Here is a 72089-nt window from a genome sequence, read left to right as displayed (position 1 = left end):
TATGTTGATGAATGGGATAATTACGATGAGGTGATCCGGGCACTTAAAAAACTATATGCCAAGACCGCAAATGAGGTCTATGCTAGACATCTACTGGCCACAGCCCGACAAGGGCCAGGGGAATCGATTAACGAATTCCTTCAAGAACTTCGCAGGCTCAGCATAGATTGTAACTTTCAGGCAGCCTCGGCTGAGCTGTACCGCGAAGAAATGATTTGTGATGCTTTCATCTGCGGGATTGCCTCTCCATTTATACGCCAGCGTCTACTAGAAAGTAAAACACTTGAGCTACAAAAGGCTTTTGACCTGGCTTGTTCTCTGGATTTGGCAAAGAAAAATGCAGACCTCTATCAGCTGCCCAGATCTCGATCTGCTGCTGTAACTGCAACCAGACGATTCAAGTGGCCTCGGGTGAACCCTATCATGGAGGAATCTAATCCTGATGATAATTCTGATGAAGAAGAGGAGGATGACCCCACTTTAGCAGCCTCTTGGCAATCTAGGAAGGAATGCTTCTTTTGTGGAGATTCTTTTCACCCTAGGAAATTCTGCCCTGCTCGCAATGCGATCTGCAGTCATTGCGATAAAAAGGGACACTTTGCAAAAGTTTGCCAATCAAGAGCCTCTACGAGGGCCTATCCAGCTAAGGCCTACCGAACTGCCCCAATTAGGGCCTATCAAGATGCTCCAGCTAGGACCTATCAAGCTTCCTCTCGAGCTCTCTCCCGAAGAAGCACACCTAGAGTTTCAGCCACTCTCTGTGCAACCACACCAATTACAGCTGCTTGCCCACAGAACCTGTTTCATGCAGCTACAAAAGTTTCAATTAATGGGCATACCTTAGATGCCTTAATTGACTCAGGAAGTACTGATAGTTTCATTAGAGAACAGATTGTTGCGAAATTGAAACTACATATCTTCCCATCGGACCAGGCAATTGCGATGGCTCAGTCATCACTTAATACCAGAATCTCCGGCTTTTGTATTATTGATATGACACTTAATGGTCGCATGTATCCCTCCACCCGACTTTCGGTGCTCAAGGACTTATGTAGTGATCTCATCTTAGGGCTGGATTTTCAAAAACAGCATAAGAAATTGAGTTCGGCGGATCCAAACCTGGACTTACTATTTCTAATATACTGTCTAAATTACCGTTTTGTGCATTATCAGCAGCTTCACTTGATGAACCCTCATTATTTGCCAGTATTCCTCCTCGATGCAAACCAATAATAACGAAATCGCGGCGCTTTAGTCAAGAAGACCAATCATTTATTGAGGCTGAAATCTCTCGACTTTTAGCAGAGGATATCATCGAACCATGTTCGTCGCCCTGGCGGGCTCAAGTCGTCATCGTCAAGAACCCTCTAAAACCTCACAAACAACGACTATGCATTGATTATTCGCAAACCATCAATCAATATACTGACTTGGACGCCTACCCATTGCCACGCATTGATGATATGGTTAATAAACTGGCCGAATACAAAGTGTTCTCAACTTACGATTTAAAAAGTGCCTATCATCAGGTACCCTTGAAGGTCTCAGATAAGCAGTACATGGCCTTTGAGGCTAATGGACGGCTGTACCAATTTTGTCGCCTCCCATTCGGGGTTACTAATGGAGTGGCTGTCTTCCAAGGGGCAATGGATGGTCTGGTTAAGCAGGAAAACTTAAGGGACACTTTTCCCTATCTTGATAACATTACTATTGCAGGTCACGATCAACAGGAACACGACGCCAACCTCCAAAGATTTCAGGATGCCCTCCATCACCGTAACTTAACTTTGAATGAATCTAAATCTGTTGAGTCGCAACCGACCATCAACATCCTTGGCTACTGCGTAGGCAATGGTATCATTAAGCCAGACCCAGAAAGACTTTGCCCGCTCCAAGAGCTCCCGTCACCTATGAATCTGGCTTCTTTACGTCGGGCTCTTGGTCTGTTTGCATACTACGCTAAATGGATTCCTCATTTTTCAGACAAAATCCAACCCTTGCTGCATGCTAGATCATTTCCATTGAAAACAGCGGTGGTTGCAGCCTTTAACCTTCTCAAAAATCAGTTGGAGAAAGTGGCTCTTCACTCCATCGATGAGAATCTCCCTTTCATAGTCGAATGTGATGCCTCGGAGGTGGCGATCTCGGCTACTCTAAATCAGGAAGGTCGTCCTGTAGCATTTATGTCCAGGACCTTACAAGGTGCCGAGCTACATTATCCTCCGGTTGAGAAGGAAGCCACAGCCATCATAGAGGCGGTATGGAAGTGGAACCATTTCCTAGCTCGCCAGCACTTTACATTAATCACGGACCAGCGATCAGTCGCCTTCATGCTCGATAATCGAAAATGAACCAAAATTACGAATAATAAAATACAGCTTTGGAGGATGGAACTGGCCTCTTTTGGTTACACCATTCACTATCGACCTGGCAAGGAGAATGTGGCCCCGGATACCCTCACACGAGCATTCTGCTCCACTATGTCGTCCTCTACTCTCATAGATGTCCATAATGGATTGTGTCATCCTGGCGTTACGCGCATGCTACATTTCGTACGATCACGGAATCTCCCTTTTTCTACTGGAGATGTAAAGAAAATGTGCTCAGAATGCCGGCTTTGTGCAGAATTAAAACCTCAGTTCTTCCGCCCCTCAGATGGTATGCTCATACACGCAACCCAACCGATGCAACGACTTAGCATCGATTTTAAGGGCCCAGTGCCCTCTTCAACTCGGAACACATATTTGCTCACCATGATTGATGAATATTCACGTTTTCTGTTTGCCTTCCCCTGCTCCAATATGCTGGTGTCCACAGTAATCTGCTGCCTTGAGCAGGTATTTTCTCTCTGTGGCATGGCGGCTTACATTCACTCAGATCGGGGTCCATCCTTTATGTCAAGGGAACTCAAGGACTACCTCTCAAAACGGGAAATTGCTACAAGCAAGACGACGCCATATCATCCCATCGGAAATGGGCAGGTAGAGAGGTATAACGGTATCATCTGGAATTCCGTACATCTTGCTTTAAGATCTCGGGGCCTACCAAACCAGCAATGGGAAGCAGTGCTTCCGGATGCATTGCACTCTATACGGTCCCTTCTTTCTACAGCCACAAATACTACACCTCATGAGCGGTTCTTTGGATTTCAGCATCGCTCATCTTATGGGACATCCCTCCCATCATGGCTAACTACTCCTGGACCTGTACTACTCCGAAGATACGTTCGGACATCTAAAAATGACCCTTTCGTAGACAAGGTCGAACTAACCGATGCCAACCCCACCTATGCATACATACGATATCCCGACGGCCGAGAATCTACCGTATCATTACGGAATCTGGCTCCCTGTCCACCAGGACCTAGTGGGACATCGAGTGATGGTATTTTACCAGGAGCCTCTTGGAACCTACCGGGTACCCCTCTCCAGGATCCTGATCTGACACCAACTAGCTTGGTGCCGGTAGAACCCCGTACTCAAAGTTGCGACCCTCCCAGTACCGCGCACCAAAGTACTGATCCACCTCAGACCAGCTCTGCACCTCCCTCTGAACAGAGACAGACCAATTCTGCACCTATTGGGGCTCGTACACAAAGCCATGATCTCCCCGACCCTTCACAGGGTAATCCAGGCCACACAGACTCTGACCAATTGCCAACAGCATGTAAGCGGACCAGAGACCCTCTACGATGGGAACCCAAACGGGTGCGACTCTTCCTCGTTCGGCGGCTGCGGAATAAAAGGAAGACCACAGCCTTCTAATCTCGCAGGAGGGAAGAATGTAATAATAATAAATAACTTCCGGATGAAGTTATGTGCACATCACTTCCTGTGAACTGTGAACTGTGAACTCTGCGCATACATCACTTCCTGCGCATACGTCACTTCCTGTGTTTGGACCAGTATAAATACTGAACTGCTCAGTATGGTAAAATGGCTTCTCCTAGAGGCATGGTGAAGACCGCTCTTGTATATCGTATAATTATAAGTTGCTTAAAGCTTACTTTAAAGTTCCTTGATGTGTGAGACTCCTTTTTACATCACGCAGTATTTTGCTTCTGTGTCATGGTGAACAACACTAGTCCCAGCAGCACAGATCACTGCGGGACACGACTTCTCACTTTCTGCCGCACCAAGAAATGTTCTTAAACTTCAACCTCTGATTTCTGTTTTGTAGCCATTTTTCCATCCATTCTGCTACCCGGCCCTTGACTCCATCTTGCTCATCTTGTAAATCGTATATACTGCAGACATATGGCACCAGTGGTGGAGGAGTTGGATATTGAGACATGTGGTAGGGGCGCTGACGAAGTGGATTTTTCTGTCCCGTGTGTTCAGAGGCATTGCCAGTGGTATTTTTAAACCCTTCCATCTTTTATAAACTCTTGTTGCCAGCTTATTTAACCCGTTAACAGTTTCTCAGATAGGGCACACAAAGAATGAAGCTTCTAGAGTTTTCCTTTGAACAACAGGCCTGAATTCGATTTGAAAACAGTTAGAAAACATTTAGTGACTAAACCAGGCTGCGAGAAGTGGGCCAGAGAAAGATGTTGCTGACGGAAAAGTGGCGCCCAGCCAGGTTTCTGTATAATTTCTTGATTGACTTAGCTTATTGCCTCTTCACCCACAAGCTCGATGGGATGACAAAAATATTATTTCTGTCACCAATGGGGATTTTCAATGGCGGGGCGTTTACCCAGAATCCACTGCGTGGCAGAATGTGCCCTATCAATGACTACAGGAGCCCAGTGTGCAGGTGCAGGACAAGGCTTGCTCTGAGCATGCCCTTCTAGCAGGCGGTAGGAGATTGTGGGCTCGGGGAGGAATTGGACCCGCTGGTGGGCTGGGAAGCCTCATAAACACCCAGGGTAGGCCTCAGGCCCCGAATAAGAGCCCACAGGCCTCGTGTTTGCCCCGTGGTGACAGGCCCAGCCGCCTGGGTCAAGGGGTCACTGGTCGCCACCTTGGACAGGGCGGGATCACAGCGCATGCACGGCTAACTTGTGCTGGAACAATGAGTGGGCGGAGCTTCAAGGTCCCTGTGACCAGGAGAGACAATCATTGACACACACACCCGAGTGAGAGTGTTCCAGTGCACTGAGTGTGGAAAGAGCTTTAACCAGTTACACAGCCTGAAAAAACATCACCCCATTCACAGCGGGGAGAAACTGTACACGTGTTCTGTGTGCAGACGAGGCTTCAACTGATAGTCCAACCTGGAGAGGCACAAGGACACCCACACCATGGAGGAACGTGAGGACTGTAAATGTGGGGATTGTGGAAAGGGATTCAATTACCCATCTGAGCCGGAAACTCATCAATGCAGTCACACTGGGGAGAGGCTGTTCACCTGCTCCGCGTGTGGGAAGGGATTCACTCAGTCATCTCACCTGCTGAGACACCAGCGAGTTCACTCTGATGAGAGACCTTTTAAATGCCTGGACTGTGGGAAGTGCTTTAAAAGTTCTGGGGAATTGACATGCCATCAACGTGTTCACACTGGGGAGAGGCCGTTCACCTGCACCATGTGTGGGAAGAGATTCACTCATTCTTCAATCCTGTGGAAACACAAACTTGTTCACTCTGATAAAAGACTGTTTAAATGTTCGAAGTGTGAGCTGAGCTTTAAAAGCGGAAGTGGTCTGCTGAGACACCAACACAATCACACCGGGGAGAGGCCATTCACCTGCTCCGAGTGTGGAAAGGGATTCACTCAGTCATCCAACTTGCTGAGACACCAGCAAGTTCACTCTGATGAGAGACCTTTTAAATGCTCAGACTGTGGGAAGTGCTTTAAAAGTTCTGGGAAATTGACATGCCATCAACGTGTTCACACTGGGGAGAGACCGTTCACCTGCTCTAAGTGTGGAAAGGGATTCACTCAGTGATGCGCCATCAATTACTCAAAAGACTGAGGTTGAGCGAGTAACAACCAGACTTTTATTAACTAAAGAATGAAGGTCTTGTCTCGAGTGGTCGACCCGTCCAGAATACTAAGGGACTGGGAGGTAGTCACTTATATACCTGGAATAGTGGGAGGAGTCAGCCGAGGCATGTCCAGACCTGTACCTAGTGGAATACACATACACATACAGACAGGTATAACAGTGGTTTACCACATTCACCCCTTGTTTAAAAATGAGTCCAGTGGGGTGAAGTGTATTTAAAAGTTCGTGTATTGGAGTCTCTCCGGGGGTCTTGTCTGCCGCTGTGATTGACGTGGCGACGGCAGGGGTGGTGGAGCTTCCGGCATCGCGTCCCGTGTAGGCTGGTGCACTGGAGTGTAGTCCTCGTGGGTGACGGGCCCAGGCGTGCCGGCTGCTGGGGTTGGATATCGGGTCGTGGGGGGGGGTGGTAATGGGTAGTGGGTTACAGCGGTCCCCGAGGGTGCGAGGTCTCGTATGGAGACTGTGTCCTCCCGCCCGTCCGGGTACGCAATGTAAGCGTACTGGGGGTTGGCATGGAGGAGGTCGACCCTCTCGACCAGGGGGTCCATTTTATTGGTCCTCACGTGTCTTCTCAGTAGTACCGGCCCTGGGGACGTCAGCCGTGGCGGTAACGCTGTCCCCGATGTGGACATCCTTGGGAAGACAAACATTTTCTCATGAGGGGTGGCATTGGTGGCAGTGCAGAGCAGTGACCGAATCGAGTGGAGCGCATCGGGGAGCACCTCCTGCCAGCGGGAGGTCGGAAGGCCCCTAGACTTTAAGGCTAGTAGGGCGGCCTTCCAAACTGTTGCATTCTCTCTTTCCACCTGTCCGTTCCCCCGGGGGTTGTAACTGGTGGTCCTGCTTGTGGCTATACCCCTAGCGAGCAGGTACTGGTGGAGTTCGTCGCTCATAAACGATGAGCCCCGGTCGCTATGGATATAGCTGAGGAAACCGAACAGGGTGAAGAGGCTGTTCAGACATTTAATGACCGTGGCACTGGTCATGTCCGGGCAGGGGATAGCGAACGGGAAACGGGAGTACTCGTCAATGATGTTGAGGAAGTACACATTGTGGTCGGAGGAGGGGAGAGGCCCTTTAATATCGACGCTCAGGCGTTCGAAAGGGCGAGTGGCTTTTATCAGGTGGGCTCTGTCTGGTCTATAAAAGTGCGGTTTGCACTCAGCGCAGACTTGGCAGTTCTTGGTCATGGTCCTGACCTCCTCGATGGAGTAAGGCAGGTTGCGGGCCTTGATGAAGTGGAAGAACCTGGTGACCCCTGGGTGGCAGAGGTCATTGTGGAGGGCCCTCAGCCTATCAATCTGCGCGCTGGTGCAGGTGCCACGCGATAGGGCATCTGGGGGTTCATTGAGCTTCCCGGGCCGGTACAAGATCTCGTAATTGTAGGTGGAAAGTTCGATTCTCCACCTCAAGATCTTGTCAATTTTGATTTTGCCCCTCTGCTTGTTGTTGAACATAAAAGCAACTGAACGCTGGTCAGTGAGCAGGGTAAATCGTTTTCCGGCCAGGTAGTGCCTCCAATGACGCACAGCCTCCACAATAGCCTGGGCCTCCTTCTCGACCGCGGAGTGTCTGGTCTCCGGGCCCTGGAGGGTTCGTGAGAAGAATGCCACAGGTCTCCCCGCCTGATTAAGGGTGGCGGCCAGAGCGAAGTCGGACGCATCGCTTTCCACCTGGAAGGGGATGGATTCGTCCACTGCGTGCATGGTGGCTTTGGCAATGTCTTCCTTGATACGGTGGAAGGCCAAGCTGGCCTCTGCCATCAGGGGAAAAGAGGTGGATTTGATCAGCGGACGGGCTTTGTCTGCATAGTAGGGGACCCACTGGGCGTAGTAGGAAAAAAACCCTAGGCACCTCTTCAGAGCTTTTAGGCAGTGGGGCAGTGGGAGTTCCATAAGGGGACGCATCCGGTCCGGGTCAGGACCGATGACCCCGTGTTCCACAACACAGCCAAGGATGGCGAGGCGGTCTGTGCGGAATATGCACTTCTCCTTGTTATATGTCAGTTTCAGGAGTTGGGCGGTGTGGAGGAATTTCTCGAGGTTTGCGTCATGGTCCTGCAAGTCATGGCCGCAGATGGTCACATTGTCTAGGTAAGGGAAAGTGGCCTGCAGCACGTTTTGATCGACCATCCGGTCCATCTCCCTTTGGAAGACGGAGACCCCGTTGGTAACGCCAAAGGGAACCCTAAGGAAGTGATAGAGGTGGCTGTTTGCCTCAAAAGCAGTATACTGGCGGTCTTCAGGGCGGATGGGGAGCTGGTGGTACGCTGATTTCAGGTCAATGGTCGAAAAGACGCGGTACTGCGTGATCTGGTTGACCATGTCAGCTATGCGGGGGAGTGGGTAGGCATCCAGCAGGGTGTAGCGGTTTATTGTTTGGCTGTAGTCGATGACTAGGCGTTGTTTTTCGCCGGTCTTAACGACCACAACCTCGGCTCGCCAGGGGCTGGAGCTGCCCTCAATAATCCCCTCCTTCAGGAGCCGCTCCACTTCGGTTTTGATGAAAACCCTGTCCCCGGCACTGTATCGCCTGCTCTTTGTGGCGATGGGCTTACAGTCGGGGGTGAGGTTAGCAAACAGTGGGGGGGGTGGGACTGTGAGTGTGGAGAGGTTGCATCTGGTGCACGGCGGGCAATTTGGAGGCTGCTGGCTGCGGACTGTGAGTGGGGGGAGGGGGCCACCATACGCCATCGTAACGCTTTTGAGGTGGCACTGGAAATCCAACCCCAGTAGAGCGGCAGCGCAGAGGTCGGGCAGGACCAGGAGTTTAAAATTATTGAACACAGTCCCATCTACTATTAGTGTCACCACGCAGTAGCCACCAATGTCCGCTGACTGGGACTCGGAGGCCATAGAAATCCGCTGGTGCACAGGCAGGACTGGGAGAGAGCAACGCCGCACCCTGTTGGGGTGGATGAAGCTCTCTGTGCTCCCGGAGTCAAAAAGGCAGTTTATTGCATGGCCATTTACCTTAACGTCCATTTTGGACCGAGCTAGTTGGTGCGGTCTCGTTTGGTCCAGCGTAACAGAGGCCAGCGTAGGGGTCGGTGTGTCGCTGCGGGTATCAGATGGGGGGGGTTGGCGGCCTGCTGCATCCCGGCTGGTGTCCAAGATGGCGGCGTCCATGATTCCCATGTGGCTGGAGTCATCCAAGATGGCTGCTGCTGCGGTGGTTCGCACATGGCTGGGGAGGCCCAAGATGGCGGCCCGCACGGCCCACACACGGCGCTGTTGGGGGCCCAAGATGGTGGCTCGCCCGGCCCACACGCGGTGCTGCTGGCGCTCGAGATGGCTTTGGCCTTGCAGACACTGGCGTAGTGTTCTTTTTTCCCGCAGCCCGAGCAGGTCGCATTCTTCGCCGGGCAGCGCGCTCTGGGGTATTTGGCCTGGCCACAGAAGTAGCATTTCTGGCCTTGGGATACTGCTGTCTGGCTTTGGGACACTGCTGTGGTAGTTGGGCCGTTGTTGGGCTGTGGCTGGGGTGGCATGGTGCTATGGGGCTGTCCTACCGTGTCCCAGGTTGTCGTTCCCCGCGGCGTCCACGGTGCAGAGGAGTAGGCATCCATGCCCCGGTAGGCTGCGTCCAGCGTTAGTGCGATTTCGGAGGCTTTGTCGAGGGTGAGGTCACTCTGCTCCAGCAGTCGCTGTTGGGTGTAGTTGGACCTGTGGCCCGCTACGAAGGCATCCCGGATCAGTTCCTCCGTGTACTTTGCGGACGTTACCGCCTTACACCCACAGGCCCGGCCAAGCACGGACAGTGCTTGGAGGTATTCCTCAGTCGATTCCCCAGGTTGTTGCTTGCGACTCCCCAGTAGGTGCCTGGCGTATACTTCATTCACAGGGCATGTGTACTGGGTCTTGAGGAGCTGGAGGGCGGCTGTGTATGAGGTCGCATCCCGGATGACTGAGTACACTCGGTGGTTCACCTTGGAGATCAGGACAGACAGTTTGTTCGCATCCGTTATGACCGCAGTGGAGGCAGTCAGGAATGTCTCGAAGCACATGAGCCAGTGAGCAAACTTGGTGGAAGCGTCCGCTTCCCGACTGTCCAGGTCCAGGCATGCTGGTGTGAGGATCTTCTCCATTATAAAAAATTTAGTTAATAAAATTGATGCGCCATCAATTACTCAAAAGACTGAGGTTAAGCGAGTAACAACCAGGCTTTTATTAACTAAAGAATGAAGGTCTTGTCTCGAGTGGTCGACCCGTCCAGAATACTAAGGGACTGGGAGGTAGTCACTTATATACCTGGAATAGTGGGAGGAGTCAGCCGAGGCATGTCCAGACCTGTACCTAGTGGAATACACATACAGACACAGACAGGTATAACAGTGGTTTACCACACTCAGTCATCCAACTTGCTGACACACCAGCGAGTTCACTCTGATGAGAGACCTTTTAAATGCCCAGACTGTGGGAAGTGCTTTAAAAGTTCTGGGGAATTGACGTGCCATCAACATGTTCACACTGACGAGAGACCGTTCAGGTGCTCTCGCTGCGGGACTGGGTTCAAGCAATCATCTGACCTCACTGTACACCAGTGCACCTGATACGCTTATCAATTACTTCATAAAAGGTGATGAGTCGAAGAAGAGATGATGAGTCGAAAGAAGAGATGAATAAGGCTTTTATTAGCTAAGAAGAGACCATGCTTCTTCGTGAGTGACTGAACAAGTCTGAACGAAACCCACACAGTGGTGGGTGGAGTCAGCTGAGGCATGCCTCCATACACAGCGCCACCCAGAGGTGGCAATATACAATACAGTGGTTTACCACATTCACCCCTTGTTTAATGTGAAGTCCGGCGGGGTGAAGGGTACTACAAGTTAAGTCTATCAGGAGGCCTTGTCTGACGTCCTGATCGTCGTGGTGGCGGCGGTGGTGTTGCAGCATCCGACGTCGGGTCTGGTGTCTGGGTGGTTGGCGAAGATTCCTGGGGCTTTGGCATGCCATCTGCAGGGGTTGGGTTGGGAGGGGTGGTGGGGGATAACAGTGGTAAGGGGGATAACGGTGGTAAGGGGGATAACGGTGGTAATTCAGGGGTACCCGAGGGTGCGAGATCTCGTATGGAGACCGTGTCCTCCCGCCCGTCTGGGTATGTCACCCAGGCATACTGGGGGTTGGCGTGTAGGAGGTGCACCCGCTCGACCAGGGGGTCCATTTTATGCGTCCTCACGTGCCTCCACAGTAGGACGGGCCCAGGAGAAGTCAACCATGCCGGTAGCGAGGTTCCCGATGTAGACTTCCGGGGGAAAACGAACATTTTCTCATGAGGGGTCGCATTAGTGGCAGTACAAAGCAGTGACCGAATGGAGTGAAGCGCTGCAGGGAGGACCTCCTGCCAGCGGGAGGTCGGAAGGCCCTTAGATTTTAGTGCTAAGAGGACTGCCTTCCAAACCGTCGCGTTCTCCCTTTCCACCTGGCCGTTCCCCCGGGGGTTGTAACTGGTGGTCCTGCTCGTGGCGATACCTCTTGTTAGCAGGTACTGCCGAAGTTCGTCGCTCATGAACGATGAGCCCCTGTCGCTATGTATATAGCTGGGGAACCCGAACAGAGCGAAGATGTCATTCAGACACTTGATGACCGTGGTACTGGTCATGTCTGGGCAAGGGATGGCAAAGGGGAAACGGGAGTACTCATCAACTATGTTGAGGAAGTACACATTGCAGTCAGCGGAGGGGAGGGGCCCTTTAAAATTGACGCTCAGGCGTTCGAAGGGGCGGGTGGCCTTGATCAGGCTTGCTCTGTCCGGCCTATAGAAGTGCGGTTTGCACTCGGCGCAGATTTGGCAGCTCTTGGTCATGGTCCTGACCTCCTCGATGGAGTAGGGCAGGTTACGGGATTTGATAAAATGGAAAAACCTGGTGACCCCCGGGTGGCAGAGGTCATTGTGGAGGGACTGCAGCCTATCACTCTGCGCGTTGGCGCATGTACCACGTGATAGGGCATCTGGGGGCTCATTGAGTTTCCCTGGCCGATACAAGATATCATAATTGTAGGTGGAGAGTTCGATTCTCCACCTCAAGATCTTGTCGTTCTTGATTTTACCCCTCTGCTTATTATTAAACATAAAAGCTACTGAACGCTGGTCAGTGAGCAGGGTAAATCGTTTCCCGGCCAGGTAATGCCTCCAGTGATGCACCGCTTCTACAATAGCCTGGGCCTCCTTTTCGACGGAGGAGTGTCTCGTCTCGGGGCCCTGGAGGGTCCTTGAGAAAAAGGCCATGGGTCTGCCCGCCTGGTTAAGGGTCGCGGCTAGGGCGAAGTCGGAGGCATCGCTCTCCACTTGGAAGGGGATGGACTCATCCACCGCGTGCATTGCGGCCTTCGCGATATCGTTCTTGATAAGAGTGAAGGCTGCACACGCCTCTGGTGTCAGGGGGAAGGAGGTGGCTTTGATGAGGGGCCTGGCTTTGTCTGCATAGAGGGGCACCCACTGGGCGTAGTAGGAGAAAAACCCCAGGCATCTCTTCAGTGCTTTTTGGCAGTGGGGAAGGGGTAGCTCCATTAGGGGGCGCATTCTGTCGGGGTTGGGCCCGATGACTCCGTTCTCCACCACGCAGCCGAGGATGGCCAGGCGCTTGGTGTGAAACATACATTTTTCCTTATTGTACGTTAGGTTCAGCCGTTGGGCCGTACGGAGGAAATTTGCTAGATTAACGTCGTGGTCCTGCTGGTCGTGGCCGCAGATGGTGACGTTATCCAAATAGGGGAAGGTTGCCCGCAGCGCGTTCTGGTCAACCATTCGGTCCATCTCCCTTTGGAAGACCGAAACCCCGTTGGTGACGCCGAAGGGGACCCTAAGGAAGTGGTAGAGGCGGCCGTTTGCCTCGAAGGCAGTATACTGGCGGTCCTCATGGCGGATGGGCAGCTGGTGGTACGCTGACTTAAGGTCGATGGTGGAGAATACTTTGTATTGCGCAATCTGATTGACCATATCAGATATGCGAGGGAGGGGGTACGCGTCCAGCTGGGTGTACCGGTTTATGGTTTGGCTGTAGTCGATTACCATGCGGCGTTTTGCAGTGGTTTTAACGACTACAACCTGGGCTCGCCAGGGGCTAGTGCTACCTTCGATAATGCCCTCCTTCAAGAGCCGCTCCACCTCAGAGTTGATAAAAGCTCTGTCCCCGGCACTGTACCGCCTGCTTTTGGTAGCGATGGGTTTACAGTCGCGGGTGAGGTTAGCGAACAGGGGAGGGGGGGGACTTTTAATGTGGAAAGGCTGCAGGTGGTTTGCAGCGGGTGATTTAAAAGTTGTTGGTTGCAGACTGTGAGTGGGGGGAGGGGTCCACCGTATGCTAGTGTGACACTCTTAAGGTGGCACTGAAAATCCAACCCTAGCAGGACGGCAGCGCAAAGACGGGGCAGGACTAGCAGTTTAAATTTTTGATATTCAGTGCCCCCTACTGACAGGGTCACCACACAGTAGCCGCTGATGTCCATTGACTGGGACTTGGACGCCATAGAAATGCGATGGTGCGTTGGCAGAATCGTGAGGGAGTGGCTACGTACTGTGTCGGGGTGGACGAAACTCTCTGTGCTCCCGCTGTCGATCAGGCAACTGGTGGCGCGGCCGTTTACCGCGATATCCATCATGGAGCTGGATAGATGGTGAGGGTGGCCTTGATCCAGCGTCACGGAGGCCAGTATGTGGCTTAGTGAGTCACTATAGTCATCCGCCGAGACGGTGGTCGGTTCCGGTGACGAAATGGCGGTTGAGTGCGTTGGATACGATGGCGGCGGATGCCATGCGGCCGGGGGTACACAAAATGGCGGATAAGATGGCTGCTCCCACGGCCCGCACGCTGTGCTGCTGGCTGGCTTCCCCTTGCAGGCGTTAGCGTAATGGCCTTTCTTCCCGCAGCCCGAGCAGGTAGCTGTCTTAGCTGGGCAGTGCGCTCTGGGATGTTTTAACTGGCCACAGAAATAGCATTTTTGGGCCTGGTTACTGGGCATCGAAGCAGTTCTTACTGCTGCTGTCTCGGTTGGGTCGCTGCAGCGGTTGGTGCCGGGGGCGGCGGTCCCGTGTCCCACGGTTTTGATTGCCATGTCTCGGCGCCGTTACGGGGGTATGCCTCGAGGTTTCGGTGGGCCTCCTCTAACGAGAGCGCAAGGGCAATGGCCGTCTTCAGGTCGGGTTCCTTGCTTTCTAGCAGTCTCTGCCGGGTGTGGTCTGACTGGAGGCCCCTGACGAAGGCATCACAGGCGAGTCCCTGCGCGTGCTCCACAGCCGTTACCGCTTTACAATCGCAGTCTCTGCAGAGTGCCAGTAGCGCCCGTGCAAATGCCCCTACCGATTCTCCCGGTTGCTGCCTGCGGGATCCCAAGAGGTGTCGGGCGTAAATTGTGTTCACTGGGCGCGTATATTGCCCTTTTAGTAGCTCGAGGGCCGCCACGTACGTATTAGAGTCCCGGATTAGCATATATACTTGATGGCTCACCTGGGCGGTCAAAATTTTCAGTTTGTGATCCTCCTCTGTAACCTGTGAGATTGCGAGGAAGGATTCAAAGCAGCTCAGCCAGTGTTCAAACTTGGCTGATGCACCCACATCTTGAGGGTCGAGGTCCAGGCGTGGTGGTCTGAGGGCTCTCAGCAATGTCTGCTGTATCCATTGCTGTTGTTGCTCCTCAGGTGTCGCCATTTAACTTTTAGCTAATAAAATTGATACGCTTATCAATTACTTCATAAAAGGTGATGAGTCGAAGAAGAGATGATGAGTCGAAAGAAGAGATGAATAAGGCTTTTATTAGCTAAGAAGAGACCATGCTTCTTCGTGAGTGACTGAACAAGTCTGAACGAAACCCACACAGTGGTGGGTGGAGACAGCTGAGGCATGCCTCCATACACAGCGCCACCCAGAGGTGGCAATATACAATACAGTGGTTTACCACAGCACCCACACTGGGGAGAGACCGTTCACCTGCTCCATGTGTGGGAAGGGACTCACTCGCTCATCCCACCTCACTTCACACCAGTATGTTCATACCAATAAGAGACCTTTTCAATGTTCTGTCTGCGAGAAGAGCTTTAAAAGCAGAAATGATCTGCTGAGGCACCAGCGAGTTCACAAGTCACAGCAGGGGTTGGATTCTGTTGTTTTTGCTGCTGTTAATCACATCCAGGACTGAATCGTATTCATTCTGACAGTTGGGGTTTGTTTCTGCTGATGTTAATAACCCCTGTAACTGGGCTGGAGTTTAATATTCTGGATATTTGTCAAATAATCAGCTTTGGTTTAAACACCTTGGTGTGGATTCCTCATCTCTCTTCACTGACAGCAAAGTCCCCATGCATGTTAATCTCGAGGCGTGTAAGAAATGTGTCCCAGCCGCTCCCTTCCATGGTTCAGAGCTCCTAGGCATGGAACAGAAGACTCCTTTACAACTGTGTTTAGAGTCAGGAAGAACAACAGTGAATGCTGGAAACGTGCTGTCAAATCAGAGTTTGGTGTAAAACTGCGATCTATTCCTGACTGAAAGTGAAACGGCAGGTTTAAGTTTCCAGTCTAAGAATGACTGTGGTAATTATTCTATGTAGATTTAACATGTTGGTGTGACAGTCCTGAGTCTACCATTTTAAGGCAGGCATTAACTCATTTAAAAAAAAAAACATTTAAAATAAATTGGTTAAAGTCGGCATTAAAATAGCAGAGGGAGGAGTTCACAGGAGCCTGTTAACTGCTGGTACAATTATACAACAGACATTTGATCTCCAGATAAAGAAGGACCTGCAGCATGTTTCCAGGAATTCCCTGTTTTATTGATGTGTGTGTGTTAGACACCAGGATAACTAAAAATACACGACCCGGAACATCCACGGGGGTGCGATCCCGACAGTTACTCTGGGATCACTCGTGCTGTGGAACTGCAGCACTGACCCTGCTGAAGGTTGTAGGCTCAGGGAGTGGGGCCTCCAGGAGTGGACGGTAAGAAAGCTGGGCTTCAGTATCCTGACAAATATATGCTGAGGAACCAGAGGACTCCTTACTGAGGAACCGTCTGGGGTTTTACCTGTCAGCGTAGGTCTAGGGGAGAATGATGTCTGACTCCCTGAACAGTCTTACATTGAATCCAGTTTGATTCAAGAAGAATTCAGTTTACAGGAGAATGGGGACAAATATCACCCAGAATTGAGGGAGACAAAAGCAGCCATTAGAGAAGCTCAGAGATCTTTGGAAAAGAAGAAGCTGCACAATTGTGGTAATAATTGCAAAAGCTTTTCCAGCTACGTCAGGAGTCAGAAGACCATTAAAGATGGATTAAGGCCACTGAAAGACAGTTCAGGACAGAGTGAAACAGATTCCCAGGCAGTGACAGCTGTTAAATGACTATTTCACGTCAGTCTACACTCCTGTGGATGATGCTCAGATTCCAGGACGTGCTGGCGACAAAATAACATCATCAATATTAAAATAGGAAGGGTTTGTCATCTTGGATAAAATCTGAAATCTGAAATTAGATGGCGCTCCAGGTCCAGATGATATCCACCCACGGGTGTTTATAGAGATGGGACGGTGCTCTGTGAGCCTCTTGCCCGTATCATCAACAGCTCCATAAAGTCAGGGATTGTTCCCAGAGATTGGAAGGCAGCTCACCTCGCTCCCATTTTCCAAATCGGGGAGAGATCAGAGCCGGGGAACTACAGGCCCATCAGTGTGACCTCGATCACAGGGAAGATGCTTGAAGGGATCCTGAGAGATGCTGTTTATGGTCACTGGGGAAAGAGAAGGGGCCGTTAGAGAGACTCAACACAGCTTCAGAAAACAAGGTCACGTCTACAAACTAGCTGGAGTTTTTGTGAAGATATTGCTCGGTTGGTGGATGAGGGGAATCCAGTTGACATTGTCGACCTCAGGGGTGTCAAACTCATTTTCTATGGTGGGTCTGATCCGATATCCTGGACTTGGCATTGGCCACATTCAGCAAAAGTTATTAAAATAGGAATAAATGAAGATAAACTATATCTGTGATGATTTACAGTGAGATTTTATTCACAGCTGCTGCTGCTCCCGATCCCTGGCACCTCTCAGCTTGAACCATTGCATCAACATTTGGAACAAGTGACTGGGCTGAGGCCTGTCCTGGATAAAAACATGAGGACCACTTGTCAGCACAGAACCTTGTTACCCAACCACTGACCCTGGAAGTGAATTCCACAGCCTCACAACTCTCCATGTGAAGAAGGCTTTCCTGATCACTGTTCTAAATCTCCTGCATTTAATCTTGTATCTCTGGCTCTTTGTCTTGATCCCTCCACCACTGGAAACTGCCTGCTTCTATCTACCCCATCCCACCTTTCATCATTTTAAACATTTCTATCATATCGCCCTGGAATATGTGTTGAATATGAGAAGGACGAGTCCTAACAGAAAGGACACAGAGTCAGAATGGACCTGAGACTGAGCCACCAGCCATTCTGGTCAGGAATGCACTTGTCTTGTTTGACCTCCTGTAGTCCTGATCTGTTTGGATATTGGTGGGGGAGATGGCTTATCAGGGGAAGGCAGCAGCAGCCAACTTCCTGGCACCGTGGGTGGTTCTGCTGCACAGGACGGGAGGAAAAAGTGTGGGAGAGCGACAGTAATAGGGGATTCTATTGTAAGGGGAATTGATAGGCGTTTCTGTGGCCGCAAACGAGACTCTAGGATGGCATGTTGCCTCCCTGGTGCAAGGGGCAAGGATGTCTCAGAGTGGCTGCAGAACATTTTGGAAGGGGAGGGTGAACAGCCAGTTGTCGTGGTGCATATAGGTACCAACGATATAGGTAAAAAACAGGATGAGGTCCTAAAAGCTGAATATAGGGGGTTAGGAGGTAAATTTAAAAATAGGACCTCAAAGGTAGTAATCTCAGGATTGCTACCAGTGCCACGTGCTAGTCAGAGTAGAAATAGAAGGATATTTCAGATGAACATGTGGCTAGAGGAATGGTGCAAGGGGGAGGGATTCAAATTCCTGGGACATTGGAATCGGTTCTGGGGGAGGTGGGACCAGTACAAACCAGACGGTTTGCACCTGGGCAGGACCGGGACTGATGTCCTAGGGGGAGTGTTTGCTAGTGCTCTGGGGGAGGGTTTAAACTAAAATGGCAGGAGGTTGGGAACCTGAGCAAGGAGACAGAGGAAAGGGAAAAGGATAGAAGCAAAAAACAGGAAGGAGAAAAACAAAGGTGGCAGTCAGAGAAATCAAGGGTTTAAATCAAACATGGCCACAGTAAATAATAATTCTAAAAGGTCTAAGAGAGTTAAAGAAAACAAGCCTGAAGGCCTTGTGTCTTAATGCGAGGAGCATTCATAATAAAGTGGATGAATTAGCTGCACAAATAGAGGTAAATGGCTATGATATGATTGGGATTACGGAAACATGGCTCCAGGGTGACCAAGACTGGGAACTCAACATCCAGAGGTATTCAATATTCAGGAAAGATAGGCAAAAAGGAAAAGGAGGTGGGGTAGCATTACTGGTTAAAGAGGGGATTAACACAATTGAAAGGAAGGATATTAGCTCTGATGATGTGGCTTCTGTATGGGTAGAACTGAGAAATACCAAGGGGCAGTAAACGTTAGTGGGAGTGGTATACAGACACCCAAACAGTGATGCGGAGGTTGGGGATGGCATTAAACAGGAAATTAGAGACACGTGCAATAAGGGCACAGCAGTTATCATGGATGACTTTAATCTACATATAGATTGGGCTAACCAAATTAGTAACAATACTGTGGAGGAGGGTTTCCTGGACCAATATGTCGAAGAGATCAGGCCATCTTAGACTGGGTATTATGTAATGAGAAAGGATTAATTAGCAATCTTGTTGTGCGAGTCCCCTTGCATCGGAGCGATCATAATATGATAGAATTCTTCTTTAAGATGGAGAGTGAAGTAGTTGACTCAGAGACTAGGGTCCTGAATTTATATAAAGGAAACTACGATGGTCTGAGGCACGAGTTGGGTAGGATTGATTGGGGAATGTTACTCAAAGGGTTGACGGTGGATAGGCAATGGCAAACATTCAAAGATCACATGGATGAACTACAGAATTTGTTCATCCCTGTTTGGCATAAAAATAAAACAAAAAAGGTGACTCAACCGTGGCTAACAAGGGAAATTAGGGATAGCATAAGATCCAAGGAGAGGACATATAAATTGGCCAGAAAAAGCAGTAAACCTGAGGATTGGGAGCAGTTTAGGATTCAGCAAAGGAGGACAAAGGGATTAATTAAGAGGGGGAAAATGGAGTATGAGAGTAAGCATGCAGGCAACATAAAAACTGACTGTAAAAGCTTTTATAGATATGTGAAGAGAAAAAGATTGGTGAAGTCAAGCGTTGGTCCCTTGCGGTCAGAATCAGGGAAATTTATAATGGGGAATAAAGAAATGGCAGACCAATTAAATATATACTTTGGTTCTGTCTTCACAAAGGAGGACACAAATAACCTCCCAAAGATGTCGGGGAACATAGGGTCTAATGAGAGGGAGGAACTGAATGAAATCAGTATTTGTAGGGAAATGGTGTTAGGGAAATTGACGAGATTGAAGGCCGATAAATCCCCAGGACATAATAATCTACATCCTAGGGTACTTAAGGAAGTGGCCCTAGAAAAAGTAAACATACATAGAAACATAGAAGATAGGAGCAGGAGTAGGCCATTTGGCCCCTCGAGCCTGCTCCACCATTCAATGCGATCATGGCTGATCATCGAAATTCACTACCCGGTCCCTGCTTTCTCCCCATACCCCTTGATCCCTTTAGCCTTAAGAAATATATCCAACTGCTTCTTGAATATATTTAATGAATTGGCCTCTACTGCCTTCTGTGGTAGAGAATTCCACAGGTTCACCAATCTCGAGGTGAAGAAATTCTCCTCATTTCTGTCCTAAATGGTCTACCCCTTATCATTAGACTGTGACCCCTGGTTCTGGACGTATGTATTGCTGGTCATCTTCCAAAATTCTATAGACCCTGGAACAGTTCCCATGGATTGGAGGGTAGCTAATGTTACCCCACTATTCAAAAAAGGTGGTAGAGAGAAAATGGGGAATTATAGACCGGTAAGCCTGACATCGGTAGTGGGGAAAATGCTAAAGTCCATTAGAAAAGATGTAATAGCAGAGCACTTGGAAAACAGTGACAGGATCGGACAAAGTCAACATGGATTTACAAAAGGTAAATCATGCTTGACTAATCTACTGGAACTTTGAGGATGTAACTGGTCGAATAGATAAGGGAGAACCAGTGGATGTGGTAATCAGAAGGCTTTTGATAAGGTCCCGCATAAGAGATTAGCGTGTAAAGTTAAGGCACATGGGATTGGGGGCAATGTACTGACTTGGATAGAGAACTGGTTGGCAGACAGGAAGCAAAGAGTTAGAATAAACGGCTCTTTTTCCGAGTGGCAGGCAGTGACTAGTGGGGTACCGCAAGGATCAGTCATAGGACCCCAGCTATTCACAATATATATAAGTGATCTAGACGAGGGAACTAGATGTAATATCTCCAAGTTTGCAGACAACACAAAGCTGGATGGGCGTGTGTGCTGTGAGGAGGATGCTGAGAAACTCCAGTATAATTTGGACAGGTTGGGTGGTTGAGCAGAAGCATGGCAGATGCAATATAACGTGGATTAATGCGAGGTTATCCACTTTGGTGGCAAAAACAGGAAGGCAGATTATTATCTGAATGGCAATAGATTGGGAGAAGGGGAAGTGCAATGAGACCTGGGCGTCCTTGTGCATCAGTCACTGAAGGTAAGCATGCAGGTGCAGCAGGCGGTAATGAAGGCAAATGGTATGTTGGCCTTCGTAGCGAGAGGGTTCGAGTACAGGAACAAGGATGTCTTGCTGCAGTTGTACAGGGCCTTGGTGAGACCACATCTTGAGTATTGTGTGCAGTTTTGGTCACCTTATCTGAGGAAGGATGTTCGTGCCATGGAAGGAGTGCAGCGAAGATTCACCAGGCTGATACCTGGGATGGCAGGAATGATGTATGAGGAGAGATTGGGTCGATTGGGCTTGTACTCGCTGTAGTTTAGAAGAATGAGAGGGGATCTCATTGAAACTTATAAAATTCTAACAGGACTAGACAGACTAGATGCAGGGAAGGATGTTCCCGATGGTCGGGGAGTCCAGAGTCAGGGGTCACAGTCTAAGGGTAAGGGATAAGCCATTTAGGGCAGAGATGAGGAGGAATTTTTTCACCCAGAGAGTGGTGAACCTGTGGAATTCTCTACCAAAGAAGGCAGTGGAGGCCAATTCATTAAATGTATTCAAGAAGGAGTTGGATATATTTCTTAAGGCTAAAGGGATCAAGGGATATGGAGAGAAGGCAGGAACAGGGTACTGAATTTGTATGATCAGCCATGATCTCATTGAATGGCGGAGCAGGGTCAAGGGGCTGAATGGGGCAGATGGTGGTTGAAGGGGCGGGTGGGTGGGGTGCTTGGGTTGATGTGTGCTCCTTGTGCTGCCTGTGCTTGGCTTCTGCTTGCTCCCAGTGAAGAGACGCGAGGTGTTCGGCACATTCCCGGATGCTTCTCCTCCACTTTGTGCGGTCTTGGGCCAGGGATTCACAGGTGTCGGTGGGGATGTTACACTTTTTCAAGGAGGTTTTGAGGGTGTTGTCAAAGTCTCGACTTCTGAGTAAGACTCTTTAAACACAAAGTATCGTCAAAGGAAGACTTTATTAGTTATTGTATACAAGGGAAGCGGACATGTAGACAATGGCTACGCTGACCACTTCTAAGATCATAGGCAATAGGTAACATATTTATAGTTAAAGCAAGCCTTCAGAATCACATGATCGAAGTCTGAGATCATAATTAGTAACAAGAAAAATGTAGTGTTAGTCAAACTGTAATCAAGGATAAAATGGACTGGAACAAAAAGGAATGCCTATAGATAGGGTTATCTAATCTATAAGTTCTGTTCTTCTTTGACTCCCTATCCTGGTTTATACATGACTCAAGGACTCTCTTCATCTAGCTATGAGAAAGAGATAGGGAGGCTTACAGTATGTACCTTTGAAGGTCTTTGTTCTAATTAACAGTTGAGGTCATTTTGTTAATTGGAGAGTTCTGCTTTTTCAGCAGAACTAGCAATTACTAATCTATGGAAGCCATTTTGTGTTTTCTATTCTGTACCTTGTGAAGCCATTTTGTAATATAAAAGTACACTTCCTCATTCCCCCCTTTTGTCCTTACTAGGACAATCCAATCCTAAGGATTTTACTTTATTCACTGTGCTCTGTTCAATTGCCGAGGCCTTTATTGTCTATTGATATATTTTGGGCATATGGCTGCTTTATACTCCTGCAGCTTATGTTAGCCTGCAGGTTTTATTCTATTTCCTGCAGCTTATGTTAGCCTGCAGGTTTCTCCTTTATTTCCTGGAGCTTATGTTAGCCTGCAGGTTGGGCGTGACTAAACACCTTCTAAGGAGATAGGGAACAAACAGCTTATAGAGGAGGACTAAAAATGTGGTGGTGACTCGCAGTTTATGCCTGACCTGTGGGGTCTTCATGAGCTCAAGTGCTCCTGGAGTCCTCTTTCTTTTCCCTAGCCTGTTGTTCCCAATCTAGCCCCTAAATGTTTATCCTATTCAATCATTCCATTTCTTCCCCTAGGGGACCATTCTTCTCCTCTTCATTTACTTCCCTCTGCATCATCATACTTCCTCCTGGTATAGCTGCCTCACCTAGCCTATTGCAACAGCATTTAATCACTGTGAAAAATACACACAATCACTGCTATCACTACTACTAATCCATGCAATAATGTTTGTCCTATTGATCCCAGCCATCCCCCCAATACCCAGTCAAACCATCCTTGGTTCTTTGGGTTTTCATACTGACTCACTGCGTCTCTAATATGTTTGACGATGTTGGTTATATGTACAAAAAAGTATTCATGTGTAATTCTCATTTCTTTTGGGATCTTTCCCCCTCTCCCTGGCATATTAGACTCAGTAGTCCGATTAGTATACAAAATATAAGTAACGTCTTCATTGTTTAGGTCCTTCAAGATTCAATTGTCTCTGTTCGGTGCCTTCTTGCAGTGGGATGCGTGGATCCAGGAAGATCATTCCTTGACTTTTACAGCTGTATTTGTTGTTAAGAGTACTTGATACAGTCCTTCAAAGCGTGGCTGCAGACCGTTCTTTCTCTTGAAGACTTTTACATAGACGTTATCTCTTGGTTCCAAGTTATGGCACTTTCCTTCTGCTGGTTCCATTTGAGCTTCCTTTACCTGTTGGTGGAAGCTAGAAATACATCTAGTTAATGCAATGCAATAGTTTAGCATACTTTCGTTCATTTTATGAATGTTCATTTGTTTAACCGTAAATGGTGCTGAGAATGGCAGTCTTTGGGGTCACCTCATGACGATCTCATGTGGCGACAGTCCAGTTGTCCTGTTAGTTGCTGCTCGCATTATCATCAATGCTAAGGGTAATAGTTCGACCCATTTAAGTCCAGTTTCATTGCAAAGTTTAGAAAGTTTATTCTTCAGCACTCCGTTATATCTTTCTACCAGTCCTGAAGATTCCGGATGATGACTGCAGTGAAAATGCTGATTAATCTGCAAAGCTTTACATAGTTCCTTTACAATTATTCCAGTGAAGTGCGATCCCCTATCGCTTGAAAGTTTATAGGTATTCCAAACCTTGGTATGATTTCTTTTAACAAACACTTTGCTACTGTTACAGCATCATTCTTTTTACATGGAAAGGCTTCGACCCATCTTGAAAACATATCTATAATTGCCAATACATATTTAAATAAATCCTAGACATGGAGGTAAATCAATAAAATCCATTTGTAAATTTACAAAAGGGCCTGATGGATTCGGGTGGGAGGCAGACTGCACTTTCTCTGTTTTACCTGGATTAATTTCCTGGCAAGTGGTGCACCTTTCACTGATTTGTTTTGCAATTGCCGAAATACCTGGTGCATACCATGTTTGATTAATATAGTCTGCCATCCCCCCTTTGCCCGCATGCGTGAACACATGAACGCATCGGGCAATCCATGGGAGTAAAGATTTAGGGGCTACCATGCGGCCGTCATGGTGTACCCATAGCCCTTCAGGCATTTTAAAACAAAAATCCTTTGCCCAACTTAACACTTCATCCGATTTAGCCTGTGACTGAAAGGCTAAAACATCATTAATAGAAGGTGGGTCATTGTCTGATTTCTGTTGATGCAGAACAAGGGCTGGAACTTGTGGCCCTGTCTCAGACAAAGCCGCTGACTTAGCAGCTCTATCTGCTCATTTGTTACCCAGTGCTATCTGATCCTGACTACCTGTATGAGCCTGACATTTAATAACTGAAATTTTAGTAGGACACATTAGAGCCTTTAAAAGATTATCGATTTGTTCGGCATTCTTAATAGTTGATCCTGAAGAGGTTAAAAATCCCCTTAATTTCCAGGTCTGTCCGTGATCATGAGCAACCCCAAAAGCATACCTGGAGTCGGTGTAAATGTTAACGGTTTGATCATTAGCCAATATGCAAGCTCTGGTAAGGGCGAAGAGTTCTGCTTGTTGCGCTGAAAAGGATTGAGGTAGTGAGAGCGCTTCCACAATCGAGTGATCATCTGATATGACATATCCAGCCCTAAGTGATCCCTTGTCATCCCTAAGGGCTGACCCATCTACGTAGTACGCTAAGTCACTATTGGAAATAGGAGTTTCTGATAAATCTGTTTGGGGCTTGGTCACCAATTGGGTGATCATTTCGCAGCAAAAATGGAGGACCATTGGCCCTAGATCTCTTGGGTGATGGCCGTTTGCGACAGCGAGAGTGCAGTGTGGATTAGAGTCCTTGACTTGAAATAGTTCCCATGCTTCTGGAGTTAACGTTACGGCAGCTGCTATTCCTTCGGGTCCAATAAAGATTGTCTGAATTTTAAACAGGAAGTTCTGGCCCAAAAAGGGTTTGTAACAGTCTTTTATAGTTGTGTCCTTTCCCGTGTCATCATAAAAGGCAGTGCAATGTGTAAAGTCTAAAGTCTGTGGGTTGTGCAGTAAATAAATACACAGACTTTTGAAGTACAAACAAACAGGTCTTTACTATTCAGAGGTCAGGGCGAATCTGCCCTAGTTATCCTGTAACATCACTTATATACTGGTGTGGTCACTGTCTGTATTACCGTATACAGAAGCCAATCAAATAGTGCCACACCTAAAGTAGCTCTCTTAAAGGTGAACGGTTACACTCAATCGTTCCCTTAAAGGTAGACGGGTACATACACTACAATCCTCCCTTTTTAGCTTATTACTTACAGGGTCCCCGTTAAACATACATATCTTCAACTTCACATAACAATTTACAGATATACTCTCGGTGGAGAACAAACAATTTACAGAGATAATTCCGGTGGAGTCAACGTCATATAAAACAGTTTACAGATATACTTTCGGTGGGAACAGTTCACAGGTTCAGTCTCTGCGGAAACAGTTCATAGATTCAGTCTCTGATCTTGACTCATTCCGAACAGCATCTCTTTGGTGTAGCCGGTTCACATGGCTAGCGTGACTCCTCCATAGCCTTTTTCTTAATGTAACAGCTTGACCTTCCGTCCTGTTGAACCAGCAGTGCGGACTTTTACAACCAACTGGCTGTCTTGATAATTTTCGGGTTTTCAACTAATTTAGCTCCTTTCATGGTGTCCCGCCTGAGATGATAGTATTTTAGACAGTTATTATCTCCTGCTTCTTTTTCTTTTCTGCCTTTTTGAAACTCTCGGAGCTCCTTTCTCTGTGGCCATCTGTAGCGCCACCAACTCTCTATGTTCATTAGACCTTAAGTGCTTCATGCGGATTTCTGTACTTTGGGAGTTTTCATCACAAACTGGGCAGACCAGATCCTCGTAATATTCAGTGTCACTCAATAGGCCATGATAGTATTCGGGGTCATCCTGAGTTAGGCCAGTGAGGGGCCCTTCTACTTCCTTCTTATCCAACTGGACGTTAGCCGACGGTGGTTCCTTCTCTGACCATCTTTCTTGAAAAGACTTCTTCAAGCATTCATATTCATCCCGCTCTTCCTGGGATGTCTGCCATTCCTTCACGCCTGGCCTCATTTGTGAGTTCAATACCTTCCCTTCCATCGGGGATTCCGTTATCAGGCTATTTAATCCTTCTACTGAAGTAGCTGTTTCCGCATTCTTCTGTCCCCCTTGACGTAATTCAGCATACTTTTGACATCCATGTGCAAGCTGTGTTGCCCCCTCAGCTCTCTCCGTGACTTTTGGAAGCTCCGAATTCTTTCCCTTTGAAACCTGAAACTCGTGTTCCCATTTTGGAGTCTTGTCCCTCAGCGTGTATAAGAGTTGGCTGGCCGTTAACTCTTCTACGGGGACACTGTGGATTAGCGCCTTCTCCATTTCATCCACCTTTCCCTCCAATGTTTTCACCTTCCTTTCCTCCGGTCCTTTGGTTTTAAGCGCTCGAAGAAATTGCGCCTTGGTGTTCTCTAACTCCTGATCAGGGGACATTCCTACAGTCTCTGTGTTCCTTCCATTGGCCTTTCCTTCCACTGCCCGGATTCCTAGTTGAATATGTTCTTCAAGTTGTTGGACCTCTGCCATTGCCGCCTCATATTTGTCTTGGGTTTCCTTCAATAATTTAACGAGTTCTTGGACATCTTGAATTTCACATTCTGCTATGTCTTCCACCTCTAATTTTCCATCTACGGATGGAATCTCTACCGATAAGTCTGTCTTGGCCTGGAGCTCGTCAAACATTTCCTGCAGCCTTTGTAATTCTCACTCATGTTCAAACTTTAGTTGTTCATATGCTTTCACTAAAACTAGCTTTTCGGAGGTTGCTGAGTTAACCCCTTCCAGGATTGTAGTCTGGGCCCGTTCATACTGTTCCTTCAACTTGTTACACTCTGCTTGCAACGAGTCGTAGAGATGAACTGGGATAAAATCCTGGCTTCCTGAAGATTCCTCTTCCTTTAGGTCGTTCTGTAAATAGTCTAGTTCCTGAACAGTTTCAGGGAGATGTGATCGGTACTTGGCCACGATGGCTCTATGGTCGCTCTTTTCTCGAGCTAGCTGTCTCTGTTGTCTTTCCAGGTTCTCCCATTCAGTGTCCCAGAACTTTTCCATATTTTTCATCTCTTGTACGAGACAGTCACTCCACTGTTCTAATTGTTGTCGCACTTTGACATAAGTTTGAGTCCGAGCTCGGTGTTCTTCCATCGTGGATGAATCCTTAGCTTGAACAGGCTCAGAATTCTCTGTCAACCTGGAGTTCTGCTCTGTAACTTTATTCTTCTTGGTGACATAAGTCTTTCTGCATGTCTTTGTTTCCTTCCCCATCGTCGGCAAGTCCCCTTTAGCCTTGTCATGCATATTTGAATTGGTCTTATCGTCATCCATCTCAGAATCTGAGCTGATAGCTTGCACCGAATCCTCCTTCATTATGGCTTTTAGGTAGTGCCATTCCATGTCTATTTTCTTAATCCACTCCCGTCCTAGAAGTGGTGGTCCTCCCTCAGGTAATACGTACAAATTCATTCTTGGGTGTTCTTTCCCTCTATCTCTCACCTTGACTCTTATTTTCCCCATGGGGTATACATTATGCCCCGTGTATGTCTGTAATACGAACTTGGTATTTCTCAAAGGTATGTGAGAGAATAGCCGGTGGTAGTCCCTTCGGTTGATGACTGATAGAGCTGATCCAGTGTCCAGCTCCATTCGTACTTGGACTCCAGCTATTTTTAGTATGACCCAAATCGTTTGTAGATCAGTTTCTTTCCCCACATTGTGGATCTTCAGACTACCCAGCTCCTGGTTGTTTGGGTCTCAGTCTGAATTCTGTTCGTCTGAACTCTTTTCAGCCACCTTGTGTACCTTGTTGTACTTTTCTTGTGGTGGCTTCCTGTGGTAAACCACGTTCACTATCGTATCACTGTTAGTAGTTAGCACTGTATCACTGACCACTATTGTATCATGGTACGAGGTCGCCTCTTGCCACACTGCTATACCTGGGATGACCACTGCCGACTCCGCCTTGGCTCCACCCACCAGGCCAGGTATAAAGGTGAGCGACTGGCTGGTATTCCTCCTGCTTGGATCGGATCACCCACGAGAGTGGGCTCTGTTATTTAGTCAATAAAAACCTTTAGTCACCTTCGTAACTCTTCGCCTTTTATTGGAGGAATTGATAGGTATATCAATTTTATTGACTAAATTTAATGATGTCCGACAACGAGTCACAACCGGCGGAGGAGCCACCAGCGCAGCTCCCAGGAGCACAGCCACGCCAGCCAGCTTGGCTGCGAGCCCTCAGACTGCCGTACCTGGACCTGAACCCACGAGCAGCAAACTCAGCCGCAGACTTTAAACACTGGCTGGTCTGCTTCGAATCATACCTGAGAGAATCCAGCGTCCCTCAGGCATCCAAACTAAGTGTCCTGCAGGCACAACTGAGCCCGAGAGTATACACTCTCATCGAGGACATGACTACCTACGAGACCGCCATCAACCTGCTGAAACAGAAGTACCGGACCCCGGTAAACTACATGTACGCTAGGCACCTCCTAAGATCACGGCCGCAACAGCCAGGAGAATCAGTAGCCGAATTCTCACAGGCGCTATATGCACTCGCCAGGAACTGTGACTTTAAATCGGTGTCGGCAGCCGAAAATACTGAAGATAATATCCGCGACGCATTCCTGAAAGGCCTACGGTCCGAGTACTCACGGCAAAGACTGCTGGAAGCTAAAGACCTCAGCATGGAAAAAGCTGAAGCCCTCGCTATCTCCCTGGAAGTGGCCCACCAAGATCAGGAAGCATTCACCAGGTACTGCTCGCGACCCTGGGACTCGGGCCCGACCCCTACCACAGCACCCTTCCCAGCGCCGCCCCCGGGACCTACCTCTGCGTCGGCGTCCCGGACCCGACCGGCCCCGCCACCCCTGGCACCGGCCCCGACATCGGGCATCCGTGATCGGGCCGCCGGCTGTTTTTTTTTGTGGCCAGGAGAAGCACCCGAGGTCGCGCTGCCCAGCCAAGAACTCCATATGTAAAACCTGCCTGAAGAAAGGCCACTTCTCCAAGGCCTGCAGGAGCGGATCCTCAGAGGCCAGCAGTGCCGCATGCGAACTATGGGGGCGGCCATCTTCGTTTAGGGCAACTGAGGCCAGCATCCCCACACATGAGTCATGGGGGCAGCCATCTTTGTTTAGGGCAACTGAGGCCAGCATCCCCACACATGAGTCATGGGGCGGCCATCTTTGATTAAGGCAACCGACCCCAATAGTGCCTCATGGGGCCCTACCTCGTGGGAGACGCCATTTTACTCACCACGCCCGACCGCCTCGCCCGCAGATGACAACGACTCGCTCAGCTACACACTAGCTTCCGTCACCCTGGACCAAGCCCGCCCGCACCATCTGTCCAAGTCAATGATGGACATCAAAGTGAACGGCCACGCCACGACCTGCCTGTTCGACAGCGGAAGCACGGAGAGCTTCATCCACCCAGACACGGTGAGCCACTACTCCCTCTCTGTCCTACCAATGCACAGCCGAATCTCGATGGCATCGAGGTCCCACGCCACGGACATCAGCGGCTACTGTGTCGTGACCCTGTCGGTTAAGGGCACGGAGTATAAAAACTTTAAACTCCTCATCCTCCCCCATCTCTGCGCTGCCGTCCTACTAGGGCTGGACTTCCAATCCCACCTCCAAAGCGTAACCCTAGCATACGGTGGACCCCTCCCCCCACTCACAGTCAACAACCAGCAAACGTTAAACCGCCCACCGCGTAACACCTGCAGCCTCTCCACCCTCAAGGTCCCGCCACCCTCTCTGTTTGCTAACCTTACCCCTGACTGCAAACCCGTCGCTACCAAAAGCAGGCGGTATAGCGCCGGGGACAGAGCCTTCATTAGCTCTGAGGTGCGGCGCCTCCTGAAAGAGGGCATTATCGAGGGGAGCAGCAGCCCCTGGCGTGCCCAGGTCGTAGTTGTAAAGACCGGCGATAAAAACCGCCTGGTCATCGACTACAGCCAGACCATAAACAGATATACCCAGCTGGACGCATACCCCCTCCCCCGCATATCTGACATGGTCAATCAGATTGCACAGTATAAAGTATTCTCGACCATCGACCTGAAGTCGGCCTACCACCAACTCCCTATCCACCCTGAGGACCGCCAGTATACCGCCTTCGAGGCGAATGGGCGCCTATACCACTTCCTTAGGGTCCCCTTCGGTGTCACTAATGGGGTCTCGGTCTTCCAAAGGGAGATGGACCAGATGGTTGACCAGAACGAACTGCAGGCTACATTCCCCTACCTAGATAACGTCACTATCTGCGGCCGCGACCGGCAGGAACATGACGCGAATCTGGAGAAATTCCTCCGTACGGCCCAACGGCTGAACCTCACCTACAATAAGGAGAAATGCGTGTTTAACACCACGCGCCTTGCCATCCTCGGCTGCGTAGTGGAGAACGGAATCATCGGCCCCGACCCAGAAAGAATGCGCCCCCTCATGGAGCTACCCCTCCCCCACTGCCCTAAAGCACTTAGGAGAACCCTGGGGCTTTTCGCCTACTATGCCCAATGGGTACCCAATTACGCGGACAAAGCCAGACCCCTCCTGAAAGCCACTTCCTTCCCCCTCACGGAGGAGGCGTGCGCGGCCTTCTCCCTCATTAAGGGAGACATAGCCAAGGCCACGATGCACGCAGTGGACGAGTCCATCCCCTTTCAGGTGGAGAGCGACGCATCCGACTTCGCCTTAGCCGCCACCCTAAACCAGGAGGGGAGGCCAGTGGCCTTCTTCTCAAGGACCCTACAGGGCCCCGAGATCCGACATTCGTCGGTCGAGAAAGAGGCCCAGGCGATCGTGCAGGCAGTACGGCGCTGGAGGCACTACCTGGCAGGCAAACGATTTACCCTCCTCACCGACCAGCGTTCGGTGGCTTTCATGTTTAATAACAAGCTGGAGGGCAAAATCAAGAATGACAAGATTTTGAGATGGAGAATCGAGCTCTCCACCTACGATTATGAGATCTTGTACCGGCCAGGCAAGCTGAACGAATCCCCTGATGCCCTTTCACGAATGACATGCGCCAGCGCGCATATCGATAGGCTTCAGACCCTCCACAACCAGCTCTGCCACCCCGGAGTCACCAGACTCTACCATTTCATTAAGGCCCGCAACCTGACCTACTCCATCGAGGAGGTCAGGACCATGACCAGGAACTGCCAGACCTGTGCGGAGTGCAAACCGCACTTCTATAGGCCGGACCGAGCAAGCCTGATCAAGGCCACCCGCCCCTTCGAGCGCCTGAGCATCGACTTTAAGGGGCCCCTCCCGTCCTCTGACCGTAATGTGTACTTCCTCAACATCGTTGATGAGTACTCCCGTTTCCCCTTTGCCTTCCCCTGCCCCGACATGACCAGTAGCACGGTCATTAAGTGCCTGAATGCCCTCTTCGCCTTGTTCGGGTTCCCGAACTATATACACAGCGACCGGGGCTCCTCCTTCATGAGCGAGGAACTCCGGCAATTCCTCCTAGAGAGAGGTATTGCAGCAAGCAGGACCACCAGCTACAACCCCAGAGGTAACGGTCAGGTGGAAAGAGAGAACGCGACGGTATGGAAGGCCGTCCTCTTAGCCTTAAAGTCTAAGGGCCTCCCAACCTCCCGCTGGCAAGAAGTCCTCCCGACAGCGCTGCACTCCATCCGGTCATTACTTTGCACGGCCACTAACACCACCCCCCATGAACGAATGTTCGTTTTCCCCAGGAAGTCGACTACGGGAACCACTCTACCAACCTGGCTGACCGCCCCGGGGCCGGTCTGGCTGCGGAAACACGTGAGGACCCATAAAACGGACCCCCTGGTCGAGAGGGTGAACCTCCTGCACGCCAACCCCCAGTATGCCTACGTGGCGTACCCAGACGGGCGGGAGGACACTGTCTCCCTACGAGACCTCGCACCCTCAGCCGATCCGGAAACACCGCCACCACCCCCCCCCAACCTCAGTCCAGGTAGACGGCATGCCGGAACCCCACGAGCCCTCGCCGACCACGCAAACACCAGCATCAACACCGGATAAGGCACCAGCACCGGATAAGGCAACACCACCGCTGCGGCGATCGGAGAGGCTTACGAAGCCTCCGGACAGACTGACCTACCAGAATTGGTAGTACACTTCACCCCGCCGGACTTAATTCTAAACAAGGGGTGAATGTGGTAAACCACGTTCACTATCGTATCACTGTTAGTAGTTAGCACTGTTCACCACTGTTCATTATAACTGTATCACTGACCACTATTGTATCACGGTACGAGGTCGCCTCTTGCCACACTGCTATACCTGGGATGACCACTGCCGACTCTGCCTTGGCTCCACCCACCAGGCCAGGTATAAAGGTGAGCGACTGGCTGGTATTCCTCCTGCTTGGATCGGATCACCCACGAGAGTGGGCTCTGTTATTTAGTCAATAAAAACCTTTAGTCACCTTCGTAACTCTTCGCCTTTTATTGGAGGAATTGATAGGTATATCACTTCCGTTGATTGTTGGTCTTTTTCCCGGACCTGCATACCTTCGCGATGTGACCCAGTTTGCCACATTTCCGACACTCTTGGTTCTTAAACCAGCAGTGATTCTGGTCATGCGTGATCTTCCCACAACGGTAGCATTTTGTTGTGCTCGAAGTAATTTGGTCCACCCCGAGTGCCGCCGCCTTTAGCTGCATTTCGGCCGTTCCTTTCGCTGCGGCTTCGTGTGATGCAGCTATGAGGACAGCCCTGTCCAATGTGAGGTCGTTTTCTTCCAGTAGTCGCTTCTGCATTCCTTCTTTGGACAATCTGCATACGAACTTGTCCCACAGTGCCGCTGTCAGATTCCCTCCGAACTGACAGTATTTCGCTATCCTACGCAGTTCGACCAAGTACTGCGCATTGCTTTCGTCTTTCCTCTGCGTTCTTGCGTAGAATTTGAATCGTTCAGCCAGCATCAACGGTGTGGGGTTCAAGTGGTCCTTCAGCACAGCCACAATTTCTTCGAAGGTCTGATCCGCTGGTTTAGCTGGTGCTATTAGATGCTTCAAGAGCCCATATGTTTTTGCCCCCATCGAGTTTAGCAATGTTATCGCCTTGTCGTCTTCCTCTATTTTGTTGGCTTCACAATAGATCTCTATGCGTTCCACGTACGTGGCCCAGTCTTCTATTTCAGAATTAAAATCATTAATATTCCCTCGCTTAGGCATCTTTCTTTCTTTGAAGCAGCACAGTATTTCTTTAAGTATTATTTATTATCTTTTTTTTTCTAAAATGGCGGTTTTCCTGCGAAAATGGCAGTTTCCCGCTCTTCCCTTCTCTCTCTCTCTCTCTCTCTCTCTGCCCACTTCAATGGCAGTTAAGATGGCGGTTCTTTTCCCGCAAAAATGGCGGTTTCCCGCTCTTCCTTTCTCTCCCCGCCCACTTCAATGGTGGTTTCCCGCCTCTGTCGTCTTCTCCGCCTAATGGCGGCTTTCCGCGTTTCTCCCTGGTGTAAGGGGTACGCTTTCCCCACAGCGGACAGATTCAGCCGCTGGGCTGGCTCTCGCACAGCTCCCCTTACTCGGCTCTGTCTTTTCCTCCCGCCCGCACGGCTCTACCGGTGCTGGGTACACCCCGTTAACGGAGGACAGTTCAGCCGCTGGACTGGCTCTCGCGCAGTCTCTCTCTCCCCGTGCTCGGCTCTGTCTCTTCCTCTCCCGCACATTCGGTTCTACCGGCTCTGGGTACTCCGTAGGTGGAGAACAGTTCAGCCGCTGGACTGGCTCTCGCGCAGTCTCTCTCCCCGTTCTCGGCTCCTGTTCGCTCTCCCACTCCCGCACGTTCGGTTTTGCCGGCTCTGAGTACCCCGTTGGTGGAGAACAGCTCAGCCGCTGGACTGGCTCCTCGCAGTCTCTCACTCCGCACCCGGCTCTCACCCGCACGGTTCCCGTTCGCCTCCCCAGCCCTCTCGCAGACTGGTGTTTCCCTCCCCAGCTGCGGCTGGGTTTCTCCTCCCGCGCCTACTCGCAGGCTCAGCGCTTTGTGGCTGCGGTCGCTGCCCGGATTTTTCCCGCCGATCGCGGTCCGGCTGTCACCCGACGCCGTTGGACCCGACTTTTGGCCGGTACAGCTCCCCCTCGACCGAGGTCGAGTGCTCTGCCCTTCTCCTCCGGATACTTCTACCCCTTCCCCTACTCACAGTCTCTTCGGCCGCCTTGTTTCTTGCTGGTCAGCTCACTCCACACCGTGGTAGCAGGGTAATCAGTGCCTGTTGCTAATGAAGCTTTTGTTGCTAGTCTTCCAGCTTCTGTAAAGTACCACACTTTCTGTTGTTGTAGCCTCGTGTTTTCTTTTGGTAGCACGACGAGGGCGGTTGCCTCTCTTCGACGCTCTTTGTTACTTTGCTACTCTTGCCGTAGGGTACGATCGGCCTCGTCGCCACTGTAAAGTCTGTGGGTTGTGCAGTAAATAAATACACAGACTTTTGAAGTACAAACAAACAGGTCTTTACTATTCAGAGGTCAGGGCGAATCTGCCCTAGATATCCTGTAACATCACTTATATACTGGTGTGGTCACTGTCGGTATTACCGTATACAGAAGCCAATCAAATAGTGCCACACCTAAAGTAGTTCTCTTAAAGGTGAACGGTTGCACTCAATCGTTCCCTTAAAGGTAGACGGGTACATCCACTACACAATGCAGATTCACATGCCAGCTGTCTAATTTCAAATCCTTCTGGTGCTCTGAGACTGTTCTTGAGGCACATTGCAGTGCTCCTACAATCATCATTAATGTGTGGCTTAATTCTTGGTTTTTGTTTGTCCACTGGTAGACGATGGGAGGGGAGCATTCTTGTAAAGGGCACATAGTACATCTATCGGTAGAGATGTGCACCTGCAGTCCTTTTTCTGAACAAATTATTGTTGCCTGCATTTTGCACAGCAAATCTCTCCTTAAAAGGTTCATGGGGGCTTCGTCTGATAACAAAAAAACATGCTGGTCAGAAAAATTGTCAGCTCGTATTTGTAATGGTTGTGACCATGTCATAGTCTGTGAGACGCTGGAAAGTCCTACACATGTGACATTCTTTCCAGTACACGGAGTTCCTCTAGCGTATTGCTTTGTTGTGAGGTTGTGGCTCCTGTGTCAACGAGAAAAGGGACTCTATTGCCCTGCATTTCTATGGATAAATATGGCTCATCGCTAGAATTTAGTGATACTGAAGGTAATTGAAGAATGTGGGTAACGTTCGGGGCTGTTTCTCCGCGTCATGCTGAATAATTTTGCCCTGGGGATCCGAATTGTCCTTCCGTATTTTGACCTCCCCAAGGATTCCCTGTTGTAAAACCTGTCTGCGGACGAGTGTGAACCTGGGCTTGGGTATTTACATTGTTTGGGGCACCTCCCCATCCTTGATTCTGCTGCTTGGGGAACGGGCAGTCGGACTTCCAGTGTCCGATCTGACCACAGTTAAAACACGGAGAGTTTGCGCCTCTTCCGTCCCACTGGCCTCTGCCAGTCCCTCCTCTACTATTTCCTCTAAATCCGCCTCTATTATACCCTCTGCCTCGTCCTCTGTAGTGGCCCTGATAATAAATGGTAGTCTGGGCAGTCGGAGCTGCGGGAGCTGTCTGCTCCATTAAGAGGGAAACCTTACTCTTTTGGTCTCTATTTCTCTCCTGAATTCCTTTCAGAATTTGTGTTAGTTCAGGAGTTGTTTTATGTCTCCAATCTAGGCAGACTAAAGTCAATGGTTCTTTAAGTTCTGCTCTGAGACCATTTACAAGGGCATTAACTAAAGGGATCTGGTAGTTTTCCTTGGTCATTCCAGAATGTTGCCCCATAATTGCTTCTATTCTTTCTATATAATCCTCAACGTCTTCGTCATTTTTCTGAGTGGTTTCAATTATTTTTGTCCAATTAGTTCTTTTTGGGAATTTAGCATGCATAGTTGTATATAAGTTGGTCCGGTAGTGTTTCAGATTACAGTGCTGATTTATTCTATGGTCGTTAATACGGTTGAAACTACCTGGACCATCTGTTAAAAGGTGGTATTTGGAATCTTTCAACCAAGCTCTGAGTAGCTGGTCGATGTCCACAATAGTGGGCTGATGGCAAATAACGATGCTTTTGAGCTCATTAATTGCTTTTTCTAAGTCCTCTGAGGGGTCCGGTAACTCATGGACTATTGTCCGTAGCTCGGAATGGGTGTTTGTCTTTCTTGGTCTATTTAGACCATTTAGATAAATCATTTGTGGACATTCGACCATAGTTGTTAAAGATGTAAAAAAGCGGGAGTCCCTTTTTCTGGGATCTTACTCTGTGAAGCTCCCATCTTAGTAAAGTTTTAGTTCTTAATTTATACTAGGCACTCTTCTTCTAGATTGCAAGTTTCGCCCTTTACCCCCTTACGACTATTACTGACTGTCCAAAGGACCATAAGTGATGAACAATAACAAGTGATAACAACAATCAAAGTAATGACAAGTAATGCAACAGCCCAAACAGGCAAACAGACATTAAAATGTTCAGACATTGATCTTATACTCTAAACTAAACAAATAGTCAATTCTCAGTTTGCGTTGTACGCCACTACAAGCTGAGTCCTTAACATTTAACTTATCCTTTATGTGAAAGTCTTCTGTCTTAATGTTGTCAACAATCAACAAACAAAATGGAAAACAATGGTTGTGATAATTCTTAACCTCTATGTTCATATTAAATCCTTATGCTTTAATGCGAGGGGCTTGAACCCTTGTAGAAGGTATCTCAACGGAGAATAATCCTGAGCCTGGTAATACAGGTCTTTAAAACACAGTGACAATCCTCAAACGATACTTTCTGCCACGGGACTTTAACCCCGGCTCAAGGGACCCACCCTTGATACTGCAGTTTTAACCTTTAGCGCTCTCTTTCACAACCTGGTACCTTTATTAGTCCTCGACGCAACCCTGCCAACTTTTCCCTTGTCTCCTTTGCCCGATAGTTTTGAGACCTGAGCCGTCAGTATCCTCCTCCTTTTAACATTAAAATAAAAGAAGCAAAAGTTACAGGATTCAACTCAAATCTAAAACACGAGTCTTAACTTGATCGCAGTACTCTCGTCGGAAGAAACAGACTACACCAATTCAGTATCTAATGAGAAATCCTTATTATGTGATAAAACATCACTGTGGCCATTCAGGATCTGTCACTAGAAATTCACGATGTCTTTGTCTGTGACTTACCGAAAGGCAGCAAGCGATCTCGGTGGAACCTCCAAGTAAGACTGTCGAAGTCTCGACTTCCAAGTAAGACTCTTTAAACACAAAGTATCGTCAAAGGAAGACTTTATTAGTTCTTGTATACAAGGGAAGCGGACATGTAGACAATGGCTACACTGACCACTTCTAAGATCATAGGCAAAAGGTAACATATTTATAGTTAAAGCAAGCCTTCAGAATCACATGATCGAAGTCTGAGATCATAATTAGTAACAAGAAAAATATAGTGTTAGTCAAACTGTAATCAAGGATAAAAAGGACTGGAACAAAAAGGAATGCCTATAGATAGGGTTACCTAATCTATAAGTTCTGTTCTTCTCTGACTCCCTATCCTGGTTTATACATGACTCAAGGACTCTCTTCATCTAGCTATGAGAAAGAGATAGGGAGGCTTACAGTATGTACCTTTGAAGGTCTTTGTCCTAATTAACAGTTGAGGTCATTTTGTTAATTGGAGAGTTCTGCTTTTTCAGCAGAACTAGCAATTACTAATCTATGGAAGCCATTTTGTGTTTTCTATTCTGTACCTTGTGAAGCCATTTTGTAATATAAAAGTGCACTTCCTCAGTGTCCTTGAAGCGTTTCCACTGCCCACCTGGGGCTCTCTTGCTGTGCCGGAGCTCCGAGTAGAGTGCTTGTTTTGGGAGTCTCGTTTCGGGCATGCAGACAATGTGACCCGTCCATCGGAGCTGATCGAGCGTGGTCAAAGCTTCGCTGCTGGGGATGTTGGCCTGAGCAAGATCACTGACTTTGGTGCGCCTATCCTGCCAATGGATTTGCAGGATCTTGCGGAGGCAGCATTGGTGGTACTTCTCCAGTGCTTTGAGGTGCATGCTGTACATGGTCCATGTCTATGAGTCATACAGCAGGGTGGGTATCACTGCTGCTCTGTAGACCATGAGCTTAGTGCCGGGTTTGAGTTCCTGGTCTTCAAACACTCTCTTCCTCAGGCGACCGAAGGCTGCACTGGCACACTGAAGGTGGTGTTGGACTTTGTCGTCGATGACAGACACCCCACTCACATACAGACACACTCAGACAGACTCTGCAATTTGCAGACACACAGACACTCACTCACATACAGACACACTCACACAGACTCTACAATTTGCAGACACACAGACACTCACTCACATACAGACACACTCACACAGACTCTGCAATTTGCAGACACTCACACATCCATTTTGAAAGGGGTGCAGCCTGGGAGCGGTTGAGTCACGTGACCCTGTGGCTGGGTCTCTGACCTCACAATTGGAGATGATGTGATCAGCTCGAGCTGGAAACCCTTAAATTATATTAAAATCAAATCAACGGCCGGAAATGGTCACACAATGGGAGCAGTGACGTCATCACTTGTAATGGTCACACAATGGGAGCAGTGACATCATCAATTGGAATGGTCACACAATGGGAGCAGTGACATCATCAATTGGAATGTTCACACAGACACACTCAGTCCGGGTCTTGTTTCCTGCAGCACACACAGGAGTCTCTCTCCAGATGAACTGAACTGATTCCTCCACAGCCTGAAACAGATTAAAGATTAAACAGGAAATAAACAGATTGAACATCAGTGTGAACAACTGCGAGACAGGGGTTAATATTTCAATAATAATTACAGACAAATATTACCCAGAAAAGTGACTGAATCCCATTGATATTTTATTTATTATATTAAACATTAACACAAACACTCACCCGATCCACTCCAGACTCCTGCAGGCCAGTATGAGGTGGTGGAGAGTGGGGACAGATCGGTCTGTGAAGGAGTTTGATCCCAGGGTCAGAATCCTCAGTGACTGGTTTGTACTGAGAGCGGAGGCGAGATCCTCGGCACAAGAATCTGTGAGACTGACACTACCCAGCCTGGGGATCAGAGAGAGAAATAACAGGAATCAGAGTAAATCCCCAGAGTTTATTAATAACACTATTACTGATACTACTAATAATGTTCAGTGTCAGACATCCAGTTATTATAAACACTATCTCACACAGTCTGGTACTTACTGCAGTTTCTGTATTTTACAGTCCGGGATCCTCAGAGCCACAGACACTAGTTTCACTCCTGAATCTCCCAGTTTATTATTACCCAGGTTCAGATCCGTCAGTGAGCGGTTTGTACTGAGAGTGGAGGCGAGATCCTCGGTATAAGAATCTGTGAAACCGACTCTCCATAGACTGGGGATCAGAGAGAGAAATAACAGGAATCAGAGTAAATCCCCAGAGTTTATTAATAACACTATTACTGATACTAATAATAATGTTCAGTGTCAGACATCCAGTTATTATAAACACTATCTCACACAGTCTGGTACTTACCCCAGTGTCTGTATTTTACAGTCCGGGTTCCTCAGAGCTGCAGACAGTGATTTCACTCCTGAATCTCCCAGTTCATTATCACTCAGGATCAGATCCATCAGTGAGTGGTTTGTACTGAGAGCGGAGGCAAGATCCTCGGCACAAGAATCTGTGAGACCGACAGCCTGTAGCCTGTGGATCAGAGAGAGAAATAACAGGAATCAGAGTAAATCCCCAGAGTTTATTAATAACACTATTACTGATACTAATAATAATGTACAGTGTCAGACATCCAGTTATTATAAACACAATCTCTCACAGTCTGGTACTTACTCCAGTGTCTGTATTTTACACTCTGGGTCCCTCAGAGCCGCAGACAGTAGTTTCACTCCTGAATCTCCCAGTTTATTGTCGCTCAGTCTAAACACAAACAGAGAGAGAGAGAAACAAACTGAATCAAAGTCCGGAGCTGATAGAATTTTCTCTCTCGAATATTACAGTAATCACTGAAAGTATTTCAGGACATTAATAACTCGGTTTCCCCCGTCGGTGGTGGGCCGGGTCGGGTGGGGCTGGGGTCGATGGAGGGTCGGGTGGGGCTGGGGCCGGTGGAGGGTCGGGTGGGGCCGAGGTCGGTGGAGGGTCGGGTGGGGTCGGTGGAGCATCGGGTGGGGTCAGTGGAGGGTCGGGTGGGGTCGGTGGAGGGTCGGGTGGGGCCGGGGTCGGTGGAGGGTCGGGTGGGGTCGGCGTAGGTGGAGGGTCGGGTGAGGTCGGTGGAGGGTCGGGTGGGGCCAGGGTCAGTGGAGGGCCGGGTGGGGCCGGTGTCAGTGGAGGGTCAGGTGGGGTCGGGGTCAGTGGAGGGTCGGGTGGGGTCGGTGGAGGGTCAGGTGGGGCCAGGGTCGGTGTAGGGTCGGGTGGGGTCGGGGTCGGTGGAGGGTCGGGTGGGGCCAGGGTCGGGGGATGGTCGGTTGGGGCCGGTGGTGGTGGAGGGTCGGGTGGGGCCGGGGTCGGTGGAGTGTCAGGTGGGGTCGGTGGAGGGTTGGGTGGGGTCGGGGTAGGTGGAGGGTCAGGTGGGGCTGGGGTCGGTGGAGGGTCGGGTGGAGTCGGTGGAGGGTCGGGTGGGGTCGGGGTAGGTGGAGGGTCGGGTGGGGTCAGTGGAGGGTTGGGTGGGGCCGGGGTCAGTGGAGGGTCAGGTGGGGTTGGTGGAGGGTCGGGTGGGGTCAGGGTAGGTGAAGGGTCGGGTGGGGCCGGGGTCAGTGGAGGGTCGGGTGGGGTCGGTGGAGCGTCGGGTGGGGTCAGTGGAGGGTCAGGTGGGGTCGGGGTAGGTGGATGGTCGGGTGGGGTCAGTGGAGGATCGGGTGGGGTCGGGGTCGGTGGATGGTCGGGTGGGGCCGGGGTCGGTGGAGGGTCGGGTGGGGTCGGTGGAGGGTCGGGTGGGGTCAGTGGAGGATCGGGTGGGGTCGGGGTCGGTGGAGGGTCGGGTGGGGTCAGTGGAGGATCGGGTGGGGTCGGGGTCGGTGGAGGGTCGGGTGGGGCCGGTGGAGGGTCGGGTGGGGCCGGTGGAGGGTCATGTCAGGTCGGGGGAGGGTCGGTTGGGCCAGGGGCGGTGGAGGGTCGGGTCGGGCCGGGGTCAGTGGAGGGTCATGTGGGGTCGGGGGAGGGTCGGTTGGGCCAGGGGCGGTGGAGGGTCGGGTGGGGCCGGGGTCGGTGGAGGGTCGGGTGGGGTTGGTGGCGGGTCGGGTGGGGTCAGGGTAGGTGAAGGGTCGGGTGGGGCCGGGGTCGGTGGAGGGTCGGGTGGGGTCAGTGGAGCGTCGGGTGGGGTCAGTGGAGGGTCAGGTGGAGGGTCGGGTGGGGCCGGTGTCGGGTCGGGTGGGGTCGGTGGAGGGTCGGTTGGGGTCAGGGTAGGTAGAGGGTCAGGTGGTGCCGGAGTCGGTGGAGGGTCGGGTGGGGTAGGTGGAGGGTCGGGTGGGGTCGGTGGAGGGTCGGGTGGGGTTGGTGGAGGGTTGGATGGGGCCGGGGTTGGTGGAGGTTTGGGTGGGGTCAGGGTAGGTGGAGGGTCGGGTGGGGCCAGGGTCGGTGGAGGGTCATGTGGGGTCAGGTCGGAGTAGGTGGATGGTCGGGTGGGGTCGGTGGAGGGTCGGGTGGGGTCGGTGGAGCCGGGGTCGGTGGAGGGTTGGGTGGGGTCGGGGTATGTGGAGGGTCGGGTGGTGCCGGGGTCAGTGGAGAGTCAGGCGGGGCCGGGGTAGGTGGTGGGTCGGGTGGGGTTGGGGTTGGTGGAAGGTTGTGTGGTGTCAATGGAGGGTCGGGTGGGGATGGGGTCAGTGGTGGGTCGGGTGGGGCCAGGGTCAGTGGAGGGTCAGGTGGGGCCGGGGTCAGTGAAGGGTCGGGTGGGGTCAGTGGACGTTCGGGTGGGCCGGGGTCGGGGTCGGTGGAGGTTCGGGTGGGCCGGGATCGGTGGAGGGTCGGGTGGGGACGGTTCGGGATCGGTGGAGTGCCGGGTTGTGTCGGGTTCGGTGGTGCTGTCGTGTGGGGCCGTGGTCAGGGGAAGGTCGGGTGGGGTCGGTGGAGGGTCGGGTAAAGTCACCCATGATAACTGCTGTGCCCTTCTTGCACGCATCTCTAATTTCCCATTTAATGCCATCCCCAATCTCCGCATTACTGTTTGGAGGTCTGCATACCACTCCCACTAACATTACACGAGGTCAGCCCGCTGGATGGAACCTCAGGTGCCCTGAGCTTGATCTCCAGTCCCGACTGCCGCCTTACATCAGTATCCCCTCACTTTTATACTCTGCAGTGATCCATCTCTGGCACCTGACTCTTCTTTGTCTTCTCTGCTGAGTTTTGGCAGGAAGCGAGGAAAAGACCAGCTGGAAGTTCGCTAATCTGTGATTTACAAGGACACATTCTCTGGTTCCCAACAGTTACTTTTCTTCAGTAATGTTCTCATCATCCCTAAACTACCATGCCTGCTGTTAATTATGTTATTTCTTATAGTTTCACAATTATACGTATGAACAGCACACATTATAATTTAATCTATTCTACTACTCACTCTGCTTTAAGCTTATATTGTGTTTAATAACAGACAAAACCTGTTTTTCCCCTGATCTGATTACAGATTCCAACCAGTCGATTCAGTGAATGGAATGTCTCATCAGTGTTGCCATGGCGATCTCTCTGCAGTGAAACACCTGCTTGAGTTTCTAACCCAGACTAAACTTCTCTTTCCCATAATGCATATTACATGAGACACTTCATGACAATGAATTTTAGCCTTTTTATGTTAATATCTCTAAAACCTAGAAGAAAGAAAGACTTGCATTTATATAGCACCTTTCACCACCTCAGGACGTCACAATGTGCTTCACAGCCAATGAAGTACTTTGGAAGTGTAGTCACTGACAGTGATGTATTGTAGGAAACAAGCGGCTCAGATACACAAACCTTTAAAAGTGGGAGGACAAGTTAAGGCTCATGGTATTAAAGGGGGTGGGGCAGCGTGGATAGGAAGTTTTGTAAAGGACAGAGAGTAGTGGTTAATGGATGTTCAGACTGGAGGGATGTAAACAGTGGTGTCCCCCAGGGTCAGTGTTGGGACCATTGCTCTTCTCAATATAGACAAATGATCTGGGCATGGGTTTATGGAGCACAAGATCAAAATATCTAGATGAGACTACAATAGGGAGTGTGGGGAACTGTGAAGAGTGATTTCAATGTGATATACATGGGTTAGTAGATTGAACAGGTAGAGGTCAGCTGAAATTTAGTGTAGAGATATGTGAAGTGATACATTTTGGGAGGAAAAATGAGGGGAAATGTACATTTTAAGTTGCAACATACAAGATTTTGAGGGGTATTGACAGGGTAGATGCTGAGAGGTTGTTTCCCCTGGCTGGAGTGTGTAGAACTAAGGGGCATAATCTCAGGATAAGTGGTCAGCCATTTAAGACTGAGATAAGGAGGAATTTCTTCAGAGAGTTATGAATCTTTGGAATTCTCTGCCCCAGAGGGCTGTGAATGCTCAGCCTTTGAGTATATTCAAGGCTGAGATAGATATGGACTCTAGGGGAATCATGGGATATGGGGATCGGGTGGGAAAGTGGAGCTGAGGTCGATGATCAGTCATGATCTTACTGAATGGCGGAGCAGGCTCGAGGGGCCATGTGACATACTCCTGCTCCTAATTCTTATGCTCTTATGTAAAACTTTAAAAGGAGTAGAGGAGCAGAGTGATTTAAGAGTTCAGGTACAGTGGTGGTCCAGAGGGATCAGTGCTGGGATCACTGTTGTTCATAAACAATTTGGACTCGGGAATCAGAAGAACAATTTCAAAGTTTGTTGATAACACCAAAAAAGGTAGAGTTAATACTGAGGAAGACAAAATGCAAGAAGCCATTAATAAATTTCAGCATGGGGGTGTAATTGGCAAATGAATTTCACAAAAGATCAGTGTGAGGTGGTGTGTTAATGAATTTCATGATAGATCAGTGTGAGGTGGTGTGTTAATGAATTTCACTATAGATCAGTGTGAGGGGGTGTGTTAATGAATTTCACTGTAGATCAGTGTGAGGTGGTGTGATAATGAATTTCATGATAGATCAGTGTGAGGTGGTGTGTTAATGAATTTCACTATAGATCAGTGTGAGGTGGTGTGTTAATGAATTTCACTGTAGATCAGTGTGAAGTGGTGTGTTAATGAATGTCATTATAGATCAGTGTGAGGTGGTGTGCTAATGAATTTCACTGCAGATCAGTGTGAGGTGGTGTGTTAATGAATTTCACTGTAGATCAGTGTGAGGCGGTGTGTTAATGAATTTCACTATAGATCAGTGTGAGGTGGTGTGTTAATGAATTTCACTGTAGATCAGTGTGAGGTGGTGTGTTTTGGTGGGCAGAATAAGGAGACCACACATTACTTGGACAAGGGGGTGAAATTGGGTTGCTTTGTGCCTCCTGTGATATTCAGTGGAAGGTTAGCGGCGGCTGGTTGCGCCCCGCGGCACTGCACTGCCGGCAATGACGTAATCGCCGTGCGCAGCACCCCGGCTGCCACATTGGGTTGCGACCCCTGACCTATCGCCGGATGATATGTCCGACAGGGTTAGGGGTTGTTCCTGCAGCCGCAGCGACACCACTTAAAGGGCAGGTGTAGGGTGGCAACTTTTTATTTTGGCCAACTGTGAGCACCTGCCCCCTTCCCCTTTCTTCTTTGGGGTGTCGGCCGCGATCGCTCAGTCGGGCGCTCCTCTTGATCCGACACCCCACTCCCCGGTGGTCCAGCAGGGCCCCGGTGTGCGCAGTGCTAGGCCCCTCCGCTTTAATCAGGGAGGGAGGTCTGCTATGACACGGTGCTATGTGCCGGCGAGCATGGCGCTGTTACACGAAGCACCGTGAAATTCACTGGTAGTGCCTCAAGAGGGAGGGGAGCACTTCCAGTAGCACCCCACCTCCTGCTTGGGGCGCTACCACTGAATTCAATGCGCAGGTGCGCTAACTTTTTCAGGGGGCTAAAATTAGCCCCGGTGACGTTAGCGACCCAAAGGGGGCGCCACCGAATTTCCCACTAAGAGTCTAAATGGGCTGGAGGAGCAGAGGGATCCAGGGATACAGATACACAAATCACTAAGTAGCAACACAGATTAATAAAGCCATTAAAAAAAAAGCACTGGGGTACATTCCTAAAGGAGCCTTCTGCTCCGTGCCTAGGAGCTCTGAACCATGGCAGAGTGGCTGGGACACGTTTCTCACACGCCTCGAGATTAACCCGCACGGCAACTTTGCTGTCAGTGAAGAGAGACAAGAAAGACCAAAGTGCTGTTTGCCCCTCTCAGTATGGCCCTGAAGGACTGTGTCCAGGCTGGAGTTCTGTTCCCACTGTACGATCCTCCTCCAGATTGTCCTTTCTGAGCTCCAGCCAGGTGATGCTAAACACTCAGGTGGGAAAGACAAAAATCTACAACAATGTGTTTAAAACAAAGTTGATTTATTTGACATATATCCAGAATATTAAACTCCAGCCCAGTTCCCAGAGTTATTAACATCAGCAGAAACAATCCCCACCTGTCAGAATGAACATGGTTCAGTCCTGGATGTGATTAACAGCAGCAACAACAGAATCCACCCCCTGCAGTCACTTGTGAACTCGCTGGTGTGTCAGCAGGTGGGATGACTGAGTGAATCCCTCCCCACACACGGAGCAGGTGAACGGCCTCTCCCCAGTGTGAGTGCGCTGGTGTATAGTGAGCTCAGATGATCGCCTGAACCCAGTCCCGCAGCGAGAGCACCTGAACGGTCTCTCGTCAGTGTGAACACGTTGATGGCGTATCAGTTCCCAGGAAGTTTTAAAGCACTTCCCACAGTCCGAGCAGGTGAACGGTCTCTCCGCGGTGTGAACTCGCTGGTGTGTCAGCAGGGTGGATAACTGAGTGAATCCCTTCCCTCACTCAGAGCAGGTGAACGGTCTCTCTCCAGTGTGAACACGCTGGTATGTCAGCAGGTTGGATGAATTAGTGAATCCCTTCCCACACACAGGGCAGGTGAATGGCCTCTCCCCAGTGTGAATGCGCTTGTGTCTCAATAGGCCAGAGGGTTGGCTGAAGCCTCGTCCACACACAGAACACGTGTACGGTTTCTCCCTGCTGTGAACGGTGCTTTTTGCTTCCATGTTCAGCGGCCGGTGATATTCAGGTCCAATGAGTCGAGTGACTGTCAGATCTTGAAGTGATGTTTGGTTTGAGCTTACCGTCTGTAAATCCTCCCCTTCCAGTGCCCTGTAAAATTAATTTAAAACAGGGAGTGTGAGAGACAACCCACAAGAAAACAAATGCAGGTTGTGAAATTGAGCTCAGTGAATCTGGTAATTTGTGGGACCGGCACTAGAAAAAAGTGACCATGAAAGCTGCGGGATTGACATAAAAACCCAACTGGTTTACTAATGTCCTTCAGGGAAGGGAATCCACCACCTGGTCTGGGCCTATACAAGACTCTGGCCTCTATGGGAGGGTGGGAGGGAGAGAGAGAGAGAGAGAGAGAGAGAGGTGGGAGGGGGAGGGGGCGAAGGAAAGGAACTTTATACATCTGCAACTCAACCAGAACTTTGATAGAACCTCCAAAACCCACAACCTCCACCACCTAGAAGGACAAGGGCAGCTGTTGTATGGGAGCACCATCACCTCCAAGTTCCCCTCCAAGTCACACATCATCCTGACTCAGATATATTCATCGTTGCTGGGTCATAATCCTGGAACTCCTTACCGAACAACATTGTGGGAATACCTTCACCACACGGACTGCAGCGGTTCAAGAAGGTGACTCACCACCCCCTTCTCAACGGGAAACTGGGGATTGGCAATATTTGCTGCTCTTGCGAGCTACGCCCACATCCCAAGAATGAATTAAAACAAATCTATAGATGTAAACTGGATTAAAAGCCTGTACAGAAATACTTGTTCCTAAAACAATACTCTTTTACATTGTATTAGGAGAGCGAGGAGGGGCCATGAAATAACACTGGCAAGCAAAATAAAGGAAAATCCTAAGGTGTTTTATAAGTATATTAAGGGCAAGAGGATAACTAGGGAAAGAGTATGGCCCATTAGGGACCAAAGTGGCAATCTATGTGTGGAGCCAGAAGATTTAGGTGGGGTTTTAAATGAATTTTTTGCATCTGCGTTCACTATGGAGAAGGACGATGTAGACATAGAAATCGGGCAGGTGGACTGTGATATACTTGAACATATTAGCATCGACAGGGAGGAGGTACTAGCGGTTTTAGCAGGCTTAAAAGTGGATAAATCCCCAGGCCCGGACGAGATGTATCCCAGGCTGCTGTGTGAGGCAAAGGAGGAGATTGCATGGGCTCTGACACAAATTTTCAGAACCTCTCTGGCCACAGGGGATGTGCCAGAGGACTGGAGAACAGCTAACATAGTACCATTATTCAAGAAGGGTAGTAGGGATAAACCAGGGAATTACAGGCCAGTGAGCCTAACATCAGTGGTAGGGAAATTATTGGAAAAAATTCTGAGGGACAGAATTAGTCTCCACTTGGAGAGGCAAGGATTAATCAGGGATAGTCAGCATGGCTTTGTCAAGGGAAGATCATGTCTGACCAATTTGATTGAATTTTTTTGAGGGGGTGACTAGGTGTGTGGATGAGGGTACTGCAGTGGATGTGGTATACATGGATTTCAGTAAGGCTTTCGATAAAGTCCCGCATAGGAGACTGGCCAAGAGGGTAAGAGCCCATGGGATCCAGGGTGCCTTGGCACATTGGATCCAAAACTGGCTTAGTGGCAGAAGGCAGAGGGTGATGGTCAAAGGTTGTTTTTGTGACTGGAAGCCTGTGTCCAGTGGGGTACCGCAGGGATCGGTACTGGGTCCCTTGCTGTTTGTGGTCTACATTAATTATTTGGATGTGAATGTAAAAGGTATGATCAGTAAGTTTGCAGATGACACGAAAATTGGTGGGGTGGTAAATAGCGAGGAGGGTAGCCTCAGTCTGCAGGACCTTGCTTTATATCACCGCCGCCGCTCCTCACAAGTCCGCCACCGCTGTGGGGCCTACCTGCGCCTCGGATAATAGATACATAGAAGATAGGAGCAGGAGTTGGCCATGCGGCCCCTCGAGTACCTGAAGGAAAGAAATTTGCAGGGTTACGGGGAAAGGGTGGGGAGTGGGACTAGCTGAAGTAGTCTTGCAGAGAGCCGGCACGGGCTCGACGGACCGAATGGCCTCCTTCTGTGCTATAACCATTCGCTGATTCTATAAAATATTAGAAAGTTTGTTCTACAGAAGCACGAGGTTTATCTGCTTTTATTGATGAATTTAAAAAGTCTCTATTAAAACCTGAGCCAGTGTGTTGTGAGCCAACGAGCCTTGTGTCCAATGAGGGGAATAAAGGCCCACAGCCTCCCCTGGCCCCGGGCCCTGAACAGGGGACTGGAGAAACTTGCTGCCCTGCGGATCAGACAATCAGCAGTGCTAGTCCCGCCCCTCGGGCTCCCCGATTGGTTGGAGGAACCGCCGCCGGCTCGCTCCTCCAGCCCCGCCCCGCTCGCTCCCTATTGGTCAGAAGCTCCCATCAATCAGGCCGCGAGCCCGGGTCACGTGTCCCCGAGATCACGTGCTCCGTCCAATTGACGCCGCTCGGTCCGGGGCCTCGCGGACTCTCAGGTTTTTCTATTTCTCTTTATTCTCTCCCGATCCACCCCTCCCCCCCCACCCCGCGCGATTCTCCACCCAATCGGAGTGGAGAAAACTCACTTTGCGTCACTGATCACGACTCTGGAACCGACACCAAGGCCTTTCCCCGGAATGCCCCGCGCCGACTCCGTCCAGCAGGATCCGAGTGCGCAGGCGAGCTCCGAGTGGGGGAGGGGGGTTGGTGTCCTCTGGGCATGCGCAGTTATTACCCTTGGTGACCGGGAGGGGTCGCTGTGACGGACTCGGCCCAAACCGCCGCTCCGTGTGCGCATGCGCAGACTCTCGGCTGTCAATCAACTAACTAACTGCCAGAAGAGGTCGCTGGTGAGAACAGTGAAGAAAGAAAGACTTGCATTTCTATAGCGCCTTTCACCACCACCGGACGCCCCAAAGTGCTTTACAGCCAATGAAGTATTTTTGAAGTGTAGTCACTGTTGTAATGTAGGAAATGCGGCAGTCAATTAGCACACAGCAAGCTCCCACAAACAGCAATGTGATAATGACCAGATAATCTATCATTTTGTTACATTGATTGAGGGATAAACATTGACTAGGACACCGGGGATAATTCCCCTGCTCTTTCCCACATTACAACAGTGACTACACTCCAAAAGTACTTCATTGGTTGTAAAGCACTTCAAGACGTCTGGTGGTCATGTATAAATGCAAGCCTTTCTTTCTTGAAATAGTGCCATAGGATCGTTGATGTCCACCTGAGAGAGCAGACGGGGCCTCAGTTTAACGTCTCATCAGAAAGACGCCACCTCCGACAGTGCCGCACTCCCTCAGTACTGCACTGCAGTGCCAGTGTAGATTTTTGTGCTCAAATCTCTGGAGTGGGACTTGAACCCACAACTTTCTGACTCAGAGACGAGAGTGCTACCAACTGAGCCACAGCTGACACTAAAGAAGAAGTAGTTCTGACGAATGGTCATCGACCTGAAACGTTAACTCTGTTTCTCTCTCCACAGATGCTGCCTGACCTGCTGAGTATTTCCAGCATTTTCTGTTTTTATTAAAGAAACGAGGGAGTGATTGCTGACAGGAAGAATGTTGGGTCGTCCTGCGCATGCACACCTCCCTGGCCCCCACCTGAGCCGCGCATGCATACCAGATGTTGCGGCCCCACATGCGCGCCCGATGTTCCAACCGCAGGATTTTGTGCGCTGAGCATGCGCATTGCGGACCGATCAGGACGGGCGATTGTAGAGCAGGAGGGAGAGCGCGGGGGCCATGAGCACATGCGCAGGACTCAGTCAACAGAGCGCTTTCTGCAGTGCCGGGGGCTTGTGGGTATTACAGCCGCTATTACTGCTGATCCTTTCAACCAACCTGTGCAGCAGCTGGGGCCTGAAAATCAGCTTCACTGCCCCTAGGTTCGGAAAGAGGAAAATTAAACAACAGTTTGCCTCTGATCCTTTTCTGAACTCGATTTACAGGGTTATAGAAGTGGAGCAGTTACAGGCGGGAAGCTCAGACCAAACATCACGTCAAAATCTGAGGGTCGCTCGATTCATCAGGACCTGAATATCATCGGCCTTTGCACATGGAAGGAGAAAGCAGCGATGACAAACCGCACACGTGTTCAGTGTGTAGACACGGATTCAGCCGATCGCCTGACCTGGTGGGACACGTGCAACGTCACACCGGGGAGAAACCGGGTAAAGGTGGGGACAGTGGGAAGGGAGTCAGTTCCCCGTCTGCATTGGAAGTTCAACGGCGCAGTCACACCAGGGACAGTCTGTTCACCTGGTCCGTGTGTGGAAAGGGATTTGTTTGTTCATCCCACCTGCAAACACACCAGCGAGTTCACACTGGGGTGAGGCCATTTCAATGTCCTGACTGTGGGAAGAGCTTTAAAAGCCCCGGGCATCTGAAGCGACACCAGCTTGTTCACACTGATGAGAGGCCATTTAAATGTTCTCACTGTGGGAAGAGCTTTAAAATCCCCCGGGAGCTCAAGCAACACCAGCGAGTTCACACTGGGGAGAGGCCGTTCACCTGCTTCGTGTGTGGGAAGGGATTCACTCAGTCATCCACCCTGCAGACACACCAGCTTGTTCACACTGACGAGAGACCCTTTAAATGTTCTGACTGTGGGAAGAGCTTTAAAAGCTCCTGGGAGCTGAAGAGACACAACACCTACACACTGGGGAGAGGCCGTTCACCTGCTCCGTGTGTGGGAAGGGATTCGCTCAGCCCTCCAACCTCCTGTCACACCAGCGAGTTCACACTGACGAGAGACCCTTTAAATGTTCTGACTGTGGGAAGAGCTTTAAAATCTCAAAGAGCCTTAAGGGACACCAGCGTGTTCACACTGATCATCGAATCTAACAGCACAGAAGGAGGTGATTTGGCCCATCGTGTCTGTGCCAGCTCTTTGAAAGAGCTGTCCAATTTAGTCCCACACCCCAGCTTTATCCCCAGAACTCTGCAAACTAGTCCTCTTCAAGGACATGTCCAATTACTGTTTGAAAGTTCCTGTGGAACCTGATTCCAGCATCCTTTCAGATGGTGCGTTCCAGATCTGAACAACCCTGTGTGTGAAAACAATTCTCCTCATTTCCCTCTCGTTCTTTTAGCAACTATTTTAAATCTGTGACCTTTGGTTACCGACCCACTTGCCAGAGGGAACAGTTTCTCCCTACTTGCTCGATCAAAACCCCTCATCATTTTGAACACTTCTATTAGGTCTCCTCTTAACCTTCTCTGCTCTAAAGGGGAACAATCCCAGCTTCTCCAGTCTCTCCACATAACTGAAGTCCCTCATCCCTGGTACCATCCTGGTCAACCTCCTCTGCACCCACTCCAAGGCCTTGACATCCTTCCTAAAGTGTGGTGCCCAGAACTGTACACAAGACTCCAGCTGAGGCCAAAACCCTGCAGCTGTACAAAACCCTGGTTAGACCACACCTGGAGCACTGTGAGCAGTTCTGGGCATCACACCTTAGGAAGGATATATTGGCCTTGGAGGGAGTGCAGCGTAGGTTTACCAGAATGATACCTGGACTTCAAGGGTTAAGTTACGAGGAGGGATTACACAAATTAGGATTGTATTCCCTGGAATTTAGAAAGTTAAAGGGTAATCTGATCGAAGTTTTCAGGATATTAAGGGGAACAGATAGGGTAGATAGAGAGAAACTATTTCCGCTGGTTGGGGATTCTAGGACTGGGGGCATGGTCTAAAAATTAGAGCCAGACCTTTCAGGAGTGAAATTAGGAAACACTTCTACACACAAAGGGTGGTAGAAGTTTGGAACTCGCTTCCGCAAACAGCAATTGATGCTCGATCAATTGTTAATTTTAAATCTGAGATTGATAGGTTTTTGTTACCCAAAGGTATTAAGGGATATGGGCCAAAGGCGGGTGTATGGAGTTAGGTCGCAGATCAACCATGATCTCATTGAAAGGCGGAACAGGCTCGAGGGGCTGAATGGCCTCCTCCTGTCCTATGTTCCTAACTAGTGATTTGTAAAGGTTTAGTGTAACTTCCTTGTTTTTGTATTCAGTGGCCCTATTTACAAAGCCAAGTATCCCATACGCTTTCTGAACCGCCTCACCAACTTGCCGTGGCACTTTCAAAGATTTGTGAATATGGACCCCCAGGTCCCTCTGCTCTTGCACCCCCTCAAAATAGTCCCATTTAGATTATACGGCCTCTCCCTGCTGTTTCTCCCAAAGTGCATCACTTCACACTTATCCTCATTTAATTTCATCTGCCTTGTGTCTGCTCATTTCACAGTCTGTCTCTGTCCTTCTGAAGTCTGCTACTACTACACTCACAAAACTTGGCAACATAGTAAATAGTATCATCCGTAAACTTCAAACTTGTACACCTATACCCAAGTCCAGGTCATTTATATATAACAAGAAAAGCAATGGTCCTAATCCCGACCCCTGGGGGAACCCACTGCATACTTCCCTCCAGTCAGAAAAACATCCCTCAGCACTGCTCACTGCCTCCTCTCCCTTAGCCAATTATATACCCAAATTACCATCAGCCCTTTAATTCCCTGTGCTTCTCTTTTCCGAGTAGGTCTCTTGTGTGGTACTTTATCAAATGCCTTTTGAAAGTCCTTAAGAACATAAGAAATAGGAGCAGGAGTCGCCCATACGGCCCCTCGAGCCTGCTCCGCCATTCAATAAAATCATGGCTAATCATCGATTTCCATATCCCATGATTCCCCTAGAGTCCAACAATCTATCGATCTCAGCCTTGAATATACTCAAAGACTCAGCATTCATAGCCCTCTGGGGCAGAGAATTCCAAAGATTCACAACCCTCTGAGTGAAGAAATTCCTCCTCATCTCGGTCTTAAATGGCCGACCCCTTATCCTGAGACTATGCCCCCTAGTTCTAGATTCTCCAGCCAGGGGAAACAACCTCTCAGCATCTACCCTGTCAATCCCCTTCAGAATCTTGTCTGTTTCAATGAGGTCACCTCTCATTCTTCTAAACTCCAGAGAGTATCGGCCCATTCTACACAATCTCTCATCATCGGACAGCTCTCATATCCCAGGAACAATCTAGTGAACCTTCGTTGCACTGCCTCCAAGGCAAGTATATCCTTCCTTAGATAAGGAGACCAAAACTGTGCCCAATACTCCAGGTGTGGTCTCACCAAGGCCCTGTACAATTGGAGCAAGACTTCCTTACTCTTATACTCCAACCCCCTTGCAATAAAGGCCAACATGTCACTTGCCTTCCTTATTGCTTGCTGTACCTGCATGCTAGCTTTCTGTGTTTCTTGCATGAAGACATCCAAATCTCTGAACACCAACATTTGAAAGTTTCTCACCATTTAAAAAATATTCTGTTTTTCTATTCTTCCTACCAAAGTGAATAACCTCACATTTCCCCACATTATACTCCATCTGCCACCTTACTGCCCACTCACTCAGTCTATCTATATCCCTTTGCAGCCTCTCTGTGTTCTCCTCACAGCTTACTGTCCCACCGAGCTTTGTATCATCAGCAAACTTGGATACATTACACTCGGTCCCTTCATCTGGGTCATTAATATAGATTGTAAATAGCTGAGGCTCCAACACTGATCCTTGCGGCACCCCACTAGTTACAGCCTGCCAACCTGAAAAAGGTCCATTTATCCCTACTCTCTGTTTTCTGCCCATTAACCAATCCTCTATCCATGCTACTATATTACCCCCAACCCCATGAGCCCTAATCTTGTGTAATAATATTTTATGTGGCACTTTGTCGAATGCCTTTTGGAAATCCAAATATACTACATCCACTGGTTCCCCTTTATATACCCTTTATCTACCCTGCTAGTTACATCCTCAAATAACGCTAATAAATTTGTCAAACCCGATTTCCTTTTCATAAAACCATGGTGACTCAGCCTAACCATGTTATGATTTTCTAAGTGCCCTGATACAACTTCCGTAACAATAGATTCCAGCATTTTCCCAACGACTGATGTCAGGCTAACTGGTCTGTCGTTCCCTGTTTTTTCTCTCCCTCCTTTCTTGAATAGCGGTGTTACATTTGCGACCTTCCAATCCGCTGGGACCGTTCTAGAATCTGTGGAATTTTGGAAGATCAAAACCAATGCATCCACTGTCTCTTCAGCCACCTCTTTTAGAATCCAAGGATGTAGGCCGTCAGGTCCAGGGGATTTGTCGGCTTTTAGTCCCATTAGTTTCTCTAGTACTTTACATTAAGTTCCTCACCCTCATTAAACCCTCGGTTCCCCACCATCTTTGGTATGCTTTTGTGTCTTCTACTGTGAAGACAGATACAAAATATTTGTTTTAACGTTTCTGCCATTTCCTTATTCCCCATAATAATTTCTCCTGTCTCTACCTCTAAGGGACCAACGTTGTCAGCTGTGGCTCAGTGGGCAGCTCACTCGCCTCTGGGTCAAAGGGTTGTGGGTTCAAGTCCCACTCCAGGGACTCGAGCACATAAAGCTAGGCTGACACTCCAGTGCAGTGCTGAGGGAGTGCTGCACTGTCGGAGGCACCGTCTTTCTGATGAGACTTTAAACCGAGGCCCCGTCTGCCCTCTCAGGTGGATGTAAAAGATCCCATGGCACTATTTTGAAGAAGAGTAGGGAAATTATCCGGGAGTCCTGGCCAATATTTATCCCTCAACCAACATAACAAAATCAGATTATCTGGTCATTATCACATTGCTGTTTGTGGCAGCTTGCTGTGCGCTGCCGCATTTCCCACATTACAACAGTGACTCAACTTCAAAAAGTACTTCATTGACTGTAAAGCGCATTCAGATGTCCGCTGGTCGTGAATGGCGCTATATAAATGCAAGTCGTTCTTAACTTTTGCTACTCTCTTCCTTTTTGATGCTTTTGATTTAATTATTAAACATTGAAGAAATTATTGCAGTGACAAAGGCTGTCTCTGAAACTGCAAGAAATTTGTTTTTAAATAATCTTCTTTAGTGAAGCTGCTGTCGCTCTGCCCCTTTGCCAGGCCCGCTGCCTGCGGCCCCACTCCCAGATTCCAGCCCCAGCTCTGTGCTGACTGCGGCCCCACTCCCAGATTCCAGCCCCAGCTCTGTGCTGCCTGCGGCCCCTCTCCCAGATTCCAGCCCCAGCTCTGTGCTGCCTGCGGCCCCACTCCCAGATTCCAGCCCCAGCTCTGTGCTGCCTGCGGCCCCTCTCCCAGATTCCAGCCCCAGCTCTGTGCTGCCTGCGGCCCCTCTCCCAGATTCCAGCCCCAGCTCTGTGCTGACTGAGCTGCTCTCACCTGGGGACAGCGCGTCACAATCGGCCCCAGCGCACCTGACCTGGAGACCCAGGTTCCGCCCCCTTGCCGCGCCACCATTGGTGGGCGGACCCGGGCCCGCCCTCTTCCTATTGGTCAGAGCTCCCGTCAGTCACAGGCCGGGCCGGCCTCCATCCACCTGAATGGGCCACTTCCTCTGATGACGTCACATTCGGGCCCCAGCCTCAGCGCCGGGGAGGAAGGTCCCGCCCCCTTGTCGCACCGCCATTGGTTGGAGGACCAGGCCGCCCAGTTCAGTCCTCCCAGCTCAGCCCTCTTCCGATTGGTCCGCGATCCCGTCAGTCACAATCACCTTACTCCGGCTGAACCGCCCACCCCGCGCGACTGAATCCGCTCCATCCGGTGTCCGAGGAGTTCCCGCCCGCCCCGACTCTCAGGTTTGCTTTTCTCTTTTTTTACTTTATAATCTCGCTCTCCGCTCCCCCCTCACCTCGATTTAAATCGATCCCGAACACGTTACTTTATCTGGCCGCTGATTCCGCCTCTTCCCCGGGCCCGACCTTCCGGGAGGCCCCGCGCAGGCGCACTGGCAGCCTGGTTTTATGGTGGGGCCGAATCAGCATGCGCGGCCCCGCCTCTCCACATTTAAAGGGACACCCACCCCCTCCACATTTAAAGGGACACCCACCCCCTCCACATTTAAAGGGACACCACCCCCTCCACATTTAAAGGGACACCACCCCCTCCACATTTAAAGGGACACCCACCCCTCCACATTTAAAGGGACACCCACCCCCTCCACATTTAAAGGGACAGCCACCCCCTCCACATTTAAAGGGTCTCCCACCCCGTCCACATTTAAAGGGACACCCACCCCGTCCACATTTAAAGGGACACCCACCCCGTCCACATTTAAAGGGACACAGACCCCCTCCACATTTAAAGGGACACAGACCCCCTCCACATTTAAAGGGACACCCACCGCCTCCACATTTAAAGGGACACCCACTGCCTCCACATTTAAAGGGACACCCACCGCCTCCACATTTAAAGGGACAGCCACCTCCTGCACATCTAAAGGGACTCTCTCCCCCCCCCTCTTATGTCCTCTACTGTGGAGGAGGAATTCCTGGAGTGTTTACGGGATAGTTTCCTGGGCCAATATGTCGAGGAACCAACCAGAGATCAGGCCATCTTAGACTGGGTATTATGTAACGAGAAAGGATTAATTTGCAATCTTGTTGTACGAGGCCCCTTGGGTCGGAGTGATCCTAATATGATCGAATTCTTCATTAAGATGGAGAATGAAGTTGTTGACTCAGAGACTAGGTTCCTAAATTTAAATAAAGGAAACTACGATGGTCTGAGGAGCGAGTTGGATAGGATTGATTGGGGAATGTCACTCAACGGGTTGACGGTGGATAGGCAATGGCAAACATTCAAAGACCGCATGGATGAACTACAGAATTTGTTCATCCCAGTTTGGCATAAAAATAAAACAAAAAAGGTGACTCAACCGTGGCTAACAAGGGAAATTAGGGATAGCATAAAATCCAAGGAGAGGACATAAAAATTGGCCAGAAAAAGCAGTAAACCTGAGGATTGGGAGCAGTTTAGGATTCAACAAAGGAGGACAAAGGGATTAATTAAGAAGGGGAAAATAGAATATGAGAGTAAGCTTTCAGGGAACATAAAAACTGACTGTATAAGCTTTTATAGATATGTGAAGAGAAAAAGAACATAAGAACATAAGAAGTAGGAGCAGGAGTAGGCCATACGGCCCCTCGGGCCTGCTCCGCCATTCAATAGGATCATGGCTGATCCGAACCTAGACTCACGTCCACTTCCCTGCCCACTCCCCGTAACCCCTAATTCCCTTATCAGTTAGGAAACTGTCCAGCTCCGTTTTAAATTTATTTAATGTCGCAGCTTCCACAGCTAATTGAGGTAGCAAATTCCATAGATTTACCACCCTCTGAGTGAAGAAGTTTCTCCTCATCTCAGTTTTGAAACGGCAGCCCCTTATTCTAAGATTATGCCCCCTAGTTCTAGTCTCACCCATCAGTGGAAACATCCTCCCCACATCCACCCGATCAAGCCCCCTCACAATCTTATATGTTTCGATAAGATCGCCTCTCATTCTTCTGAATTCCAATGAGTAGAGGCCCAACCTACTCAACCTTTCCTCATAAGTCAACCCCCTCATCTCCGGAATCAACCAAGTGAAACTTCTCTGAACTGCCTCGAGAGCAAGTATATCTTTTCTTAAATATGGAAACAAAACTGTATGCAATATTCCAGGTGTGGCCTCACCAGTACCCTGTATAAATGAAGCAAGACTTCCCTGTTTTTATACTCCATCCCCCTTGCAATAAAAGCCAAGATTCCATTGGCCTTCCTGATCACCTGCTGTACCTGCATACTAACCTTCTGTGTTTATGCACGAGGACCCCTAGATCCCTTTGTACAGTAGCACTTTGCAGTTTCTCTCCATTTAGATAATAACTTGCTCTTTGATTTTTTCTGCCAAAGTGCATAACCTCACACTTTCCAACATTATATTGCATCTGCCAAATCTCTGCCCACTCACTTAGCCTGTCTATGTCCTTTTGCAGGTTTTTTTATGTCCTCCTCACTCACTGCTTTCCCTCCCATCTTTGTATCATCGGCAAACTTGGATATGTTGCACTCGGTCCCCTCCTCCAAATCGTTAATATAGATTGTAAAAAGTTGGGGTCCCAGCACCGACCCCTGCGGAACACCACTAGTTACTGATTGCCAACCCGAAAATGAACCATTTATCCCAATGCTCTGTTTTCTGTTAGATAGCCAATCTTCCACCCATGCCAGTATATTAGAAACATAGAAACATAGAAGATTGGAGCTGGAGTAGGCCATTCGGCCCTTCGAGCCTGCTCCGCCATTCAATGAGATCATGGTTGATCATCCAAATTCGGTACCCTGTCCCTGCCTTCTCCCCATATCCCTTGATCCCTTTAGCCTTAAGAAATATATCCAACTCTTTTTTGAATATATTTAATGAACTGGCCTCCACCGCCCTCTGTGGCAGAGAATTCCACAGGTTCACCACTCTCTGGGTGAAGAAATTCCTCCTCATTTCAGTCCTAAATGGCTTACCCCTTATCCTTAGACTATGACCCCTGGTTCTGGACTCCCCGGCCATCATAAACATCCTTCCTGCATCTAGTCTGTCCAGGCCTGACAGAATTTTATAAGTTTCGATGAGATCCCCTCTCAATCTTCTAAACTCCAGTGAGTATAAGCCCAATCGACACAATCTCTCCTCATACGTCATTCCTGCCATCCCAGGTATCAGCCTGGTGAATCTTCGCTGCACTCCTTCCATGGCAAGAACGTCCTTCCTCAGGTGAGGCGACCAAAACTGCACACAGTACTCAAGGTGCGGTCTCACCAAGGCCCTGTACAACTGTAGCAAGACATCCTTGTTCCTGTACTCGAACCCTCTTGCTACGAAGGCCAACATACCATTTGCCTTCTTAACCGCCTGCTGCACCTGCATGCTTACCTTCAGCGACTGGTGCACAAGGACACCCAGGTCTCTTTGCACTTCCCCTTCTCCCAATCTATTGCCATTCAAATAATAATCTGCCTTCCTGTTTTTGCCACCAAAGTGGATAACCTCACATTTATCCACATTATAGTGCATTTGCCATGTTTCTGCCCAATCACCCAATCTGTCCAAATCGTACTGGAGTTTCACGACATCCTCCTCACAGCTTACCCTCCCACCCAGCTTTGTGTCGTCTGCAAATTTGGAGATATTACATCCAATTCCCTCGTCCAGGTCATTAATATATATTGTGAACAGCTGGGGTCCTAGGACCGATCCTTGCAGTACCCCACTAGTCACTGCCTGCCACTCAGAAAATGACCCGTTTATTCCAACTCTTTGCTTTCTGTCCGCCAACCAGTTCTCTATCCAAGTCAATACCTTGCCCCCAATCCCATGTGCCTTAATTTTGCACGCTAATCTCTTATGTGGGACCTTATCGAAAGCCTTCTGAAAGTCCAAATACACCACATCCACTGGTTCTCCCTTATCTATTTTACCAGTTACATCCACGAAAAATTCCAGTAGATTAGTCAAGCATGATTTACCTTTTGTAAATCCATGTTGACATTGTCCGATCCTGTCACTGCTTACCAAGTGCTCTGCTATTACATCTTTTGTAATAGATTCTAGCATTTTCCCCACTACCGATGTCAGGCTTACCCTTATAATTCCCCGCTTTTTCTCGACCACCTTTTTTGAATAGTGGGGTAACATTAGCTACCCTCCAATCCATGGGTACTGTTCCAGAGTCTATCGAGTTCTGGAAGATGACCAGCAATGCATCTACTATTTCCAGGGCCACTTCCTTAAGTACCCTGGGATGTAGATTATCAGGCCCTGGGGATTTATCGGCCTTTAGTCCCATCAATTTTCCTAACACCATTTCCCTACAAATACTGATTTCTTTCAGTTCCACCTTTTCATCAGGCCCTATGTTCCCCGGCATCTCTGGGAGGTTATTTGTGTCCTCCTTTGTGAAGACAGAACCAAAGTATGAATTTAGTTGGTCTGCCATTTCTTTGTTTCCCATTATAAATTCCCCTGATTCTGACTGTAAGGGACTTACGCTTGACTTCACCAATCTTTTTCTCTTCACATATCTATAAAAGCTTTTACAGTCAGTTTTTATGTTCCCTGATAGCTTACTCTCATATTCTATTTTCCCTTTCTTAATTAATCCCTTTGTCCTCCTTTGTTGAATCCTAAACTGCTCCCAATCCTCAGGATTATTGCTTTTTCTGGCCAATTTATATGTCGTCTCCTTGGATCTTATGCTATCCCTAATTTCCCTTGTTAGCCACGGTTGAGTCACCTTTTTTGTTTTATTTTTATGCCAAACTGGGATGAACAAATTCTGTAGCTCATCCATTCGGTCTTTGAATGTTTGCCATTGCCTATCCACCGTCAACCCTTTGAGTGCCATTCCCCAATCAATCTTACCCAACTCGCTCCTCAGGCCATCGTAGTTTCCTTTATTTAAATTGAGGACCCTAGTCTCTGAGTCAACTAATTCATTCTCCATCTTAATGAAGAATTCGATCATATTATGATCGCTCAGACCCAAGGGGCCTCGTACAACAAGATTGCTAATTAATCCTTTGTCGTTACATAATACCCAGTCTAAGATGGCCTGATCTCTGGTTGGTTCCTCGACATATTGGTCCAGGAAACCATCCCGTAAACACTCCAGGAATTCCTCCTCCACAGTATTGTTACTAATTTGGTTGGCCCAATCTATATGTAGATTAAAGTCACCCATGATGACTGCTGTGCCCTTATTGCACGCTTCTTTAATTTCCCTTTTAATGCCATCCCCAACCTCCGCCTTACTGTTGGGAGGTCTATATACCACTCCCACTAATGTTTTTTTCCCCTTAGTATTTCTCAATTCTACCCATACAGATTCCACATCATCAGAGCTAATATCCTTCATTTCAATTGTATTAATCCCTTCTTTAATCAGTAATGCTACCCCACCTCCCTTTCCTTTTTGCCTATCTTTCCTGAATATCGAATACCCCTGGATGTTGAGTTCCCAGTCTTGGCCATCCTTGAGCCACGTTTCCGTAATCCCAACCAAATCATATTCGTTTACCTCTATTTGCGCAGCCAATTCGTCCACCTTATTACAAATGCTCCTTGCATTAAGACACAGAAATCACAGAAACCCCACAGTGCAGATAGAGGCCATTTCGGCCCATCGAGCCTGCACCGACACATATCCCACCCGATCCCCGTAACCCCTACGCCAACACGTAACCCCACGTATTTAATCCCCCTAACACTAAGGGTCAATTTATCATGGCCAATCAACCTAACCCGCACATCTTTGGACTATGGGAGGAAACCGGAGCACCCGGAGGAAACCCACGCAAACACGGGGAGAATGTGCAAACTCCACACAGACAGTCACCCGAGGCCGGATTCGAACCCAGGTCCCTGGCGCTGTGAGGCAACAGTGCTAACCACTATGCCACCGTGCTGCCTTCAGGCTTGTTTTTTTAACGCACTTAGACCTATTAGAATTATTATTTACTGTGGCCACGTTTGATTTAAACTGTTGATTTCTCTGACTGCCACTTTTGTTTTTCTCCTTCCTATCTTTTGCTTTTATCCCTGTTTCCTTTCCCTCTGTCTCCCTGCTCAGGTTCCCAACCCCCTGCCATTTTAGTTTAAACCCCCAGAACAGTGCTAGCAAACCTCCCCGCAAGGATATTTGTCCCGCTCTGGTTCAGGTGCAACCCGTCCGACTTGTACAAGTCCCACCTTTCCCAGAAGCAGGCCCAGTGATCCAGGAAACGAAAGTCCTCCCTCCTGCACCAACTCTTTATCCACGCATTCATCTGCTCTATCCTCCTATTCCTATACTCACTAGCACGTGGCACCGGGAGTAATCCAGAGATTACAACCTTTGAGGTCCTGCTCTTTAATCTGCTACCTAGCTCCCTAAATTCTTGCTGCAGGACCTCATCCCTCTTCCTACCCATGTCATTGGTCCCAATGTGAACCACGACCTCTGACTGTTCACCCTCCCCCTTCAGAATGCCCTGAAGCCGTTCAGTGACATCCTTGACCCTGGCACCAGGGAGGCAACAAACCATCCTGGAGTCACGTCTACGGCCACAGAAACGCCTATCTGTACCCCTTACAATAGAATCCCCTACCACTATTGCTCTCCCACTCTTTTTCCTCCCTTCCTGAGCAGCAGAAGCACCCCTGGTGCCAGGAAGTTGGCTGCTGCTGCCTTCCTCTGGTAAGTCATCCCCCTCAACAGTATCCAAATCGGTATACCTGTTTGATAGGGGAATGGCCACAGGGGTCTCCTGCACTACCTGCCTGCCTCTACTGCTCTGCCTGATGGTCACCCATTTCCCTTCTGCCTGTGCAGCCCTTACCTGCGGTGTGACCAACTCACTAAACGTGTTATCCACGACCCTCTCAACATCGTGAATGCTCCAAAGCCCATCCATCCGCAGCTCCAGCGCCGCAATGCGGTCTGCTAGTAGCCGCAGCTGGATGCATTTCTGGCACACGTGGTCATCAGGGACACCGGCAGTGTCCCTGAATTTCCACATAGAGCAAGAGGAGCATAACACGGGGCTGGGCTCTCCTGTCATGACTTACCTTTTAATTAATTTAAATTAATTCACTATCACCAATTAAAGATAGCTCTAAGGCACTTGTATGGTTTACCAACAGTCCCTGCTACACCAGAAAAGACCTTAGTAACTATAAACTACAGAGTTAAAGTTTAAAGAAGAGAAATACTCACCAACCAATCACTTACCTGCTCCCTGGTGACGTCACACTCTGATTACTTTTTACCTCTCTCCCCGTTGGTCGGGCCTCGCCTCGCTCCTCCTTTTGTACTGCCGCCTCGGTGCTCTCCTGGTCCGATCTGGTCGGGCCTCGCCTCTCTCCTCCTTTTGTACTGCCGCCTCGGTGCTCTCCTGGTCCGATCTGGTCGGGCCTCGCCTCGCTCCTGCTTTTGTACTGCCGCCTCGGTGCTCTCCTGGTCCGATCTGGTCGGGCCTCACCTCGCTCCCCCTTTTGTACTGCCGCCTCGGTGCTCTCCTGGTCCGATCTGGTCGGGCCTCGCCTCGCTCCTCCTTTTGTGCTGCCGCCTCGGTGCTCTCCTGGTCCGATCTGGTCGGGCCTCGCCTCTCTCCTGCTTTTGTACTGCCGCCTCGGTGCTCTCCTGGTCCGATCTGGTCGGGCCTCGCCTCGCTCCTCCTTTTGTACTGCCGCCTCGGTGCTCTCCTGGTCCGATCTGGTCGGGCCTCGCCTCGCTCCTGCTTTTGTACTGCCGCCTCGGTGCTCTCCTGGTCCGATCTGGTCGGGCCTCGCCTCGCTCCCCCTTTTGTACTGCCGCCTCGGTGCTCTCCTGGTCCGATCTGGTCGGGCCTCGCCTCGCTCCTCCTTTTGTGCTGCCACCTCAGTGCTCTCCTGGTCCGATCTGGTCGGGCCTCGCCTCTCTCCTGCTTTTGTACTGCCGCCTCGGTGCTCTCCTGGTCCGATCTGGTCGGGCCTCGCCTCGCTCCTCCTTTTGTACTGCCGCCTCGGTGCTCTCCTGGTCCGATCTGGTCGGGCCTCGCCTCTCTCCTCCTTTTGTACTGCCGCCTCGGTGCTCTCCTGGTCCGATCTGGTCGGGCCTCGCCTCTCTCCTGCTTTTGTACTGCCGCCTCAGTGCTCTCCTGGTCCGATCTGGTCGGGCCTCGCCTCGCTCCTCCTTTTGTACTGCCGCCTCGGTGCTCTCCTGGTCCGATCTGGTCGGGCCTCGCCTCTCTCCTGCGTTTGTACTGCCGCCTCGGTGCTCTCCTGGTCCAATCTGGTCGGGCCTCGCCTCTCTCCTCCTTTTGTACTGCCGCCTCGGTGCTCTCCTGGTCCGATCTGGTCGGGCCTCGCCTCGCTCCTCCTTTTGTACTGCCGCCTCGGTGCTCTCCTGGTCCGATCTGGTCGGGCCTCGCCTCGCTCCTCCTTTTGTACTGCCGCCTCGGTGCTCTCCTGGTCCGATCTGGTCGGGCCTCGCCTCCTGCTTTTGTACTGCCGCCTCAGTGCTCTCCTGGTCCGATCTGGTCGGGCCTCGCCTCGCTCCTCCTTTTGTACTGCTGCCTCGGTGCTCTCCTGGTCCGATCTGGTCGGGCCTCGCCTCGCTCCTCCTTTTGTACTGCCGCCTCGGTGCTCTCCTGGTCCGATCTGGTCGGGCCTCGCCTCGCTCCTCCTTTTGTACTGCCGCCTCGGTGCTCTCCTGGTCCGATCTGGTCGGGCCTCGCCTCGCTCCTCCTTTTGTACTGCCGCCTCGGTGCTCTCCTGGTCCGATCTGGTCGGGCCTCGCCTCTCTCCTCCTTTTGTACTGCCGCCTCAGTGCTCTCCTGGTCCGATCTGGTCGGGCCTCGCCTCGCTCCTCCTTTTGTACTGCCGCCTCGGTGCTCTCCTGGTCCGATCTGGTCGGGCCTCGCCTCTCTCCTGCTTTTGTACTGCCGCCTCGGTGCTCTCCTGGTCCGATCTGGTCGGGCCTCGCCTCGCTCCCCCTTTTGTACTGCCGCCTCGGTGCTCTCCTGGTCCGATCTGGTCGGGCCTCGCCTCTCTCCTGCGTTTGTACTGCCGCCTCGGTGCTCTCCTGGTCCGATCTGGTCGGGCCTCGCCTCTCTCTTGCTTTTGTACTGCCGCCTCGGTGCTCTCCTGGTCCGATCCCGTGATTTTTTATCTTGTGCAGTAATCTTTTGTGTGGCACCTTGTCACATGCCTTTTGGAAGTCCAAATACACCACATCCACTGGTTCCCCTTTATCCACCCTGTTTGTTACATCCTCAAAGAATTCGAGCAAATTTGTCAAACATGACTTTCCCTTTATAAAACCATGCTGACTCTGTCCGATTAAATTATGCTTATCCAAATGTCCTGTTACTGCTTCCTTAATAATGGACTCCAACATTTTACCAACCACAGATGTTAGGCTAACTGGTCTATAGTTTCCAGCCTTTTGTCTACCTCCCTTTTTAAATAAGGGCGTTACATTAGCAGTTTTCCAATCTGCTGGGACCTTGCCTGAATCCAGGGAGTTTTGGAAAATTACCACCAATGCATCCGCAATCCCCACCGCTACCTCTCTCAAGACCCTAGGATGTAAGCCATCAGGTCCAGGGGATTTATCCGCCTTAAGTCCCATTATCTTACCGAGTACCATCTCCTTAGTGATTTTAATCGTGTTTAGCTCCTCCCCCCCATAACCCCCTGTTTGTCCAGTGTTGGGATATTTTTAGTGTCCTCTACTGTAAAGACTGATACAAAATATTTGTTCAGCGTTTTTGCCACCTCCATGTTCCCCACTACTAATTTCCCGGTCTCGTCCTCTAAGGGACAAACATTCACTTTAGCCACCCTTTTTCTTTTTATATAACTGTACAAACTCTTGCTATCTGTTTTTATATTTTTTGCTAGTTTACTTTCATAATCTATCTTCCCTTTCTTAATTAATCTTTTAGTTATTCTTTGCTGGCTTTTAAATGCTTCCCAATCTTCTATCTTCCCACTAGATTTGGCTACTTTATATGCCCTTGTTTTCAGTCGGATACTATCCTTTATTACTTTACTTAGCCACGGATGGCTGTCTTTTCTTTTAAGCCCCTTTTTCTTCAGTGGAATATATTTTTCTTGAAAGTTGTGAAATATCTCCTTGAATGTACACCACTGCTCATGTACTGTCTTACACCTTAATCTATTTTCCCAGTCCACTTTAGTCAACTCTGCTCTCATACCTTCACAGTCTCCTTTATTTAAGCTTAGTACGCTGGTTTGAGATCCAACTCTCTCACCCTCCAACTGAATTTGGAATTCAACCATGTTATGGTCACTCATTCCAAGGGGATCCTTTACTAGGACATTTTTTATTAATCCTGTCTCATTACACAGGACCAGATCTAAGATTGCCTGCCCCCGGTTGGTTCAGTAACATACTGCTCAAGGAACCCGTCCCTAATGCACTCTATGAACTCTTCCTCAAGGCTGCCCTGCCCAATTTGATTTGTCCAGTCAATATGAAAGTTAAAATCTCCCATGATTATAGCTGTTCCCTTATTACAAGCCCCAACTATTTCCTGATTTATACTCCGACCAATAGAGTTGCAACTGTTAGGAGGCCTATAGACTACACCCACTAGTGACTTTTTCCCCTTATTATTCCTTATTTCCACCCAAACCGTTTCACTATCCTGATCCTTTGACCCAATATCATTTCTCACAATTGCAGTGATTCCATCCTTTATGAACACAGCCACCCCACCTCCTTTTCCTTCCTGTCTGTCCTTCCTAATAGTCAAATACCCCTGGATGTTTAGTTCCCAGTCATGGTCACCCTGCAGTCATGTCTCCGTAATGGCCACCGAATCATACCCATGTGTAGTTATTTGTACCGTCAACTCGTCTATTTGGTTACGAATGCTGCGTGCATGCAGATAAAGAACTTTTAAATATGTTTTGTGACAATTTATTCCTGCTTTTACCCCCTTTACAACTTTACCTTTATCATTATACATTCTGTCCCTTCCTGACACGCTCTGGTTTTTAATTCCCGCACTGCTACCTTGCTCTATTGCCTTCTCTGCTTACATTTTTATTTTTAGCTCTCTTGAAACCTCCCCCCAACTAATTAGTTTAAAGCCCTCTCTACAGCCCTAGTTATTCGATTTGCCAGGATTCTAGTCCCAGCACTGGCCAAGTGAAGTCCGTCCCAATGGAACAACTCTCTCCTGTCCCAGTACTGGTGCCAGTGTCCCAAGAAGCAAAACCCATTTCTCCCACACCACTCTGAGCCACGCATTTAACTCTCTGATTTTATTTACCCTAGCCAAATTTGCTCCTGAGGGCAGGTACAGCACAGGTCAGATACAGAGTAAAGCTCCCTCTACACTGTCCCATCAAACACTCCCAGGTCGGGTACAGCACGTGTTAGATACAGAGCAAAGCTTCCTGTACACTGTCCCATCAAACACTCCCAGGGCAGGTGCAGCACGGGTTAGATACAGATTAATCTCCCTCAACACTGTCCCATCAAACACTCCCAGGACAGGTACAGCACGGGTTAGATACAGAGTAAAGCTTATTCTACACTGTCCCATCAAACACTCCCAGGGCAGGTACAGCACGGGTTAGATAAAGAGTAAAGCTCACTCTACACTGTCCTATCAAACACTCCCAGGGCAGGGACAGCACAGGCTGGATACAGAGTAAAGCTCCCTCTAAACTGTCCCATCAAACACTCCCAGGGCAGGTACAGCACGGGTTAGATACAGAGTAAAGCTTATTCTACACTGTCCCATCAAACACTCCCAGGGCAGGTACAGCACGGGTTAGATAAAGAGTAAAGCTCACTCTACACTGTCCTATCAAACACTCCCAGGGCAGGTACAGCACGGGTTAGATACAGAGTAACGCTCCCTCTACACTGCCCCATCAAACACTCCCAGGGCTGGTACAGCACGGGTTAGATACAGAGTAAATCTCCCTCTACACTGTCCCTTCAAAAACTCCCAGGGCAGGTACAGCACGGGTTAGATACAGAGTAAAGCTCCCTCTACACTGTCCGACCAAACACACCCGGGGCATGTACAGCACGGGTTAGATACAGAGTAAAGCTCTCTCTACACTGTCCTCATCAAACACTCCCAGGGTAGGTAAAGCACGGGTTAGATACAGAGTAAATCTCCCTCGACACTGTCCCATCAAACACTCCCAGGGCTGGTACAGCACGGGTTAGATACAGAGTAAATCTCCCTCTACACTGTCCCATCAAACACTCCCAGGGCAGGTACAGCATGGGTTAGATACAGAGTGATACTCACTCTGCACTGTCCCATCAAACACTCCCAGGGCAGGGACAGCACGGGTTAGATACAGAGTAAAGCTCCCTCTACACTGTCCCATCAAACACTCCCAGGGCTGGGACAGCACGGGTTAGATACAGAGTAAAGCTCCCTCCACACTGTCCCATCAAACACTCCCAGGTCAGGTACAGCACGGGTTAGTTACAGAGTAAAGCTCCCTCTACACTATCCGATCAAACACTCCCAGGGCAGGTACAGCACGGGTTAGGTACAGAGTAAAGCTCCCTCTACACTGTCCCATCAAACACTCCCGGGGCAGGTACAGCACGGGTTAGATACAGAGTAAAGCTCCCTCTACACTGTCCTGTCAAACACTCCCAGGGCTGGTACAACACGGGTTAGATACAGAGTAAAGCTCTCTCTACACTGTCCGCATCAAACACTCCCAGGGCAGGTACAGCACGGGTTAGATACAGAGTAAATCTCCCTCTACACTGTCCCATCAAACAATCCCAGTGCAGGTACAGCACGGGTTAGATACAGAGTAAAGCTCCCTCTACACTGTCCCATCAAACACTCCCAGGGTGGTACAGCACGGGTTAGATACAGAGTAAAGCTCCCTCTACACTGTCCCATCAAACACTCCCGGGGCATGTACAGCACGGGTTAGATACAGAGTAAAGCTCCCTCTACACTGTCCTGTCAAACACTCCCAGGGCTGGTACAGCACGGGTTAGATACAGAGTAAAGCTCTCTCTCCACTGTCCCCATCAAACACTCCCAGGGTAGGTACAGCACGGGTTAGATACAGGGTAAATCTCCCTCGACACTGTCCCATCAAACACTCCCAGGGCTGGTACAGCACGGGTTAGATACAGAGTAAATCTCCCTCTACACTGCCCCATCAGACACTCCCAGGGCAGGTACAGCACAGGTTAGATACAGAGTAAAGCTCATTCTACACTGTCCCATCAAACACTCCCAGGGCAGGTACAGCATGGGTTAGATACAGAGTAAAGCTCCCTCTACACTGTCCCATCAAACACTCCCAGGGCACGTACAGCACGGGGTTAGATACAGCGTAAAGCTCCCTCTACACTGTCTCATCAATCACTCCAAGGGCAGGTACAGCATGGTTTAGATACAGAGTAAAGCTCCCTCTACACTGTCCCATCAAACACTCCCGGGGCAGGTACAGCACGGGTTAGATGCAGAGTAAAGCTCATTCTACACTGTCCGATCAAACACACCCGGGGCATGTACAGCACGGGTTAGATACTGAGTAAAGCTCCCTCTACAGTGTCCTGTCAAACACTCCTAGGGCTGGTACAGCACGGGTTAGATACAGAGTAAAGCTCTCTCTACACTGTCCCCATCAAACACTCCCAGGGCAGGTACAGCACGGGTTAGATACAGAGTAAATCTCCCTCTACACTGTCCCATCAAACACTCCCAGGGCTGGTACAGCATGGGTTAGATACAGAGTAAAGCTCCCTCTACACTGTCCCATCAAACACTCCCAGGGCAGGTACAGCACAGGTTAGATACAGAGTAAAGCTCATTCTACACTGTCCCATCAAACACTCCCAGGGCAGGTACACCATGGGTTAGATACAGAGTAAAGCTCCCTCTACACTGTCCCATCAAACACTCCCAGGGCTGGTACAGCATGGGTTAGATACAGAGTAAAGCTCCCTCTACACTGTCCCATCAAACACTCCCAGGTCAGGTACAGCACGGGTTAGATACAGAGTAAAGCTCCCTCTACACTATCCGATCAAACACTCCCAGGGCAGGTACAGCACGGGTTAGGTACAGAATTAAGCTCCCTCTACACTGTCCCATCAAACACTCCCGGGGCAGGTACAGCACGGGTTAGATACAAAGTAAAGCTCCCCCAACACTTTCCTGTCAAACATTCCCAGGGCTGGTACAGCACGGGTTAGATACAGAGTAAATCTCCCTCTACCCTGTCCCATCAAACACTCCCAGGGCAGGTACAGCACGGGTTAGATACAGAGTAAAGCTCCCTCTACACTGTCCCATCAAACAATCCCAGGGCAGGTACAGCACGGGTTAGAGACAGAGTAAAGCTCCCTCTGCACTGTCCCATCAAACCCTCCCAAGGCAGGTACAGCATGGGATAGTTACAGATTAAAGCTCCCTCTACACTATCCCATCAAACACTCCCAGGGCAGGTACAGCACGGGTTGGATACAGAGCAAAGCTCCCTCTACACTGTCCCATCAAACACTCCCAGGGCAGGTACGGCACAGGTTAGCGACAGAGTAAAGCTCCCTCTACACTGTCCCATCAAACACTCCCAGGGCAGGTACAGCACGGGTTAGTTACAGATTAAAGCTCCCTCTACAGTATCCCGTCAATCCCTCCCAGGGCAGGTACAGCACGGGTTGGATACAGAGTAAAGCTCCCTCTGCACTGTCTCATCAAACACTCCCAGGGCAGGTACAGCATGCGTTGGATACAGAGTAAAGCTCCTTCTACACTGTCCCATCAAACACTCCCAGGGCGGGTACAGCACGTGTTAGATGCAGAGTAAAGCTTCCTCTACACTGTCCCATCAAACACTCCCAGGGCAGGTACAGCACGGGTTAGATACAGATTAAATCTTCCTCTACACTGTCCCATCAAACACTCCCAGGGCAGGTACAGCACTGGTTAGATACAGAGTAAAGCTCCCTCTACACTGTCCCATCAAACACTCCCAGGGCTGGTACAGCACGGGTTAGATACAGAGTAAATCTCCCTCTACACTGTCCCTTCAAAAACTCCCAGGGCAGGTACAGCACGGGTTAGATACAGAGTAAAGCTCCCTCTACACTGTCCGATCAAACACTCCCGGGGCAAGTACAGCACGGGTTAGATACAGAGTAAAGCTCTCTCTACACTGTCCTCATCAAACACTCCCAGGGTAGGTAAAGCATGGGTTAGATACAGAGTAAATCTCCCTCGACACTGTCCCATCAAACACTCCCAGGGCTGGTACAGCACGGGTTAGATACAGAGTAAATCTCCCTCTGCACTGTCCCATCAAACACTCCCAGGGCAGGTACAGCATGGGTTAGATACAGAGTGATACTCACTCTACACTGTCCCATCAAACACTCCCAGGGCAGGTACAGCACGGGTTAAATACAGAGTAAATCTCCCTCTACACTGTCCCATCAAACACTCCCAGGGTGGTACAGCACGGGTTAGATACAGAGTAAAGCTCCCTCTACACTGTCCCATCAAACACTCCCGGGGCATGTACAGCACGGGTTAGATACAGAGTAAAGCTCCCTCTACACTGTCCTGTCAAACACTCCCAGGGCTGGTACAGCACGGGTTAGATACAGAGTAAAGCTCCCTCTACACTGTCCCATCAAACACTCCCAGGGTAGGTACAGCACGGGTTAGATACAGGGTAAATCTCCCTCGACACTGTCCCATCAAACACTCCCAGGGCTGGTACAGCACGGGTTAGATACAGAGTAAATCTCCCTCTACACTGTCCCATCAAACACTCCCAGGGCAGGTACAGCATGGGTTAGATACAGAGTAAAGCTCCCTCTACACTGTCCCATCAAACACTCCCAGGGCACGTACAGCACGGGGTTAGATACAGCGTAAAGCTCCCTCTACACTGTCTCATCAATCACTCCAAGGGCAGGTACAGCATGGTTTAGATACAGAGTAAAGCTCCCTCTACACTGTCCCATCAAACACTCCCGGGGCAGGTACAGCACGGGTTAGATACAGAGTAAAGCTCATTCTACACTGTCCGATCAAACACACCCGGGGCATGTACAGCACGGGTTAGATACTGAGTAAAGCTCCCTCTGCAGTGTCCTGTCAAACACTCCTCGGGCTGGTACAGCACGGGTTAGATACAGAGTAAAGCTCTCTCTACACTGTCCCCATCAAACACTCCCAGGGCAGGTACAGCACGGGTTAGATACAGAGTAAATCTCCCTCTACACTGTCCCATCAAACACTCCCAGGGCTGGTACAGCATGGGTTAGATACAGAGTAAAGCTCCCTCTACACTGTCCCATCAAACACTCCCAGGTCAGGTACAGCACGGGTTAGTTACAGAGTAAAGCTCCCTCTACACTGTCCCATCAAAACACTCCCTGGTCAGGTACAGCACGGGGTTAGTTACAGAGTAAAGCTCCCTCTACACTATCCGATCAAACACTCCAGGGCAGGTACAGCACGGGTTAG

General features: G+C 49.6%; 1 long non-coding RNA gene and 1 pseudogene across 2 annotated transcripts; both read right to left on the bottom strand.

Moving 5' to 3' along the window:
- Nucleotides 1–21616: 21616 nt before the first annotated feature.
- LOC147093409 (uncharacterized) lies at nt 21617–39088 on the bottom strand. Its single transcript, XR_015074704.1, has 3 exons — nt 38927–39088; nt 37753–38754; nt 21617–23205 (listed from the first exon to the last, which is right to left on the bottom strand). It is a non-coding gene; the product is annotated as an uncharacterized LOC147093409 (long non-coding RNA).
- A 6407-nt stretch (nt 39089–45495) lies between these two features.
- Nucleotides 45496–56059, bottom strand: LOC147093408 (uncharacterized; annotated as a pseudogene). The gene is made up of 2 exons (XR_015074702.1): nt 55936–56059; nt 45496–46299 (listed from the first exon to the last, which is right to left on the bottom strand). The product of XR_015074702.1 is annotated as an uncharacterized LOC147093408 (transcript).
- Between the last annotated feature and the right edge of the window lie 16030 nt (nt 56060–72089).

Source organism: Somniosus microcephalus, unplaced genomic scaffold, assembly GCF_052327205.1.
Source record: "Somniosus microcephalus isolate GS21.2 unplaced genomic scaffold, FLI_Smic_1.0 unresolved_chr1, whole genome shotgun sequence".
Taxonomy (NCBI): Eukaryota; Metazoa; Chordata; class Chondrichthyes; order Squaliformes; family Somniosidae; genus Somniosus; species Somniosus microcephalus.
The sequence above is the reverse complement of the archived record's forward strand: the minus strand, read 5'-3'. Positions and strand labels throughout refer to the sequence as shown.